At 39.6% G+C, this 61574-nt stretch overlaps 2 protein-coding genes across 2 annotated transcripts; both read right to left on the minus strand.

Moving 5' to 3' along the window:
* Positions 1-15174: 15174 nt before the first annotated feature.
* SLC9A4 (solute carrier family 9 member A4) lies at positions 15175-45693 on the minus strand. The gene is made up of 12 exons (XM_071431157.1): positions 45426-45693; positions 42745-43208; positions 37253-37512; positions 33938-34155; positions 31744-31946; positions 30529-30615; positions 29207-29277; positions 26812-26973; positions 21035-21131; positions 19140-19271; positions 18339-18426; positions 15175-15495 (listed from the first exon to the last, which is right to left on the minus strand). Exons 1-12 carry the CDS (start codon positions 45691-45693, stop codon positions 15197-15199), a joined length of 2349 nt encoding a protein of 782 aa, XP_071287258.1. The 3' UTR covers positions 15175-15196.
* Positions 45694-48553: 2860 nt separating this feature from the next.
* IL18RAP (interleukin 18 receptor accessory protein) lies at positions 48554-60264 on the minus strand. The gene is made up of 8 exons (XM_071431158.1): positions 59953-60264; positions 58522-58696; positions 56758-56826; positions 56479-56599; positions 54560-54714; positions 53549-53686; positions 49803-49973; positions 48554-49181 (listed from the first exon to the last, which is right to left on the minus strand). Exons 1-8 carry the CDS (start codon positions 60046-60048, stop codon positions 48787-48789), a joined length of 1320 nt encoding a protein of 439 aa, XP_071287259.1. The 5' UTR covers positions 60049-60264; the 3' UTR covers positions 48554-48786.
* Positions 60265-61574: the final 1310 nt, after the last annotated feature.

Here is a 61574-nt window from a genome sequence, read left to right on the forward strand (position 1 = left end):
TAAGTGCTTATCTCAGCTGCTTGGCTCTATGACCAATAGGCAGCTGGTGTGAACATAGGTTTTCCACTTGACTTGGTGGAGTTTGGCTTTAAGGTTTATACAGAATGTTATGTGTGGTTTGTTTTCAATAAAAATTAGTCCAGTTCATTGTTCCTATGATTCATGTGAAAAAATAAATCTTCTTCACATAATCCTGTCCTTGGGAAAGTTAGCACAAAACAATCAGGTAAGAAATTAAAGAAAATCATTCATTTGTTCAAGAAGACATCTCATGGGAAAGTCCACCCTTCCCTCTGCCTTGTGAAGAGGAGGTGTGTTTGGTAGAACAGCCAGTCAGTCTGTGAGAGTTGGAAGAAAGCCTCTGATTTGAAGACACCCTAAATTTAGAGTCAAAAGGACTACAGCTGTTAAATTCTCCCTCTGCACTCCAGAGACAAAGGGTACAACGTTCAGCTGCACAAGAAACCCTCCCCAGCCTACAGCCTGGATTTTAGCACTTCTGAAGTGGAATAGCATCAGAGTGTGGGGTTAAGGGAGCAAAGCTGCAGTGCTTAGAGCATGCAGCAGCCAGGCATCAAAAATCTTTTTTTTCCTAGAAAGAGCCTTCTCATCATTTCAAAAATGGTATTATGGAACCCTATGACTCATTTAACGTTCCAAAACAGTATCAAGAAATAGGTACAACATTTTCATTATCAGAGTTTTCCAAATGAAAAAAAGAAAAGTAATAGCAAAAACTGCTGATATCCTAAAACTTCTCAAAAAATTTATATGGCATTTTAAACTGGGAAGATGCATAAAGGAGCTTTCAGAAATGGAAAATGTGGACACTTCTTTAGAAAGCTTTGAGAAGAGTGGAAATTTTTGTTAACAAACTAATGATTGCTCACTGGTATAGAAACGAATTGGATATATTGGCATAATGAGGAAGATGCCAGATTTTCTTTGTCTCAGTGAAATTATTTCAGTTAACTTTCTCAGCATTTGACAGACTTTTTAAATGCAAGATGTACATAACATACCACTGAAAAGATCTGATGAACATTCTTAGTATTGACAATCCTTTGATAACCACATTATCACTGGCTCCCATACCCTCTTCATTTGTCTATAACCTGGTTTTGATTATACTAAAATGCTGATAGTTTAGTAGAGAACAAATTTACTGCTTCTTCAGTGACTAACAGACAGCCTCTTTTCCTTTTATATAATTTAGTATCTATATCAATACATTTACACACAAGCACACATGCACATATACTTGCACATATATATGATTTTATTTATATTTTATATATCTTCCATGTAATTAGCTTGAATAAGCAGTCTTATGTTTGAAATTATTTTTCCCCTTCTCCATGAATGCAAATCTTGCAAATAGAATCTGCTGCTGTATTTATAAATCCTTTCAGCTAGGCATCGATACTTCAATGTTAGAGTTATCAACTTAATTGCAAGCATTTAAAAGTGATAAAAAGCAGTAGGATTTGATCCCACAATTAATTACACATGGGCACCAAAATGTAAACAAACTTTTTGATAAGAGAAAAGGCTGCACTGGTAAAAAAAACAGCAAACAAGCAAACAAAAAAAAACTGGAAGAAAAAAACTAAAACAACAACAACAACAAAAAACCCTGAAGAAAGCCATCCTAAGCACCCTAGCAGAAAAGTGCAGAGGAATAGTAAAGTGTGTCCAATGCCAACCACAAACAAATCTGCTCACAGAAGCCATGTCAGGATAGCATTACTTTATTGAGAAGATTGTATCCATTTCCTTGTAATTTAACCTGCCTCTGATTACTTTCTTATGCAACAGTCTCTCTTGGAACATTGCATCATGGAAAAAGAAGGTGGAGCAGTTATATTCATGGTCATTAACTACCAGTATGTTTTTTAACTCCTCCTGCCTGACACTCCATCTATACCTTCTGAGGAAGGAACATCCTGCCAAAATACAGAATTAGCAAAATTTCTTAGATAATTTGCAACAAGGTTTATCACCTCTTGACACACAGAAATAAGTAAATCCCCTTTTCCATTTGCAGGTGCCTCAGGAAATGCCAGTTCTGAGGTGAGGAGCAGAGGCTGTGTATCTGTCCTGTGCAATTAACCTCTGCTTGTCCTGTGCTGAAGTAAAGTTGTCACATAAGCAGTTTGGTTCTCAGCTAGACCAGCATGTTGGTGCCAGTCCTGTAATGGCAGCAAACACCATCCCACAGTGTTTGATATAAACTAGAGGAGTTGTTTAACAGAAAAACCTTAGAGAGAGAAAAGAGAAATCTGTCTGACCTGTGTTTTCTACTGCAGAAGTCAAATACCTTGAAACTCAAAGCTGTATGAAGTCCAGTGATAAAGGCTCTGATCGGCCTTATCATAAAGCAGAGCAATGGGGCTCAGGAGCTCAGTCCCTGGGTAGGGACCGGGTGCCCGAAGCTCACTCGCTCATGCCAATGCTGTGGGGCTACCATGTAGCAAGCATGGTGATGATCAGCTCTAGAGTGATTGCAAGCTCTCAGGATTTCAGCTTTGCTTGCTAGGTAGTGGTGCCCTGGGCTGGAGGCTGCAGCAGACGGAGAGAGAGGAGAAGGAGAAGGTGCAGGCTGTTCCACGGAGATGGCTTTATTTGGAGAGGTCCATGAAGGGTCTCTGCTCTTCTTCTTTCTCAACTAATGGGGTACAGTATGCTTCTTTTATAGGGTTGGAAAGGATCCAACCAATGGTAAGGGGTTAACATGACATTGCCTTATAGGGTTACAGAGGTAGGTTAAGGGTGGAGGACAGGGAAACAGGAATTTTCTTTTGCTGTTTCAGCATTCCTATTGTTCATATTCTCCATGGTGCTTTTCCCAAACTTATGGGGTTTACTACAGTCCAGTAGTGGAGAGCTAACAAATTTTGATCCTGCATGCAGTCGGGTCCCAGCAGCAGGATTCCCAGACTGGCTCAGTGCCACACACTTGTGAGCAGATACATTCTTAAGGCAAAATAGATGGGCTTGAAGTTCATGATACAGATGATGATACAGCTGCTTTGGTTCTAGATGCTGCTTTTTTAGAGCCCATGCAAGTATCTTGGTACAGAACTAGACTAAAAAGTATCAGCATGTTTTTTAACAACTGCTCTCAGGTTCAGCCCTAGCATCATATAAAATATGTTCAGATGCTGGTCTAAAAAAGACCACAATCTCTTAGACCCCCTTAAACTCCTCAAAAAAATGTAATCATAATTTTATCTTTAGGGTGCCCTCATCTGTCCTGTAGCAATGGCACCTTGGGATCTATTTAGGGCTCCTGGAAAGCAGCAGGCACTTCAAAAAGTCTTGCTTGCTGCTACCATCAATCACTGCCTGCAGATGCTGCCTCCTAGAGCTGAGCAAAAAGATGCCCCACCTTGATAAGCTGGGGTAAGCTTCACATCTGAAGCTGAATGTGGTGGATTCAAATCTCACATTTGCCCACAGCTACTATCAAAATCTCACAGGCTGGCCTAGGCAGGGTGCCTCCTCCTTCATGGCTCATTGCAGGTACCTCTTTTCCTGAAGTTTTTCTCCCAGTTCTGGGATGGAATACGAGTTTTGACCCTTGCTAAGAAACTTGTAGGTGTGTGCATTCTCCAGGTATTTTCCAATTTACTACTCACTAGAGGGGAGTAGTGGATGAGGGTTTGGAGTAGATGACCTCCAGAGGTCCCATCTCAGCCATTCTGTGATTTTGTGATGATAAGGGATTTTACCTATCACCTCTGTAGTGGTTGCCTCTCTGGGAGGATTAAATGAAGCCTTCTCTCCTGGGTTTGAGGCTCAGGATTCTCTCACCTGTGTCACACTAAAATAGGATGAACAGAGAGATACAAATTGCCAAAATCACAAGGGTCAAAAGAATGGCAGGTTCAGATGCAGTTTTTGGAAATGGACATAATTGTTATGATTCAGAGCTGGCACTAAGCAGAGAAGTTGGCTTCCAACTCAGAAGGTCACTCAAATTCTGGGTTTGAACTGTCCAGTTTACCCTGAGAAATCATACCCGAATGCTTCTGTGTAAGGCCAAAACCAGAAAGTATGTAAGTCTGCTCACTGCACAAAATCAAGCAATTGACCAAACCAGCAATTACTGCAGGATTCAGATAATCTCTGCATACAGAGAGGAGAAGTTTGGGGCTTTTTGAAGAGAAAATCCTGCTTTTTTGAACTCAGTTGCAAGAAAAAATCCAAATCCAAATATGATTTCACCCAATTATGCTATTGCCAGTGTAGAGGTTTTTTGGTTATAGATAAGGATCAGCCAGGGTTTATTGCAAAGTTTATTTTGTAGTAAGCCTGTAGCAGCAATTAAAGTTCCAAAACAGTTTTCACATACTAGTAATTTAAAGAAAAGTACATCTCTGAAGATGTAATTTTCCATTTTTAATCTCTATCCAAAGATATTCATTAACTTTGAGCAAATTCCTGTCAAACAGTTATAATTGTATGAAAAAGATACTTTTGCAGATATAAAAAAAGATGACTGCTGACTTTTCCCTTTCTCTTCTATAAGATAAGCCAAGAGAAATGACCTCTAAAGACTGGTACATAAATAACAGCTCAGGAACTTGTTCATAAATGCACTATAAAATTAAAATGGAAAAGAACTAAATTATAAATCCTGAATGCTGGGTAATAAGAATGCACAGTTGAAAGCAGCAATAAGATATTTTGATTCCTTTCAAGTCACAACCTGTTTCCTAAAATGATATCTGAGGTCACAAAACTAATACATGTGGAAATGGAGCTCAGTTTTAGCTTAGATGCCAGAACATAGGTGATTTCAGGTTCAGTGCAAAAGTTGTAGCTATGTACAATATTACAAAAGTTCCTTTTACAATTATGTCAAGCAACATAAAAAAATTTCACACCACAAAGTAGGATAACAATCAGCAGAAAAAAATCATTCTTTATATAGAATGATTCTATGTGCTATTCTACCATAGAACTTATTTACTTAATAAGTAAACTCTTCCAAGAATAGTCTTTTCTTGGTTTATATTTAGCATGTTGAGTGGGAATTTGGTGTCCTTTAACATGTAGTTAAGGACAATATATTATCATCCTGTGTAGGATGATAATATATTGAGGAAAATAAATCTTTGATCTAACCTACCATCCAGCTATACCTCATATCCTGACCACTGTGAACAAAAATTTGTCAGACTCACGCAGAGACAATATCCAGACATAATTTCCCAGCAGTCAATTAAGATCTTCTCCAGGATAATTAATTATATATAGAAGATACATCAATACTTCCTTCATGCCTGGCAGCATGTAGTTCTCAAAGAGGCAGCTATAAATATTTTGCTCTACTCTGAAATTTGTATAAAGACACCATAATATTTATGGCCTCTATAACATATGCAAACTGGGATAGGTTTTAATTCTTTACACTTTTTGTATCTTGATACAAAAAGACTGACAGACCAGGTACACAATTAATATCTAGTTAATGATACCCTATCATAGTGCACTGATCTATTATTTTGGGGGTTATATTTATCTATATCAAAATAAGATATTTCATTATGTAGATTTTCTAGTATTTTTTATAAAAACCAGAATGAACTTGGTATTTTTCCCTCCTTACACTTGCAGAAATAATTCTCTACAAATCCTGAACAACAATACCATAGTAGATACTGGTAAAAACTCATTAGCAATATCCATTTGTCTCTTGTGAGAAGGATGTTGTGGGCACAGCAGTGGTTCTGTAAAGTGTACTAAAAAAAACCCAAAACTTCTCAGGCTCTGGTGGAGGCGTTATCAAACTGAAATACCTGAAGTGGGAAGAATTCCATCTTGGTGATCATGGTCAGACCTACCATAACACCTAACACTGAAGGAAATCAATACCAATTTCTATCCCTGTGGCTCCTGGAAAAGACAAACAGTGTGGGTACCAATTGTTTAGTGGGCAGTTTGGAAACAAAAAACAACTTCAAGAGCACAAAGTCCTGCCCCTCAATTATGCCTCTGTTTAATACTGAATAGTCCTCAGCAAAGGCCCAAGTCTGAAAAAAATTAAGGACATACTACTCCTATTTCCACAAACTACTTAGCTCTTAATGGAAGCTTTCTTATTGATTTCAATAACTTTATTCATATGGGATGAATCCTTACATGTTTGGCTCTAATGAGACTCCTCCAAACCTTGAAGTTAAGCATTAAAGTCCAGATCCTTGTGGGTATTTACGTGTTTAATTATTTTCCTGTATCAGAACTAGCCCATAAAGACACGTTCCAAATTCTTGGTCATAAGGCATGACAGTTCCTAGATATTTCTTTCTGCCACAGGCAGCCTGCCAACTGGGAAGCTTCTTTGCCTCAAAACTTCAAGAATACCGTGTTTCAGTCTGGCGTGGGGAGCTGGTCACTAAATTAAGATCACGTAATACATAGAGGCACGATGTTTTCTTTTGGTGATATAAACTCCTGGAATGCACTATAGCACTGCAAAAACCCACATCTTCCTTCTCTGTTACGCCCTCTGTACTTATGCCAATGGTTTTTAATCCCACACAAAACCAAAAAACACTGAACAAATTTTCTAAAACTAATTTTAAAAAGGAGACTACTTTGATAGGGTTTCTGACTTCAGTGGCTGTTAATTGTGCATGTCAATCTTTTTCATATTCAGCCTGAAAGTTGTTTCTTCTTAGCACAGTTGCTTTTTGTTCTATTGATTTACAGCAGAGGATTTGAATGTGTCGCCTTTCCTTTCTGGCTATTTAAACACATTGCTTAATTCCATCAACAGAGGTCACTGCAGCTCCTTTCCTCTTTGGTGAAAGTGTTCCCCTTCCAGCAGATAAAGCATAATTAATGCTGTCATCTAGCAGAAGTTTAGTTTATCCATTATTTTAGAGACAGAAAAATTACTACAGGAAAGTTTGCACATAGGGGAAGACTAGAGCCCAACAAAATCAAAACAAACTAAAACAAAACCCCACCAATAACAACAACAACAACAATAAAATGAGCTCATTTCAGCTTTGAAACTTAACCTAATTCATGCAAACTTGTTTATATGAAGTTCTGTGCTTGGTCACCAGATCTATCCTTCTTTACATTACCCAGGAACAAGACATGTAAATCTGATCTTGGCACCAGCTGTTCTATCTGCTCTGCAGCTCTTAGTAAATCAGTATCAGGCATTTCCACACTATGGAAAAATAAGAAAACAGCTCCTTTAAATTGCTAAGACTTTTGTCAGCAGTCATCACTTTCATTTGAATCTGTCTGCATACTTACGAAAATGATGAGGAATTATTTTGGAATATTTATCATTAAGTGGAGTTCAAGCCAAAGGGTCCATCTGAAGCTGCAGTAATGTAAGCCTTGCAATTTTCTATCACTAAAGGCATTACAGCTGACAGAGCCAAATACACTTGCAGACAGAGTCTTTTAGAAATCAAGAGAATATAGGAGTTTCACACAGTGAGACACTGTCAAAAAAAAAAAAATATATATATATATATATATATGTATATATATATCTGGGTATATGTGCTCTATGTACATATAGAGATAGCTTAATTTATTAAGGAGGAAAAGATTTGTCTCAAAGATAATGCCTTTCTTTGAAAGGACACTTTTCTCTCATAAATGCCAAATGGATCAGGTCAGTGGAATATTAATTCAGGCACAGTAAGCTGCATTCATATGTTCACCACTAAGGTATCTAAGCAATCACTGGAGTCAGTGGAGGCAGAGCTGTTTATCAGGTAGTGACCAAGGCAGCCATCCACATGTTCAATCAATTTATGCCCTAAATGCCATTGGTCCCCACCAATTTCAGCCCCAGAGGTTCTGTCCAGTTGTCCTAAAGGTGCCCCAAGGGGCCTCTCTAAGCTCTGGCTGCTGATCCAGGGAGCAAAGAACTTCTGTGGTTCCTCTACCAAATGTGGCCAAAGATGAATTGTGGCATCTGTATATGCCTTAGCCCTGAGTGCCTTTAGCCCTAAGAGATTTGTCCTAGTTCTAACACCTGTGCTAAATATCTCCAGCTTCCCATACCCATCAGAGGAAAGGGAAGAGGAGCAGCTTCCAAGAGTTTCTGTTCCATTTTCCAAGAAAAAGGTGTGTTTGCCATAGGATATTCACTTCCTACCCTGTCACCAGCTTTTGGAACTAAGCAAAACATGCAGAACATACATAGATTCTGAAAGGAACAACAGTGAATGTACAAGGGAAAAATGAGTGGAAAACTATTTTTTTACATTTCATATATTTTGTACACGATTCTTAAGTATGGCTAAATTTTATGACATGTTTTAGGACACTGGGTGTTTGTAAGCAGCAAGTCCTGGTGTCTGGCTTGAAGCAGTGCAGAAACAATTTCTGTGAGAATTTTTTCCTTTTTTGTGATGTGAGATGAATGAAAAGCTTCAGCCTGTTCTTTTGTTCCGTTCTGTAGGTTTCAGTCATCTGAATACCAAAGGGGAGTAAAGATAGACTTGGGGTCAAGGAACAAAAGTCTCTTTTTTAATTTTTTTTTTCACCCTTTATCACTGCTGATAATTCATTAGAGCAAGGAACAAATGGTCCTAGGCTTAGTACCAAATAATGACTCTAAATTAATACCTGGCACAGGTGTCAGCAGTTTAACTTCAAGCATCTTTTATGATAATTTTATATTTAGCAGAATAGATTACTGATGAGAAAGCATTGAACTTTGTCTGATAGTCTGATAATCTGACCTGTGTTTGCACATGTAAAAGGGATGTTGCAGATGACCAATACCTGTGCCCATAGCTCACTGTGGCTATTCTTGACAGATCCTTCTTCTTTTCTGTGTTTCTCCCGCAAGGATGGTGGAAAAATAATTAAGGTATGATGTTCAGATTGGCTGTCTGCTCCTGACCAGATGTTCACTGTTGGTGTGGCTGCAATGTGCCCTGCCAAAGAAAACTCTGAAAATCAGAACTTGACATTGTTTCCTTCAGTCCCTGTCACTTTTCTTATGATTGAAGGGTAGTCAAATTTTTCCAGAAGCATGGGTGGATTAGAAATAAACAAGAACCAATATTAGCTTTTGAAATTTAACACCTGTGAAACCAAAGAAGGAAAGAAAAAGAAGTTTCACTTTTGATTAACACTGAGATAGATTCTCAAAATGAAATTAACTAGGTAATTTAGCTCAATAGGGTTCCAGTCTTTTTAACTGGTTCTGAATATTACTCATAAACCTAACATCTTTAATTTTAAGGTTCTAAAGTATAGTGAGTTTGGCTAAACAGTAAATACAATTGTCCTACCCAAAAAGCAAACAAAACATAGAGATAAAGTAATCTGCTTTTCCACTCTCAGTGTTTGTGTTTTATGCACATATGTAAATAGAAAATTTTAAAAAGATTACATATAAAAAAAGGAAGCTTGAAAATATTTGTTACTATTTTCCAGTCACCCACATGCTTTTAAATAGCAATTTCCACTCATATATGACAATAAAATGTGGGGTTTTGGGGTCTAAGTTTTTGGGATCTAAGTTTTTGGGCTGCAGGAAAAAACCTTTAAAGTGTTAATTCTCAAAACTGACACACCAGCAGGAAAATAAAGTACATTTCACATTTTTTTTCATCTCCTGTTACTTATAAGTTGTGTTTTGCATCCACAGCCATTTGATGGTTTCCCCTACAGATACCACTGGTCTTCTTTCTTTGACTACTTCTCTTATAAATATGAATTTTATCCTTCTCACATTAAACATGATCACCATAAGCCTCTCCAGCCTTAAACTCTGACCTACTTTCCTGAATCTCACATAGCTTCCCTTTGCTGCTCTGAGCACATCTGAACTCTTGTCATTTAAGCTGGTGTACTTCCTTGGCACACACACAGCACTAAATCAGTCCACCTAGAACTCCCACCAGGACATTTGCTCTTTTCCTTGTGCTGCAGCTTCTTCTCTCTGCCTTCAGTGGGCACGTGCCTGCTCCAGGCACTGGGGTTTTGAGCAGTGCTGCAAGGGGCACTCCCCCAGCCCCTGGTTCTGCATCCTTTGCCAGTGTCCTCCCCTGGTGTGACCCAGAAAGTTTTGGGTCTTTCACAGCATCCTTCCCTGTCCTGCTTGCTGGGATTATCCTGTAAGCAGCAGTTTTGCCCATGGGTGCTGTACAGATGGCAGCAGCCCTGACTGCTCAGGGGTGGGCACCACTGTCCCTTGAAGAGACACCACAGCAATGCCTTCTTCCAATGCACCATGTTAACTTGGATGTAACATCCATCACATCTGGATGCTCCCTGCACAAGCTGCTATCTTGTCTGAGTGCTGCCACTCCACTTGCTGCTGCATCCTTCTTGCTGAGTTCTCTAAGGGAAAGATTCTTCTTTTACTACACATTCTTACTTGCCAGGGATATTAATTGAAAAGCAATAGCTGCAACAAGAGCAACAAGATCTAACAGTTAATTACACAGTGCAATAAACATGAAAGTACTGCCAGCTCCTCACAACATATCACTGACCTCAATAAATCCCTCCCTTTTTCTGCAATATTCTGTTTGAGCATTGTTGCTTTTGCTCCTAAAATATGTTCTCATTATGATTGTTCTTGTCTTATTTTTCACATTGATTAACAAGTTCTGTTCAGGCGTGAGGTCATTTAGGCTGGGACAGAGTTAATTTTCTTCATAGTGTCTCATATGGGCCTGTATTTTGGATTTGTGCTGGAAACAGTGTTGATAACAGGACGTTTTTGTTATTGCTGAGCTGTGCTTCCACAGGGTTCTGTGTACACAGAACACAGACCTGCTCTGCCTCTCACCCCACCCCACCAGTGAACAGGCTGGGGGTGCCAAGACAGCTGACCAGGTGAGCAAAGGGATACCCCACACTTTGTGGTGTCATGCTCAGCAACAAAGGTGGGGAAATATAAGGAGGGGAGGACAGTCAGAGTGGTGGTGTTTGCCTTCACAAGTCCCTGTTATGTGTGTGGGAGCCTGGTTTTCCTGGAGATATCTGAACCCCTGGCGGTCCATTGGAAGTGGTGAATGAATTTCTTGTTTTCTTTTGCCTGTGTGTGTGTTACCTTTGCTTCACTTACTAAACTGTCTTTATGTCAATCCACAAGGTTTTCCTGCACTTCTCTCCCTCATCCCACCACCAGGGAGTGAATGAGTGACTGCATGGGGCTGAGTTGCAAGCTGGGCTTAAATCACCACATTACCACATTATCTCCTGTTTTCTCTACTGTGAAAGATAAAGGCTATTAATTATTATTCCTTCCTGAAACTCAACTGTCCTGCCAAGGAAACAGTCTTAATTTTCTGAGCTCTTATTTCCTCTCTGGATTTTGAATAATATTCTTCACCTTCTGGGCACGGATTTCCTGAGCCAGTTTACCTTAAATAAGTGTGGAATTTTAATTCCTGAGTAAATAGCACTCTACCAGCCTAAAAAAAAAAAATAAAAGAAAGAGGTCTTGAATTAACTCACCTTTGTAAATTACAGCACAAGGTTCCTGGATGTGACCCAGGTTCAAGAGCTTAAGAATGCCCACACACTGGATTTAAATTCATGCCCTAAACCATTTCAGCTTTCCTTATGGTGAGGCCTGAAGCCTATAGACATGGATTAAGTTACTTGTAATAAGATATTGCTGTAGTTATTGCTACTTAAAATATAAGTAATGTGTTTCTTTCGGGAGAACTTTTTTTTCCACAAGAAATAACGATGAAAAAAAAATAAAATGTGCAACATTATATTTTGGAACATATTTTATATAGGCATCTGCAGCATTGCTTCTTGGCTGATGGCCAGAAAAGCCATTAACAGCAACTAATGGCACAGAAGGAAATTTTCTTCCAGTACTATTTGTTAATTGCTAGGAATGAAAACTAAAAATAGACTTTACAAGTTTAGGAGCTAGACTTCAAAATCTGAGAGCACTCTATTAACTTCTAGCTTCTCTACGGCTTTACATTCTCTGAAGCTCTGGGTCACTGATTTCATCAACAAGAAGATTAGGAATGAAGCAAAGGAGGGAGATTTGACTCCATCTATGCACTAATTATCTTAGTATTTTATTATTTTCCTCTAGTCCTAATATAAACCCACAATTAGAAACTGAATGTTTTCTCCCTACTTCTGATGGGTAATTATATGATGCTCCACAACTTGTACAATATTTAAGGAATTTAGGAGTCAATTTTGAGCATATCTGTCAAAATGCACAGACTCCTCTTTTTCATGGTGTATGCCTAGTCCCTTCCCAGGCTACTCCTGACATCCCATTAATCCTTGTCTCACAGAGTTTGTCTCTGTCCAGTTCCCCGAGACAATTCGTTGATTAAATCTTCTTAAAGATGAAATGCTGAATTTGCAGCTCACAGTAATTCCTCCATTAAAGCTGTCTCTCATGAGCCTCCCTTGGAAGATGAGACACTATCCCTTCTTCACCTTCTTCACCTTTCTTTCAGATTTCCACATTCTCTCTGTTCCCAAGGATTGCCAGCAGTTTCTATCCCCCACCAGCCAGTTTTGGAGATCCTAATCCCCCACAACTCTGCAATGCAGAAGCAGGTTTCACACCTCTGTCATCCTACTCCATGCACCTCTGTGGCCTTAGACCACATCATATGGGTACTAATTTTCCCCTCAATTAAATATCACATGGCAAATATTGTGTGGCTCACAGTGCAATTTAAGAACCAAGCTTGTATAGTAACGCTTTCCCTTAATATCATGTTTTAATTTAGATTTATGATATGTCAATATAACTTGCTGTAGGACTGAGATCTGGTGCAAGGCTTTTGTTTAAAAACTCTGTGGTGCACTTCCTCCTTTGGTGGAGCTGGGTTTATTTGTTGATTTTCAGGTACAGAACTGTATTCATTGCTAATTCAGTTTCGGTACAGACGAAAAATCCTACCCTGTTTCAATAATGTACCACTGTTTTCATAAAAGGAAGTCATATAATTTCTCTGGCACAATAAGGAAATACAAACAGAATTCGAGTTTCATAAAGCTTTGTACAATTTCAGTACAGATGATTCATTATAACCTGCTAAGCATAAAAGCTGCAAACACAAGAAAATGGGGAAAAGGGCTGGTAGAGCTTTCTTTCTCTGGCAGTGGTTTTCAAGTTTATTAGTTTAGATTATACCTGTCCTGAATCAGAAAGCCTTTGTAAAAAATGTGAAATCATAACTTACAGAAATAAGTTCTTTTAGGGACCAGGACATACAAGCAATACCAGCAATATAAAAAAGAGAAACATGCAAGTAGCACTGCTATCTCTGACTCTTAGAGAAGCATTTACAGACCTTGAGCAAGGTCTGAGTGGAGGAAACAGGAGGAAACTTAACAAAAACATGACTGAACTTGGTACATTTCTTAACCATAGATTCAATTTCAGTGCAGCTGTAAGGGTGGGTTTATGGACTTTTGGATTCATCCCTTTGGATAAAATCAGCTCAACTACAGTGCTAAGACAGAGAAGACAATGGCAATGCTGCTTCCATTCTACAGAAAGGAACTTTTTCAGAGAAACTAGGTGTCTGGGACTTAGCTAAAATGTCTAAAGACCATACTTGCTTCTCCTGCTGCTAGGGAGAGCCACCATTGAGAGTGGAGCATGGGCACACAGAGTCACTTGGAAGGGAGCTCCACAGAAAGGCTGGGAGTTCAAGTGTTGTAGTGCACATCCCTCTGGTTATTTCTGCTTTCTTTTAGAGAAAATCTTCTCTGTACAACATATAGAAAGACACTACAAATAGCTGTGAGGCAAACACAGGGCCTCTCTTTCCTGCTAGACAGCAGGCTACAGGATTAGGCTCCCTCTACCTTTAATCCCAGTTTCTTGCTTCCTATCTACATTGCTGGTCCAGCTGTACAGTGAAAAATGGTGCATGCATTTGGGCACACAAGGTGGGAGTGGGGAATGAAGAAGTTAAATACTTTACAAGGAAGCTTTCTGCTTGCTGAATCACAAAAATATTGTGTATGTTCTTGCCATTCCATGCTCACAAATAAAATCCTGACAGTACTTCTGCCTGAAAACTCCTCTGGATTTGTACATACAAGGATACCTTCTTTATTCCTCCAAAACAACTGTAGGTGAGTGATAGGAGCCTACCTATTGAAATTGATTTAACAGCTGGAGCCATGGATCATCACAGTAGATGACTTTACACACTTTTGCAGAGCCAAAACCTGAGTTACCAAGAGGTTCCTAAGTGCTTAAAACGTTCACTGAAAATCCTTTTGACTTAAGGTCTTGCTTAGGCATCTTCAGTGACATTTACATGCCCTAAGAAATGCCTTTCTGCTTTTAACTCTTGCAATAAATCCGTGGTTCTCTGGGCTAGTATAAATCCAGATCCGGCTTGCTCAGGACTAAAGCCCACACGGAATTGCACGGACGGAAGGTAAAAGACGAGAAGCGCTCTTTGCACATGGAGATGAGTATCCAGTTCATTAGCTTGAGACAGACACTTCTGGTGGCAGGAACCACCCAGGAGCAAAGAGGCAGAACCACACCTGCCATAGGGTTTTATGCCCCAGGTGATGGGGGCGGGGAAAGAGGACTGTGGCCAATGGGATAACACTGGGGAGGGGCAAGGGGAGGGACCACCCGTGGGACAGACCACTAAGGGAGGGGGGATATGGGGACAAACCACGTGAGGAGAAAGGGGGAATAAACGGTCCATGTGACCTGACATACCCAGTAAAATTTTCCCATCACCAGGGTAAAAACAGCAACTAAATAAGCTATTTAGTGCACTACAACAAACTCTTTTCCAGAATGCAGCTGATTCTGATCTGAAATCAAAAGCTCTATGATGTGCATTCACATGTCAGAGATGCCTTTAGGTATTTCTGGATGCAGACCATAGTATGAAACAAAGGCAGTGTCAGCTTCCACCCATAGTACTTCATGCACCCAACTACTGTTGTTTAAATCCACATCCAAACCCATACAAATATCATATTCTTCTCTTTCCTGCAGTGTTTTGTTGGAAAGAAAGCTTGATATTAGCACATAAGAATTTGAGTGTTCTCTGAGCCACTAAGTACCTTAATACAACTCTTGAAAGTGATACGAGAGCAAGCACACTGGTCCCCAGAGGAAAATCATAGTTTGGTTCATATAAAAGCTTTGTTACTTCTTCTGAAGCAGTGCACCAAGGGCCCTAGAGATGCAAACACTGATGATCTCTTCTCCTCATATAACTAATGGCCTGGCTGGTGCCATTGTTTCTGTCTCTTCTTCTGACTCATACTCCTCCACTTCTCTGACAGTGAAGCGAGCCTTTGGCATTGGAGCTGGATTGTCTGCTCTGGTGAAACGATGAGGCCTGATTGAATATCCTCTTCGAGCTGGCAGGTTGGATGGAGCAGCTCGTCTGTCCAGGTGTGCCATTGGAATCAGCTCCTGGCGCTGCTTGGCTTCCAGTGGCCGTAGCCGGGGCTGGGGCCTCAATGTCAATGGCAATGCAGCATCAGAGCCACTCCTATGCTGATCTAAAGATAAACAGACAAATAATTCATTTATTTAAAGAAGAGAAGAGAGAAATGCCATGGTATTGGAAAGGAGAGATAAAGGGTATTCAATACAATACCCTGGAACTGAAGCATTTTAAATAATTATTATAGACTAAGGAAGCAGTCAAGAACTAAAAATAGCCCTAATTTTTAATTTTCATCTCAAAGCTGATGTTTAAAAGATTTTCTTTACCTCATCTCAGCTCTGAAACACCAGAATATGAGCACATTCACCTACCTTTTGGTGTCTCACAGACCTGCCCAATGCCTTCACTGCAAGGATGAAGGGCAAGAGTGGAACGCAAGAGTGTTCCTTTATGTAATTTAAATTTTCCTAAAATTTCAGAAGTGTACCTAGTACCATGGTTAAAAAGCATTTTTAAACCCACAGCACAAAACAAAAACATGATAAAGGAGAAAATTCTGGTCCATCAAAAATCAAGTTTGCCAGTGACCTGTGACTAACAAGATGAACAGTTTCATCTGAAACCAGGGGTGCTTTGATTACTCTGGGTGTGTCAGATCTGCTCCTACCAGCTTGCTTTGCCACAAGTACATTGTAAAAATTTGCCTGCAAGAGGCCAGTAACTGGCATTCTCATTCTGACGAGTTTTATAGAATTTACTTTTTCCCTTTCCTAAAGCCACTTGTAGTCTAACTACACAGTAGGAAAGTAGTTAATGTAAGAAACAACTCCTAACATATGAACTAGGAGGATCTGGGATATAAACACAGAGGTCTATGAACAGTAAAATTAGTCTAAATCCTGCTACAGTTAAAGTACACATGTATTGACTGTGGTCACAGTTTCAAAATTTAAGAAATTATTGCAGATCCATAACTATTAAATTATTTTAAGCTAATGTTTATTTCACAGTTGGCACAGTAAAGCACTGCTGCTCATAGGCCCCATGGACATACGACACCCCAAGCAGGATAGTATTTCTCAGATTCCCAGGGCTTCTACTCAGCCCTTTGGGAGCATCACTGCTACAAAGTATGAATGATATATACTGCCAAAGAAATAATTCATAAAATCATAGACTGGTTAGGGTTGGAAGGGACCTTTAAGATCCCTTACTTCTGCCCCCCTTTCATGAACAGGGAACCTTCCACTAGACCATGTTGCTCAGGCCCATCCACTTGCTCATGAACACCTTCAGGGATGGGGAGTCCATAATTTGTCTGGGCAACAACAACCTCTCTGGCCAATTCGTTTATATGAGTGGCAGAAAGAGCTGGTAGGTGACTTAAGGATCTATTTAAGGTTATTTCTGAGCTTTATTTACTAAAATTTCTGCACATACTATATATAAGACCTAAATCAAGCTTGCTGGAAGATTTTTTTTTCCAGAAGGTCTTCCAGGCATAGACAGAAGAGATGACATTCATCTCTAAAATGCATGTGTGCACGAATGAGGTTGTCACTCTAATTCCCTACATACTGAGTACTTCTCTTCTTATTTTCCAAGCACAATTCATCTCATCCCAACAGTTGATGAGAGGACTTTAGGGTGGCTTTTTCCTGCTGAAGACACTTAAAGTGTTAATGCTACACAATTGTGGTGGTGTTCGCAGGGGTCTGAGGATGAGGGAAGAGACAAGGATCTGACTCCATGTTTCAGAAGGCTTGATTTATTATTTTATTATATATATTATATTAAAACTATACTAAAAGAATAGAATAAAGGATTTCATTAGAAGGCTAGCTAAGAATAGAAAAGGAATGATAACAAAGGCTTGTGACTGACCGAGACAGTCCGAACAGCTGGACTGTGATTGGCCATTAATTAGAAACAAGCACATGAGACCAATCACAGATCCACCTGTTGCATTCCACAGCAGCAGATAATCATTGCTTACATTTTGTTCAGGATTTAGCTCTCTCCCCACTAAAATAATATGCCTACCTCCTATAGCAGCATTTCGTTCCTTCAAAGTGTCTGCAGTGCTTTTAGGTCTGAGACTGCTGTGTGGAATACTTTAAGTCTTTTAGACAGGGAAGACTGGCTGCCCAAGGCCAGCTACTGGAAGCTCCTCCAGTACATGAGGTAGAGTGTAACACCAAGTCTCTGTGTGCAGGTCTGTGAACCGGAGCTGCTGGGGGCTGTGTCCCCAGGGACTCACATGCCCAAGTGCCACCAAATGTACAGATGGAAGGTCCAGGGCCAGCTGCTGAGCAGAGCCTGTATCTCAGGCCAGCTACTGAAGATTCAGATAGCATGTATGTATTTATATTTTTCCACCAACAGTCTATCAGTCTCATCAGCCAGGGAGGGGACAAGGATGAGGCCATTGGTGCTGTTTGCATTTGTGTGAGCCCTGTGCCATGTCTGTGCTGCTCTCCGTGTCTGGCTGTGTGTACACATGCACTGAATTTTGGTGTGGGGCTGCCTGTTGGGAAACCTGCTCAGTCTTGGTACCTGCAGGACCTGGGACCATGGAGCTCCATCAGTCTCACCTGGACAGGGCTACAGGTTCAGAAAGTCATAATAATTTTGCATACAGCTCTGTCTGTGGGGCTGCAGGGAATGGCTAATTTGTGTTCTTGAGCTTGGCCAGGTGGAACTGCAGGGATCACAGGAATATTTGTTCAAGAGGGAAGAAGAGAAAAGCAGGAGGTGCTGGAACAAAACAGAAACTGATGCAGTAATGATCATATAAACAACATGATAAAACAGAAAGGAGAGAAGGGTGTAGCTCATTTAAAGAGGCCGTAGACTTCCACGGGACTGTGCATGTAGTACTGTTAAATCCACCAAACAACTGGCCAAGTTTCTTTTGCTACTGGAGTAGGATACAGAGTAAAGCACTTCCCTTACCTGTAAAAGTAACATGCCTGGCTTTTCTTCTAGTGGGCTGGTGTGGACCCTGAGGTAAGGAGAGGTAGCGTATTTCTGTGGTGTTAACCTGTGTAGGAGACAGAAGTGTGCCAATGCCTGTGAGTGCCTCCACTGGGCACTTAATTGCTGAAACAGTAAAGAGTTATGGCAATATGCTGCATCATTAAAGCCAAATTTTGATAGGCATGAATAAGATCAATGCTTGGTTTGGATGGTTGAACTCACATCAGCTCCAGTGAGAATATCTGTCTGATATAACAGCCAAAGTGTTTTTACCATCACCAGAGAAAAACATGTTCCTCTAAGGTTCACCTTTCTTATTTCAGTTAAAAAATTTGAATACAACTAATCCATCCAACAAGAACTTATTTCTCTTCTTTAACCATGATTATCTCAGTTATAAATGTCTGTGCTGTTCAATGCCTACCTTTGGTCAGACAAATCTCTTACTGATTGAGAACCCAAATCATCAACGTGCCAGAGGCTTTGCATCAGGCCTTTTCTGATTACACTATACTTTGCACATGCAAAATCAATGCAAGTTACATTATTTTACTACACACAGCCAGAGTAGCTGATTTCTGACCAATGCATTGAGATGGGACATGAAAACTTTGCTGCTCCCATGCTAAGTGAAGGTTTTTCTTCTTAAGGGCTGCATGAGCACACTGGGAAAATACCCATTTTAATACAGTGAAGGGTACATTAGAACTAGTGTCTTTCCATATTTACAGAGAAGTCAAGGCATTTTTACATAAACAGTAGATGGATAACAGGTACCGGTCTACCCCAAGGCAAGCTGTTTCCCTTCCTGCAACTTTGCCTCAGGCTGTGTTCCCGACGAATGAGGATTTCTTGTGCTTGTTTGTCACTTGTCTCAGTAGGAAGATTGTGCCGGTTGTATGCTGGTGCCTGAAACAAAAGATGCAGCCAGCTCATTTTCGGTGCCTTTGCAATGTTAATCAGTCTGATCAACCACAGGGCCAAGGGGACATCTGCCTCAGCTCGGTCAAAATGCAGCCACGCACAAATCTCACTGCTGCAGAGCAAGATGGGAGGAAGCTGAACACAGCTGTAAGTCTCAGATCTCAAGGGCTGTGTTTTGATGCCATTTTTGATAGACTCTTACCTGCTCAAAGTGCAGGTATATAAAATATACCTACCTAAGAAGGCTGTTATCATCTTTGGGCTTGTCCTGTCTTAGTCATCTCTTTTCTCCTCTCATCAAGTGTAGCTGGGAGCTACAGATATGAGGCAGGTCCCAAGAAAGAGACACCTGGTTAACTCAGCTCTGAGCTTTGGTACTAATATTACCGAGTCTGAAGCAAGCTTCAGATGCACTCAGGAACAAAGAATGAATCTCTAGAATGAGATGCACAACTGAGTTTCCTTTCCATATTTGGACAAACTACAAATTACTATTACCCTAAAACTGAGCATCATTTAAGACAAGCTTTTTAGTTTATCACATACATCTAGTGAAATGAAGGAAATAATTATCTGTCTTAAAGAGAAAAATTCATTGAAGTTTATAATCCCTCTTAAAAAGTAGAATCTCATCTCAGTTTCATTCGCAAGGATCCTTGTAAAACTGGTCTGGGGAGCAAGAGCTTTTCAGAGCTGAAAAGGAGTATTAGAAGTGGCATTACTTTCCATCCAATCTTTCATGTCCAAAAGCACACCATTCTCAATACTACATAGGAAATGACTAGCACAAATAGTCATTACTGTAATTGATTTTGAAGAGAGTTAGTTCATTTCAGTAAGCTAAGAGATAACTATAAATATTTTGCTGCATATAATACCAGCAAATTGTTGCTGGTAAGATAAGAAATTGATATCATAAGGATAATTAGCCATGGCAAGTCAAACAATGTTAGGAATTAATAACATATTAATAATGCCACATTTAAATGAGCAGGCCCTAGCATTTTCTAGTACACGTGTGTTACATGAGTTAGCCTTGTTTATCGGCATAATTTCAAGGTTACTGTAATGTATTCTCTCCCACTCTTTGCTGTGGGCGAGCTCTCAATTGTCTATTCAGTGCCCGAGACTGGATTAAGCAGATACCATACCCTGGGCTCTGTCAGGGTCACCACAAATTTCTGCAAAACAAATCCCCGCTGAGGTATTATCGCGCCACTTCTACAGGGAAACAAACCACCTAAATGTGTCAAATGAAGCTCGGAGGACGTGGAAATTTTTTTTTCCTTTGTTTTTTTCCTCCTGCGGTGCGGTAAATGCCGCTCCCACGCCGGGCTGCGCGGTGTTTGCCCGCCCGCCCCCGCAGCGGAGTTTCGCTGCTGCTGCTGCCGGAGCGCTGCCAGCGCCGGGCTGCGCTCCCGGGAGCCCCGGCAAGGCACAGCCCAGCGGCGAGGGAAGCCTGACCTCTACAGCTCAGGCACTGATTTATCCTGGCTTTTCCCGCTGCCGTCAGGATGGAAAAAGAAAAGGAAAAAAAAAAAAAAAAAAAGCGCAAACCCAGCTTTCCTCTATTCCGAGCAGTGCCCAAGCCCAGGTTTCTTCCCTCCTTGCCCTCCCAGCTGCCCGCAGTGCCCCCGGGCCGTGGTACGGGCAGGGCAAACCCGGGCTGCGGGGCCGCAACCAGCGCTCGGCAGCTCGGCTCGGCTCGGCTCAGCTCGGCTCAGCTCGGCTCGGCTCGGCTCACGCACCCTTTGCCGCACTTGGTACAGGTTGTGCGCCAGGACATCCCGCATGGCCTCCACCTCTGCCGGGGACAGCCTGTGTGCACGCTGGTTCCTGCCGCTCCTGTAAATAAAAGGGGAAATTAAATATGGTATTCATGAGCTGATTAAATACTGATCCCATTAAATAATGCATGGACTATTTTTAGCGCTAGAAAAGAAGGCTATGTAGAGCCTTTCTGTGATCAGCAACACCTGCAAATCATCCAAAGACGAATTAAAAAAGGTCAAATTTTGCTCTTTCATTGGTTTTATCCATATAGTGGGTAGTCAAATTGGGCCCTAAGCCCTCATACAGCTGGCAGCAGAAACTCTTCTTTCTTAAACCTCCAGAAGGAAGTTCCTATTTAAGGATTAGATTAGGCCATGACCAGCTCAGGAAAGCACTGCAAGTTTCCTCCTCTGTCTGAACAAAAACCTCAGCATGGTCTAGCAGTCTGGGCCTTGCCACCTTACTGGTTTTCACTCCTTTGAGAAAGTGAAGAAAATCCTAAGAGTATATTAATTATGAAGTCTGACAGACCCGCCCTGTGGTGAGGAGAACATATAGAGTTTCCTTGCTACTGAACCTGTTTCTCCATTTGACATTAAAGAATCACCTAAAAGATAGTAATCTTTGTGTCTTTAAAAAACTTTGGCAAGCCCACAGTCACTTGTAACTGCCTGGCTTTTTCACTAGCAAAGCAGTGGAGGAGGGCTGCTGTGAAATGTTATTGGGTTTCACTACAACAGTCAATCACTGTGAGAGTTAGTGTTTGAGTGAATTCCCAGGAAAAGAAAGGAAAATAGATAGTGATCATCCAGGATGAATCAGTCTGTCTTGTTCTTTCTGAATTTTTCCTTTCTCCATTTTGCTTTCCCACCTCTTAAAAAATAAAAAAAAAGTGATTGCAATTGTTGTTTTTCAGCTAAGTGATGTCCTTAAAGTGTTGTCTGTAAAGTGTGCAATAATTAAAAAATAAATTATGATCTATGTACAGTATTGCCAGAGTTTTGTGTGCATTTATTTCACACTGCCTCTAAAATAAATTTTAAAATTTTAATGGCAAAGGACAATGGATTCATGCTAAACTGTTTATGATTCATACTAAATTGATTATGATGTAAACATAGGAAAAAGGCTGAAATTTGCAACTACAGCTAGTTTAACAATATTACTATTGTTTTGTTTGATAATCTACCATTAACATCTTGAAAACTTGTAGGACCAATATGAACTGCCTGGATTCTATATTTTACTGCCTCTTACCCTGAAGTATACAGAGATCCCTGGTACCCTGGTCCCTGTCCAAAGCCCCTGGAATATAAGAAATAATTCCTGATATATTTCAAGGTTTTGGAAAGTGTTTTCATTCTGCCATCAGACTAAAACAGACATCTGACTTCTTTTCTGTGAAATAAAAACAAAGAGGGAAATTTACAGCAGGTTAAGGTGTAATATTAAAGCAAGGATTGGGATAAGCAGCAGGTTAAGGACTCAGTGAAGCATGAGTGACCCATAAGTCTGCCACTGAGATGCTGGCAAGTCAGTGTGACAGAAAAGGGCTGCCATTCTGGATTTGACCAGAAATCTTATCTTGTCCCTGATAAATCCTTCCCATCAAATGTTTAATTGACATTCATCAATTCTCAACAATTGCAATAGCAACAAAGTTATTTATTTACCATTAGGGAAAAAAAAGTACCTTCACCATCACCCAGCCTGAGTGGGTGGGTGCATTGGTTGGTTGGTTCCTTTTTCACTTGCTTTCAGCTCTCAGAGATACACTGAGAGGATCTGGGGATGCTACCAAGTTTCAGGCTTGGGTGCACTGCGCCTTTACTCCCTACTGGGTGTGGCGTGTCACAGTGGGGCACAGCCCGTGTATGCTGCCCTCCACACAGGGAAACCAGGCTCCTTGCTGTCAGCAGCCCCTGTCTGATGTCCCTTTAGACAACAGGGAGACCCTAGGTACACCTGGAAGATATACACAAGCACAAGCCCTGGGGACTGTCATCAAGTATTGGTCTCTAAAATACAGGCTTGGCTCATTTGTGTAATGCAAATGGAACTGGAATAGTTGCTGCATGTGGCTTTGACAACACAGGTAACAACTGCCTCCCTGCTCTGTGCTCCACTGAATGTGCCCACAGGGTCTTTATAATTTACAGCTGGGACTAAACAGGGGAAAGTATCTAAACAGGGAAAATCTTGACTCCACAGGGGAGATTATCAGATTATCTCTACTTTTCCAGCTGCATACCTGAATTTCTCCACATGCCAACACAGAAATATCCAGTTCTAAGTAATTTCGAATCTTATTATTTTGCTCTTAAAGTGAATTAAATAGAGTAAATAAAACTGCTTGAGTCTCAGTTGGGGTAGCAAGAGAAAAAGTAGCATGAAGATAATCTATATTGTTCTGGAGCACAAATAAAAAACCATCATTCTTTTCATGGGATTGGAAATTAACCTACCCAACTGATAACAATGCACATATATGGTAATAAGGAACAGATTGCTTTCACATTTTGCAGTACCTTAAGAAAAGGCTTTCAAAAAACCCCAAGCATGTACAGTATGTTACCAAACCCATAAAGTAATCCTTATTGAAACTATTTCTTTGTTCTTATTGAATCTTCCAACATGTTACAACAAAGAACAGCACAGGATATATTTGTCGAGAAAAAAGTTATAATATGTCATGAAAACTGTCTCTCTGTAATGACTGTCATGACATTATTTCTCTCTTCCTTAGATATGGAGATACTTGATATTTGATACATTGATACTTGCACAATCTGTGTAATTTTTTTTATATTATATCTAAAATCTTGAATGTTGTAAACTTTCCATTAATCTTCACTCATCCTGTGAATGAATAATGTTATTGGGGCACAACTTTCTCGTAACTGTACCACCACAAATGACAACACAACAATTGGTTCTGATCTGTACTGTATTCATATATTCTAAGATTTATCAAAGTCAATATTGCAGCAATATGAAGCCAGCATTAAGTAAACTCAGTACCAAACCATCTTTCTCTCTAATGCTCATATTTCCTACAAAAACCAGCCATAAACCCACAGTTTTGATAATATCTCCTACACTCCACTTTTGCCATTCCATCCTTATTTATCAGGCTTATATTCTCCAAAATATCATAACCAAATGCTCTGCTTTCATTCCAGTGTGGATTCTTTGTTGCACTATCCATGGGCAAATTTTCTCACTCCACACTGAAAATACTTACTGTAAATTGGACACCCACTCCACCTGCAGGAATCACACCAGCATGAATGCAATTCTCTAATTCACAGCATTGGAGATCTGCTTTGATTCTTATAAAGTAAATCTCCTTGAGTGCATAAAGGCTGAAAAAACTGATCAGAAGTGTGAGCGAGAGTTTTTTCACTACTCTGGCACTGCTAATAATGATTTACAAGCCATACATTGGAATTTTATTTCAAATCTCCTTTTGTTCATGGCCAGAGTTTTGTATCTTCACTGAAGACAGGGACTTTAGGTACATGCTGACTCAATGACAGTAATCATACAATTTATAAATACACTTAGAGACCTTTTACACAGGTTCTTTTGATTGCTGTGCGGAAAGACAGCAAGAACCGCTGTATTGGCTCAGACCAAAGATCCACCAACTCCCTCAATATCCTGTCTCCTGCAGTCCTCAACAGCAGACACTTATCAATGAACAGAGGTAGGGAAATGTTTATTTTCCTAGAACACTCACAACCTGCAAGATCATAATGGTCTTGAGCCACAGGCTGTTTTTCTGAAGTTGACACTTCATTTTTAAAAAAGCTTTCTCATCAGAGGATGATGCACAGCAAAATTCAATTATAGCCAGAGTAGAGATGGCAAAAATTAGTCCATCATATCAGCTGGTTATTAAAGAATATTTATCAACCTAAATTCACAGCTCAGGAGAAAATTTCTGAACTATGCTGGAGCAATTTGTCTTATTTTCTCATTCCCTCAGGAAAAGAAGAGGGATGTGGTTTGATTGCCAGGGATTGTCTATCAACCTTGCACATTTTCTCTTGGCTCAGAATGGTTAAGGGATTACAGCAGACAGAAAGGAGCCTGACATACATGCAGTCTTTTTTAATATCATCCATTCAGAAAAGAATAATTTAGAGAGAAAAGGGCTAGGTCTTACACTGCATGCTGACATCAGTACAAGAAAACAAATTGATCTTGACATGACCAAACCAGAGTTTCAATCAAGATTTTCATTTAATATCCAGTTGATATTTGAATTTTCTGTTATTGGGAATGATCATCATTCAAAAAAGGTAATATGCCAGACCCTACCAGGAGCTGCTGCAAAATGGAGAGTGGTTTAAGGATGCAACAGGAAAGAGCAGCAACAGTGGTCAGCAAGAACCGTGGAAAGAAATGATGGAGGCAAGTGCCTGCAGCAGTACCTGTGCTCTGGACAGTGTGTTGCAAAGCAAGGATAAATATGTGCATATCAATAATAGTATGCAGGACAGAAGATTTGTGCAACTTTTCTCCTAGAGGGTTGTTCCCTCAGTTCCCTCTGGAGATCCCACCAGTTTTGTTCCCTGGTCTGTCTGATGCCACGTGGCATTACTGTTCGATAGAATCATAGAATGCCTTGCATCTGGTTCCAAACCCCCTCACAATGACCAAGGGACATCCTCAGCTCTGTCAGGTTGCTCAGAGCCCCATCACACCCAACCTTGAATGTTTCCTGGGATGAGGCATCTGCCATCTCCCAGAGCAACCTGTTCCAGAGTTTCACCACCCTCATCATCAAAAGTTCTTGTACTAGTCTGAACCTACCTTCTCCTAGTCCTACTGCTACAAGTCTACTAAAAAGTCTGTCCCTATCTTTCTTATAAGCCTTCTTTAAGTACTGAAAAGCTGCAAACAAGTGTTCCCAGAGCCTTGTCTGTCTCCTAGGATAGGTGCTTCAGCCTTCTGATCATCATCTTTGTGGCACTCCTCTGGACCAGCTCTAACAGGTCCATGTCTTCCCTGTACTGAGGACCCCAGAACTGGACACAGCACTGTAGGGTCTCACAAGGGCAGAATAGCAGGGGAGAATCCCCTCCCCCAGCCTGCTGGCCATGCTGCTTTTGAGGCAGGATATGGTTGCCTTTCTGGGCTGTGAATGTACATTGACAGTTCATGTCCAGCATTTCCACCACAAGTATCCTCAAGTTGTTCTTGGCTGGCTGCTCTCAATGTTTAATTGGACAAATTTGTTTGTTTTGGAAATACCAAAATATGGCAAGGTGGTGTGAGGGATTGCAAACTGGAGCAGCAAAAATTGCAAATGCTACAAAAAAATCTGCTCTCAGCAAAAATTCATGATTGGGACAATGGAGTCAGGACCTGTATGCTAAGCCATCCTGCAGGGATGGCAGGAACCTGGCAGGGATTAACAAAACCCACTGGCCAGGTAAGTTATAAGTACATCTGTCTTGAGCCACTGATGTGATTTAAAGCAACAGGACTCCTGTACATGACTCATGATTCCTCTTCAGGACTGCCCATCATGGAAAAGAAACAGGAAATGTCCATGGTTTTAATTTTCACTCTCTGAGCAAAGCGCAGTTATGATGAACACCAAATTGCACCTTCTCTTTTCTTAACAGTCTTCTTTTTTCTTACATTTCAATTAAGTCATGGAATACCTTGGGTACTTCCTCATTTTTGTCCCTGTCCCCCTGTCCCTAACTCTGCAAAGGGTGAGGAGGTTGGTACTCACTGTAAAGAAGTAGTGGATGGTTTTGAAATTTTCATGCCACTCTCAGCCATCTCGATGGCCAATTTTATCTCCATCTTTTTGTACAATGACACAAGGCTGGATTTGGGCTGGTGTTCCCGAATTAAAATTTTCTTCAAATACTTATTATCAAACTTCTTAAATCTGCAAAAGAGATACCAAAATCAAAGTGTAGAAAAGGAAATATGTTTTCATTTCTGTACTACAAGCTGATCTTCATTCAAATGCATATATCTACAATTCAGTGGTGGAAACTGAATACAAATTAGAGGCACCTGTGGACTCCTGAAGGCCTGGTGAGCTGAGACCTTTAGGGGGATATTTGGCATAGTCTACTGGTCCACAGAGATTGCAGAGCCCGCTAGACAAAAGAAAGAAACAAGCTGCAATCAGAGCAAAAAAGAGGGCTGCGTGTATGTTTGCATATTACACTGGCACATTTGTCAGAAAAGAATACGGCCAGTCTCCATGCTTTTGTACAAATGTTGCATTATAGAAGGACATAACAGCAGCAGCTGCTCTTACTGTAATCCTGGCCTATTCAGCCAGCCACCAATGAGGCTCTAAGTGGCCCAGCAGTTACAGTAGTTAGGGCCCATTACATTGCTGATAATTTTGAATCCTGACAATTAGAGCAGAGAAAATACATTTCTTTGTATTCTGAATAACAGAGAAATTGAAAGGACCCCAAAATACTATGTGCTTGCATGCTGCAGATTGTCAAATATTGCTAATGTGTGGCATAATTTGAATGTGAATGTGTGTGGGTGCCTTGGAACAGGTACATGCTTTCAGGCAGACATTTAGCAGAACAACAGCAGATCTTCAGCAGAGCAACAGTTCTGTTTCTTTCAAAGGAACAGTTTACCACAGCAAGGTAAGGTGCTCCACGATGCTGGGAAAAGCACTACAGGGTTTGTATCTTTCTTTCCTTAGCAAAGGCTGTTTTTATTCATTAATAGCAGAGGAAGGTACACAAATATTTGCACGGGGATTACAGCTCTTTATGTTTCTCTGTGTAATAAAAAGCCTCCTGGATTGTCATTGCTTAGGTAATTAATTCTGTATACAACTTTAAAGTTGCATACAAAAGTTGAGGGAATACTTTTTAATACAATCTTCTTATGTTAAATGTCCTAGACACTGTGTGTTTTTTGAATCTGTCCATGAACCAAAACACTACATTTATGGCTAGTTCAGGGAAAATTCTTTTTTCAAAGCTATCAGGTAGGTATGGGACAAATGGATGGCATTTACTCACAGATATGTGTAAATGTAGCTATTTAAATGGATTTACTGCTCCAACAGAGATTTGTTCAGTTTGTTGACTGCACAGACAGTGGTGTAGTCCCAGCAGATGGATGTCCTAAAGCTATCTCTGTACTCAGAACCAAGAAGACATTTCAGATTCTGGGTATGCCCTAGTACATTCTATCATTACTCCCCATTGGGACAAGAATTGGATGCAAACTAGTCATCCTCTTCCCCCTCTGAATTTCTGGTTTCCATAGGGAGAAACTTGAGAGGACTTGCCATACGTCCCAGCAGACACCCTTGGCTGGATTCCTGGAGTCCAATGCTGAAAGGTCAGACAGGATTCCAGCACAGAAGCCTAGGCAGAACTAAGGATAACTTTTAGCCCACGGCATCATAATAAGATGTTTGGGGGAAAGAAAAATTAGTCTTTTCCCTGCTTCCCTTCATGCTGTGGTGGTGGCCAGCATGTCCACAGGACTCCCTTAGGGAAAAGGTAAAGGGAACAGGAGATCTATCTCTTCTGGGCAGAGCTTGGAAGAGCTGCAAAGCTTCACAAAACCACCTCACACTGCTGATGGAAGGGACAATGTGTGCCCTGCATTTCTGAGTAAAGACTAGCTTGAGAGTATCTGCTTATGCTACTGGCTGTTTAAATTCAAACACTCCCTTCAGCACTCTTATTCAGATTTTACTGAATGCAAAGACCTATAACGACCCGTGACTAATTATTACTGATTCTCTGCTATTGTGGAGGCTCACAGCAAAAGCCATCAAAGCACTGAGACCATGTGTAGCTTATGTTCTAAATCCAGAGTTAAAGAAGCGTTTCCTGGGATCTCAGATTTATACCAAGGGTGTGCACAGGCTGATATCTGCAGCATGAGTTCCCATGCTATGTTTTTCTTTCGGAAGGCTTATTTTCTGCTTGTGCAGATCCAATTTAGCAGGCAATGTATGAGCATTGCACTCTCAAGAGTTAATGGTTACTCAGGAGTTCTGTTTCTAGAAAGAGATACAGCACATGACCACAGCATTTTGATTTCCTCTTCTATTTACCTACTATATTTTACCTGATAGATAGGTTATTTTATTATATTAGACTGCAATAAGACATACTTACTTATCTCTCAGTTGATAATGACTCCAATGTCCACATATGTCTTCAATACCTGCTTTCAAGTGATCCATCAACTACAGGAAAAAAACATGGAAACATTGTAAGTGGCCATTATGAAATGTCCATGTGTTCATTATGAAATGTTACCACAAATATGCACTTATTGACATGATTTTGAGATTTATTGTTTTACTGGAGCACATGAGTTAATTCTGAAAGCATCTACATTTTTCTAAAAATCAAGGCAAAGAGGCCACTGTGGCAGCTTGGCTGCAGTGGCAGTGTTTTAATGGAAGCAAAAAATTTTGGGGTCCTTTTTGTCAACTGAACCCAAAATATAAATTCTTGGTTCTGTTTCCCCTCCAAGTTTCCCCTCCTCATGCATGGCCTTCCTGGGAGAGGCACAGGGCCACATACCAACACCTTCACCTTGACAGATAAACTCTCTGAGGAATTTGCAGAATGACATGAGACTGGTCACTGCTACCTTCTGTTACTTTCAGTCCTTTTGTGTGCTTTTCCAGCACTATAGAGACAGAAAAAGACCAATTCTTACAGACATATTGTCATAAGGGGTGCTTAAAAATGCAGGTTCTCTTCAAGGTTCATTGTAAATGTTCAGATAGGAAGAATTAAATTCACTTTAAATTCAAAATCAGTTCAGATGTTCTAATTTTGCTAATATCTCTTCAGCTTACATCTGTGCATGTGTTTAATTTTAAGACACAGCATTTCTGTTGATTTCAAATGTATTCCCTATTGTGAAATGAAAGAATGTACATATGTTTTATGTAATGTTAAATCAGATTGAACAACTTCCTGTTATTTTATATAATAGTAATTTGGGAACTGAAGTAAATGTTTGAGAGGACAAAAGATCACTACTCAGAATAACTTGAAACTAAGTTTGCAGTTCAATGGTTCAACTCAGTTCAATAAATCTGGATTAAAGACTTTTAAGACTTCAGTGTCTAGAACTGGTCAAAAGATGGCAACAAGTGTTTCTGACTAATCCAGCTAGGAAGGATGGAGAGTACTTTGATAAACATTACCTTTCTCTTTCTGTCCTCCCATGGTCAAAGTGCCAATGAATAAGGGACCTAATACACCATGACACTTGTGGATGATAATATAATATGATAGTAAATATGAACATAAATGAGATGCAAGATCTCAGAAAATCATGCCTAAGTTACCTCCTTACATTCTTAAAAGCATTGAGCATCCAAATGCACAGAATGCTAGATTTCCAAGGGCTTCCCTCTTTCCAGCTCTTCCAGAATACCTGTTCGTTCCTTTTGGGGTTACTGATACTAAAAACTTACTCGCACATGAATTTCTTCATTTATAGATTCCTTTTTGTTCGTCTTTTTAACATCCAGATATCTGACCAATGGTCCAATTGTGATGCCCTGCATTTGGAATAATGAGTTGAATTGTTAAATATCTTTTAGGCAAAAATAGAAAGAAAGCAAAAGGGGATAATTTTAATCAGTTAGGAAAGCTGTGTCTTAGCACAGAAATTAACTATTATTTGTATGGAGAGCTACAGAAGGGACTCTAAAATAAAAAACTTTTTTATAGGGTTTTTTTAAGTGAGATTCTATTTATTGGCATATTCTAATAATGTAAAGTAACTGACTCATTGGTAATCATCTTCAAAAGAGGATTCATTTGAAAAAAAAAATAATCTTTGCAAGGTGTGGAAGTCGTAAAACCATTTACTTCAACATTTTCAGAATTAAACATTCCGGGGGTTTTTCACTTAGAAACAGTTTTCAGCTTTTCCCATTTCTTTACTGCACTGCTACAGAAAATCATTTTAAAAGTGGAAATAGAAACTTTTTTTTTTTTTCCTGAAACATTCTGGTGGAACCTAAGTGCCTTACTTTATCACAAGTGCATAGTGCCCCACTGGCACCCTAGAGGATCTGAGACCTTGGTATTGGAAAATGCAAAATATGGGATGCAGAGTTCTCTAGAAGTTTCAGTTCTTCCAGGTACAGCAGTAAGCAAGGTTGAATAACAAATATCTAAAGTAGACACCTATCCTTACAAATGTGACTTATTCACTTCATTTTTTAAAATATTCTTTTACAAAGGATTTCAAAATATTTGTATTTGGTCTCTAAGATGAAGTTAAAAGTATAAAATTCAAAATCTGTCACAGAACAGACATACATACTGTTTTCTGGTCAGTTTGAGATACATCACGAATAACGAATGAATCAGTACTGAAAGGTAAAGCTAAAAGACTTCTTAAATTGGAAGCACCAGGAAATGCATGTGGAATGAACATAAATAATTTTGGACACCAAGTGCCCTCTCCCCTGAATATTTTAAAAGACACATGTTTTCAATACAGAATTTTTGTATTACCTAAAAGCTCTTAAAAAGGCTAATTACACAGTACAGTGCTAAATCTGGCCCTAAAATGCAATAACTTGTCCTAGCCTAAGAGTGAATTCAATGCAATTTTCACTATGAAGCTTTCAGTCACCTCTAGTACATGAAAGTTATCAATTAAGAAATATACATACTTGGATGAACACAGTGAAATATATAACCACAATGGTTGCAGTGATGAATAGGTTTTTTCTGGGGAAAAGATTCACTGGAAGCAAGAATGCAAGAGAAAAGCTGCTGGCTCCTCGGAGGCCGCTGTAAGAAATAATGAGTTGGTCTTTGAAGGTGAAGGGATATGTTCGGAACTTGTTACTGATGTAGAAGAGAGCAAACACACCTGGGAAGGGATAAAAAAAACCCCCACAGTTATTATTAATCAAGGAGAAAAAGAAAATATTAAATATTAAAAGCAAAGCAATTGTTGTTTTGGGGAACTGTTGACAGCCCATGTTTTTTTTCTCTTTTGGTTTCTTGCAGCTTCTCTTTGACCAACCGCTAAATTTGGCTTGTGTGAAATATGTCCTATAAATTACTGTGGTTCCTAATAGCTTCAGGATTTAAATTCATTAACACAGTTTAGAAGAGAGATTAGGGGAAAATATTTACTTCCTATACTTATGTTGTATAGTTTCCTCCAAAGTGTTCTGGAGAAAAGGAAAACAACTGGATGAGCGTTTTCCCTGGGCCTTCCCTTGCAATGCTTCCTGCTTTCTGTACAGTGTCTGCCTAAAGTGTTTGAACAGTGTTTTACCAACAAGTCTAGTGGACAGGTTCATCGAAATACAAAGAATAATAGCATTTTAAATTTTTATCCTTGGGTTTATTGTGACTCTAATTCTTTGTTTATTTCTCAAACTTCATTTTATTTTAATAAAATTTAAAATTAATAAGATAATCTGCGGCTGTGTAAGGACTGCAACTTGTCTTTATAGTGTAACTTTAGGAATTTGTTATATATCTGTTATATATTTGTTATATATATAACTTCTTATATATCCTATGTTTTATGTGGAAACCATTAAATTACTTACATAAAAGCTGACAAATGCTGATAACTGGTGTTATTTTACACAGCTGTCACTGATACATTCAGATTGTTAGAGGTAAAGCCAATAGCAGCATCCTCTTATGTAGGTTGCTGGATATCACTTTATGCAAGACCTTTTTTGGCTACTTATAATTATGCTAGGCATCAGGTACTCAGAGTGAAACAGCCTATGTGAGGTATCAACCTCAGGCTGCTTCTCTTTACTTTATTCAAGTTTCAGAGAAAATGATGTAATCATTTTAACACACAAATTTAGCAGAAAATGTTTTGTCCTTCCTCTGGAAAGCTCTAGCACTCCCCTTGGTGTCTGAGAGTAGGATGGACATGTGGCTGGAAAACAGCTTTAATATCAGGAGAGGCTTGTTTCTGTCTTAATTAGAAGGATACTTCAAAATGGAGAGCAAGCCTTTAAAAATTCAGAGGCCACACTTGGTCCAGATGCAGCAAGAAAATATGTAATTACTTCCTTTTTGCTACCACCTCCAGAACACCAACCACCAGCCTTCTTATTCCTTCTCCCTTTTCAGCATTACTGTCAACTCATCCTGGACATTAGGAGGAGATGAGAAACTCTGTCTCACAACTTGTCTGACATCATCTATGAACTGTCCTGTCCATGCTAGAGGAATCTGTCCCACAGTTCAGGGAGTAGGACACCTTTGCAGGAATGGGACATACCATGCACAAAAATGGAGTAATTTCATATAGGCACTACTTTTTAGCAGTTTAAAACTTTAGACTCGACTTGTGATTAGTAGTAGCATAGTGCTGTTGGCCCACAGGTGGTATAAATCCTTGTTCAGTTATCTATTAGTGCTAATTTTCACCTTCCCTCTTTTCCTATGCCTCCAGCCCTCCCAGCCCAGGACCTGTAGTGTTATAGCACTGGAAGTGTGATGATCTACATTACCTAATTATTAAGTTAATGACAGTATGTTGTGAAATCATTATGAGGCCCACTTATCCAAGGGGCATATAGTAAATAAAGATATAAACATCTCTATAAGTGTAATCATGGCAATATTTTAATTTTGCTTTAAAAAAAATCCATTTTCACCTAAATGTAAAGTCTTTGCTTGGAGACTGGCATTCAGATTTGTGTGGAGCTTTTTTCCTCTTTTTCTCTGTGTGTAGATATGTGAAATTTGCTTGTCACTAATATGAACTAGTAAATTTGTTAAACCAGTTGTGCCAGTCCCCACAGACTTTTCTAACAAAATTTTGTGCCAAAGATTTTTTCTCATAGATGCAGAGAAGGTTGTCTGCAAGAGTTTACTTACTCAGTGTCCTCCAAATGAGGCAGAAGAACAGAGTGAAGCAAATGAAGGCCCAGTTCCATTCATGGTTTTTCCCCACTGTAGACACTCCCATGAACACAAAAATCAGGGTCTCACTGATGCTGCTTAGCATCTTCATGAAATATTTTATTGTGGTGTAAGAATTCTGGGAAACATTCTCCTCCACATATTTTTTCATTGTTACTGCACATGCTGTCATCCTGTATCAAGCAAAACATCAGAGATCAGCCATGACCTGTTCTTCTTTTCAGTTAAGGACAACATCAGCCATCATTACCTGTACTCTCCACCACCAGGTTCTGACCTTCATCAAAGCAAGCATTTTATTTCCCCAGTAACATTAGCTATTTCATTAGATAGAAAAGGATCTTCATTCACGTTTACAAATCTGTTTTACTTATAGGATAAAGGAAGCAAACCAGTCGGCCTTTCTGACAAGGAAGGGAGGGGATCACATTCCAGCTCAAAGTCCATTTTATCCTGAATGCCTAACATGGAGCCACCAAGCACCAAATATTTGTCTCAAACAACAGGCAGGTCGGTTTTGTACCAGCCTACAGGTGGATCAGTTAGAGGGATATAACCTGCCTGGAATGTCACCTGGGTGACATTCTCCCTTGAGGTGGCAGTGCAGATCATGGTAGCCCCACGCCAGGGCCAAAGCTACCATGGCTCCCTGGCAGATCAGCAGTGCCAGGGCAAGCTGCAGGACTCTCCAAGCACAGCAGCCCTTTGTGGCACAGCAGGAGAAAATTCAATTATCCTACAGAGGTGTCCTCCTCCCTGCAGTTACCTAGGGTGTGTGGAATGTGCCTAAGAAGGCAAAGGGATGTTTTCCACTTCTCCACTGTTAATGAAGACTAGAGCTTGTGTCAGAGGCATCAGCAGCCACCCAGCACAGATGCTGGTGACAATCACATGGAGCAGCAGTCTTTGATCAGCCCTACTGAAGGGGATTTCCTTTTCCCCTCTGCATTTTCCATAGGTAACACACAGATTGAGTGCTATGCTAGTAACATATTCCATCACCTATCTAGTTTCTACTGATATGATTTTAGTCTCTGGGGGCCTCTTGTAATGATATTTTTCCAAACTTGTGAATTCAGAGAATGATGACTGTTCATTAGATAACCTTCCTCTGGTTTCAGTTCATTTAATTTCCACTGAAGAAATCTCAAGGGTATCCTGGTGGAGCTGAGTCATTTAGCATGTCCAAGGACACTCCAAGACAAGGCCATTAGGCATTAATGATTAATACTGTTGACTTTCAGATACACATACATAATAGACTTTCATGATCCAAGTGAAAAATGAATGAATCCTCAATAATTCAGAAAGGTGGCAATAAGTTTCCATCTCTAAAACAAGCAATAATTTCCTTAATGAAGCAGTAAGAATAATAAATCCAAATTATATTACCATTCTTAAATTACTAATAATTTCAGAACTCTAATGAAAATAAGAAGTGAAAGAAATAAAGAGCTATGTGATCTTGTGCAAGGAGTTGGTGGGGAAGCAGTATTTTGGGCAGTGCAGGTAGGAAGGGGTCCATATGGTGTTACTGCTCACTGCACAGTACATCTAATCCTGCTCAACTAAAGTTGCCAGTCAGCTGAAGCTGAGCCTACATGTGGGTATACAAAACATAGCACAAGACTCATCTGCTTTGTATAGTTGCTCAAGATAATCTATATCCAGTCTAACTACTTATTTCATATGTTTAAATATTCAAATACTGCTTCCCAGGACCATCCTGCAAAGGTTATTTTTATAATGGCAATTCTGCTCTGAAGCTGACTAACCCAGGGTTTTTCACCTGCAGAGGAGAAAGCTTCAGGAGCACCTTATTTCAATCTTTTGACATTTAAAAGAGGCCTATAAGAAGTATGGGGACAAACTCTTTAGTATCACCTATTGCAATATGACAGGGGATAATAGTTTTAGACTAAAAGATTTAGGTAGATTTAGACTAGATGTAAGGAAAAACTATTTTACAATGAGAGTGGTGAAGCACTGGAAGAGGTTGCTCAGAATGGTGGCAGACATCCCACCTGTGAAAACACTAAAGGTCAGTTTGGATGGGGCTCTGAGCAACCTGATCTAGCTGAAGATGTCCCTGCTCATTTTCAGGGCATTGGACTACATGGCCTTTAAATGTCCCTTCCAACCCAAACCATTCCGTGATTGTGAAATCAGAGCTTCACAAGTTGAGGTGAGTAAATGTACCTGTCTGGACATCAGCAGCCACATGCTTGTATTTGTTAAGTTTAAACTGGTTTGTCCTCTATAAAGGGAATCACTTTCTGCAACACGAGGTCATCCAAGGCCCTCATGAAAGCTCAGAGCCAGCAGAGGCCATGCAAAGCTGCTGCTACCCACCAGCTGTGCACTGAGCCTGTGGAACCAGCAGCACCAGCTGGAGCATTTAGCAACAGGAGGTCTCCACCTTCTTATGCTGCACCCTGCAGGTGGGCTGGTTTGGGTGGTATCCTTGCAAGCCACTTGCCAGCAGCTTTCTCCTTAGGTGTCTCACTTCCATCCCTGTTCCTTCCTTTCTCTTCAGCTCCTTTCCTACTACCATCTTCTTTCCTTCCCACAATTCTCACCATTCCTGCATTTACTCCAGTCAAGAGCCTAACAGCTTTCTCTCTGCAGCAGGCACCCACACCATCACATACTTTGAGGAACATGTCCACAGCATCACAGCAGTATCAAGCTATCCTGACCACAAAAATAAAATACTGCTAATATTCATATACATGACTATAAGTATGCATGTGTAGGTGATGTTCTCTTTCACCTGGTATTTCCTCCAGTTTCAATCTCAGTGATGCTGTTCAAATGTAATATAATTCCAGTGAATGGTGTTAGGGCTGATGTTCACAAAGAACTCAGATGTGCTTTCTTATATTTTCCATACCCATCGCTGTATGTCTCTCTTAGAATCTGATGGTGAAGCTGCTTAGAAATAAATACAGATAAACTGCTGTAGTATCAAATCATTCTCTTCTGCTGCTGATCTTATCAGAGATAGCAGACAGATGGTGGCAGCACTGGCCACTTTACACACAAACAGCATGTGAAGTACCAGTACTTTTGCCAGCGTCCCTTGGTAGAATATCTGTGCCTACACTGACTGTGGGTTTGCTTTTCCTAGTCACCACTGCATTTTACAGATCTCTAAGAATCTGTGCACTGCCTCTCTAATGCCTGTGTTGCACCAACCTTGAGCAAACCACCACAAAACAACACCAGTTCCTCAAAGAGATCATCCAAAAAGCCGTAAGGAATACTCACGCCAAAATGCCAGAGATGTAAAGGGTTTCAGCAGACAAGTATGAGAGGTAGCTGAACATGAAGACCAGCAGGGGTTCGATTGAAGAGACGTTGCGGGTGAAACGAGTCATGAATGCTGAGACAAATCCAAACACGATGCCAAACAAGACTCCACCCAGCCCCACCACGAAAAAGCGAGCAAAGCCAGCAAAGACATCGATGGATTCAATTTCTTCATACCTGTGCATCTGGGTGAAGGCAATGAAGATGTTGTATAAAACCTACATGTGAAAATAAGAAAACAGCGGTTGGGCATCTTTTCTGAACCTGGCACCTATTTCATAGGTGAAATAATGTATGTGTGTTTAGTGTCTGTGTTTGCCAGAAATTACTTTAGACAGATCAGCAAAGTAACAATTGAAATCTCAGCTGGTTCTTAACAAGTCTCAGAAATATAAGTCCATTAAGTGTCCTGAAAAAGAGCAACAACAACAACAAAAAAAGTAAATGGCTGTGGAATAGTAGTAAAATACTGGGGGACCACATGACATTGAGTAATAAAAAAATATATACTCTCTTTTCTTGGTTTATTTGAAAGTTAATTTAATTTTTGGTCCTTGTAGAAGAGGTTAAAACTCATCTGGGTACCTTAAACACCATGGAGGCTCTATCCTCCATGTTCTCCTTCTGAATCAGGCTGGGGCAGGGTAGGGACTGGGAGTCACATATTTGATTTAAATCCCATTTAGTTTGTCTATAGGATCAGTAGACTTGACAAACTTCATCAGATGGACATGGTAATGTTGCATATTTTTCAACAGCACTTGACACATAAAAATCATGAAACATCACTGAGAATGGGACTGGGAAAGGAAGATGGTAGCCTCAGTTTCATTCTCTAGCTAGGTAAAAAAAGCCTCTCTATCATCACATATTTGGAGTTTGGTGCTACTTAACCACTTCCCAAGATAACCATCTAAAAGTATGAATGAAATGCTGTGACTCTCTAAATGTTTTAAAGACCCTGCACATATACATATTTTGATTAGAAATCTTGAAATTGCAAAAATTAAAAGAAAATATCAGATTAGAAGAAAGATGCAATTTAATGCAAATTACAATTTTATGTAATGTATTATATAATTTGGTCTGTAAAGATAATATCTTAGAGAAGAAAACTTTACCAAACTTCTATTATCAATAATTTCTATTCTTCAGAAACTGTTAATGAAAAATTTTCAGCAAATTCCACTTTCATTCATCTTTTAGAAACTAACAGAAAATTTCCAGAGCAGTGTAGTAATGAAAAGGCCTTAGAGGTTGCTGACAATCAGTTAATATTAAGTCCTGTCAGATCTGTTTACAGTGACTGTGTAACACATGAAAGTCACCTTTTAGTTTTGAAGAGAATTTGGGAAATAATTAGACACCAGCTCTCCAAAGCTGTTGCACGAAAGTATTAGTTCAAAAACAATAAATAGACCAAAGTAATTTGCATTTTATGGTTTTCTTTGGTCTTTCTTCTTCATCTAGTTAATTCCAGAAGGTTATTAAGAAGACTAAAGCAGGTATTTGCAGGTAGAAGAGTCAATCTCATTAGGATAATAATTACTGCTCAGCTACTATCCAATCTTAAATTGCTCCTGGGGACATATAACCTTGAGCTGTCACACAGTCTGTTCTCCAGGAGGCTCACTGCTAATAGTTCTGGGAGACAGACAAAGCCTAACAAAATATTTCTTTTAAGAAAATACCCAGGACTTCTTTTTCCTAATGCCAGTGTATGAAATTTGTTGCTTCAGCGGCAGATAAGGAAAAGAAGGTTCATGTTTTCACAGTAAGCAAACCTCACCCCACCTACCCTATAGCTTTTAATTTCAGAGCCTGTTTTCTCTGTTTCCCTTTCTTGTAGACTTTGACCTCTTCCTAAGAGTTGTGATTCTTTATAAATGGTACCACAGCATGATTCTATGCTGACTTAAGAAGATTCTCAGCAAATGACTTAAGAATGCTTTTCACTTTTCTAGTTCCTCAAGTATCCATATGATTTGGCATAAAAATGAAAGTTATGGAAATATGAATGACATAATTTCTTTTTTTTTTTTTTGTAACATGCTTTGTAGCAGTAAACTGTTCTGTATCACAACCTGCACTGTGTCATATAAGTAAGGTTCAGCTAAGTTACATTGCAGTGTTTATGCCAGTAAATGGATTACTAGAATCCTTTATATATTAGGAAAGCCTGAATCAGATTAGGAGGCTTTTGTTCACACAAAAAGAGATGGATTGATAGTGGTCTCATGTAGCAACCCTGAGAACATCATGATTTGGGTTGCTTGGAGAGGATTTTGTACCACTGGGCAGCTCTCAGAACAACAGAGAGGAGCAGAGAGCATGACACTGCTGCCACAGGAGACTCCCCAGGGACTGCTCCGTGTTCCAGGTGTCTGTGTACAATTACTGCACACACAATCCACACCAGAAGCATTGGAAGAAGAGATTTTCAAGTGGCTGCCTTAACCACCAACACAGGCTGTCTTGATAATTCTTTCTCATCACCCTGCTGATTCTTTCTGACCACTGTAGCTGGTTTCACTCTAATGACAGTGGAACAACTTTTACAGCAGGAGCAGAGAATATCTCTATCCTCCTATCTAGCATCCAAACTAGTGATCAAGGTCTTTCTCAGTGACATTAGAGGCACTTTCAAATCTCCTCAAATAAAAAAAGTAATTTTACTTAGGTCTTCAACATGTATTAGATTTAACTATTCTGCTGCTTACAAAGAAGACAGGGTTCCATTAGAGAATACAGCCAGTGCCACTCATTTTGAGTACAGCATATTTAGGTGTTCTCAGTATTTCTAGAATCAAGCCTCAGAGATGAAGCAGTCAGGGAATATTCCATTTCCTGATTCATATCAGTGGCTCAGCACCTGTTTAGAAACAGAATCGTGTATATGTGGGAGCAGAACTTCAGATGGCTGAAACACTTCACAGCAAAATCAGGGTATTCCACCTGAGTTCAGTCTTGAATAAGATCTGCCCAGGATTTACAATACTGTTATTGAACAGGGTTTTGAAATTCCATTAATGTATGATGTATCCTAGGTCCAGCCCTGATGCTGTCTGAACTATTCTGATGCTAGCAGCCCACTCAGAAATAACTGGGGAAAGAAGTAATTAAGAGGACTTGGAACCTTTTTTCCATCCACATACATGGCCCTACTGAAGAAAAAAAGAAAAGGTACCAACAGGTAAAATGAGTAAATCATCCACTTTTCTCCCATCCCCTTAAGGCAAAGTCATAACTTCTAGATTATAATTATAATTCTACAGTCTGTTATTTTGTAATATTTTTTTATATACCAACATATTAAACCAAATATAGGAGACAGAGCTATTGTTGCCCCACATGTATTACACAAGTTGAACAAAACTCATACCAGTTTTTCCTGCTGGTGAAAAAAATGTTCAAGCTGATAAGCAGGCTGGAGAATACCAGGAGATATTTGTATTTAAACAATAAAAAATATGTATGCCTAATATATCTTGGTGATATTATCTTTTTCAAACACTTAGAGTTAACTCAAATGAAACGGTTAAGAGCAAAATAGAAGGATAAGGTAAGAGAAGACACCTGAGATAAGTAGTTTTAAAGTCTTGGAAAAAAGTAAGTGGGATATCAGAGAGGAGACAGTCATCTGCTGGACTCCATTCAGGTGACAAATACTTCAGTCTTCTTGAGCATGAAGCCAAGTAGAGATTTTGAAAGCTCAAATGCCCAGGAAGGGGGTGAATGGTGGTTGATGCAGAGATGCAGTAGCAGGAGCTGACAAAGTGATGGCAACACAGCTGCTCTGAGATGAGCCCCAAAGATGAGTGTGGGGCAATGGGAACTCTCAGTGGTGCACCCAACGAAGCCCATGTACAACCTTTTCACCTCCTTTACTAACACACCCAGGGCTGCTGAGGAGTGCCTACATCCACTGTTTTAACAGGCTTTCTGTCACTGCACGTTTGTACTGTAACAGGATCCCGACTGGAAGCTCGGGTAAATACCATCAGGACTTGGACCCATATGATAAATAGCTGGGAGAAAAGCAAAGGCAAGGTAGTGAGCCCATCAAAAAAAGCATGAAACAAGCTCTTCCAGCATGAAAACAAGGCATTACATTTTTGAGGTCAGTATTTGAAGGAACTAAAAAGAGAAGTGTAAGAGATAGACTTATTGGGGATTTTTCTGTTACAACTGTAGCACCCAAGTAGTTTGACCATAAATGAAATAACATTTGTCCCTTAGTTCTACATCAGCCCTGTACCTCTGATCACCAAGAGGAAGGATTTATGATCCTTAGGCTGTGCCTGCAAGAAGTTACTTTGTTCCTTTTTCTTTTCTGAGTACTGGTAAACTGCACTTTTCCCATGAAGCCTTTCAGCAGTGAACTCTGTACAGATTTTACAAGTCCCAGTTGGGCTGTACCTCATGTATAGCAGTATCTGAATAGTTTTTATGTGGTTTAGATTCCTGTGATTTAAATTCTGTAAAGATCTTATCTGGTGAAACTCCTTAACCTGCTGTTAACTTGTACCACATGAGCAGTCCTGTTGGTTTCTGAGCAATAAATTTCCTGCTTGAAATTTCTTCCTTGAAAAACATGTGTTTTAAATGTTCTTGTCATTTCTGCTTACAGCTAGAGTTTCAGGTTGCTCCAATTTTAGCAGAACTAACGAGATAAAGGGAAAAACATTAGCAAAAAGGAACTTTGTAAAAACACTCTTCTCCTATTAAAAACAAAAAATCAACAACAACAAAGAAGAGCAACAATAAAAACACAGCCAACCAAACAAATCTCTCCTATTCAGGAAACATTGTTTCTGGATATTTATGACAAGACAGCCGAAAAATTTAAACATTTGTCGGATGTCAATATTTTTTTACTACTAGAAACAGAATTATGCAAAGTTCTTAGTGGCATTCGGAATTCCTGTCTAAGGTCTCTGGTGAAATTTCTGGAAGGGGCTGGAGGACAGAGTGTGGTCTCCAGCGGTTATCCACATCTGGTCTGCTTTTTGCTTTTTTTTTCCAGAGGACCCTCTCAGGTATGTGACAAAGCAGGATCTCCTGTATTTCTACCCTTGCTGCCTTCAGTCTTTAAGCAGTACAATTTTCTCTTTATTTGCTTGCACAATGTCAAGAACATTCCAAGGTCCTACACTGATCTGACCAGGAAAATCAGCTGTAGCTTATCCATTCACTTTAGTAAATGCAAGAGCACATCTCACATGTACGTGGATGTTTCCCTCTTCCAGCAGCTCTAAAGTACATGCTTTGGAAAGAGGTAATCTAAGATGTAATTTTTGGATGCATTAAAATCTCTTGTGTGTAACTGAGTGGCGTATTCATAAAATAGATAATGTATTAGGATCTCCTGTGTTCTTGTCCTGTGTCCAGTAACCCTACAAGCCAAAAGAGTCCAAAGAGGGGAAGACAAGGAGCAAAAACAAACTCACCACAGTTATGCCATCATTTAGCAGTGACTCTCCAAAGATCATCATGTAAAGCTGCTCATTAACAGAGGCTTCTTCAAAAACCACCAGAACTGCCACGGGGTCCACTGCTGAAATCATGCTGCCAAAGAGCAAGTTCTGCAGCAGGCTCAGGTCACTCAGGCCAAAGGCTTCGATCTGGCAGACTCCATAGAGGGAGAGGCCAATCCCAAATGAGCTTAGCAGAGATCCCAGAACAGACCACCACAGAATGGATCCAAAGTTTTCAAAAAATGGTCGAGTTGGCATGAAATAACCCTCCTCCAGAATAATGGGTGGAAGGAGATACAAGAAGTAAATACTACTGTCCATCACTGGTGGAGATTTGTGATGGGAAGCAAAGATGATTGCTCCTACTAGTGCTCCAATGGCAATCAGGATGCAGCTTTCAGGCATAAGTCTTGGTAATCGGTGAAAGATGTGGAAACCTTGAATAAAACATTCGGGGATTATTCAAGTTTAAATTAACCTCATACCAGACAATTGTCATGCCTGCATTTGGACACTTTGTCTTCAGACAGCCAGTTTTTGCTTTAAGGATTATGAAGGTAAAAAACTTCTGTTAGAAGTGTTTTTACTGCACTTCTGCAGTACTGTTCCCTTCAAAACTAAACATTCCCACACTTGTATCACTAAAGCAGGGCAAGAGTGTGACCATGAATTTCTTCTCTTCCTGCTGCCCTGCTCCTGGTTGCTGAGCAAGCATGTCTGAGTTTAAGCTCCAGTTCTGGGAAGGCAGAAACCTCTGAAATGATCCTCCACAATTTGGAAAGAAAATATTCTTTAAGAATCCTTACTGCCCACCTGCCATTGGCTTGTCTAGTCAATATAAAAGGAACTGTGTGATCATTGTGTGAATGGGATGTGCTTGTACTAAAAATGTCAGGACTTTTTAAAATTTACAAGAATGAGAATGATGCAGACTAAGAAACTCTTAAATCCAATGTCTGTGACTCCATGTTTGAAGCTAGGTCAGCCTTCATCTTGCAACTCTAGAGGGTTCTGCCATGACAGTATTTCTGTGACCCTTACACTATCAGTCTTCAAAGCAAAGGAACATAATATTTTTATGAAAGTTTCAATAATTTTTTTAGGACACTACTTTTTTTTTACCAAGAGGTATGTTTATATCATAACTCTTCTCATCTGCTTTTTTAATTTTAAAATAATTTTCAACTCTTCTTCCAGTCTTAGAGATAAGGGGATTGTTTTGCCTTTCAAGATCTTGGAACTGTTTCCCACCCTTACATCTCAAAATCCAGAAAGAAGAAAATACCTGAACAAAACACTGAAAACCTTAACCGTTTGGAAATCTTCTTCCCTGGGTAACCAGATTATTCAGACTAACTCTTTCTTTCAAATAGATTTAAAATTAACAGCTCCACACTTTTCATCAAAAATAATGTATGAAAATTCACAGTAAAAGTAACAGGTCCACCTGGGAGGCATCACACAATTCTTCTAAAATATCTATTTCATGTTCAAAACAAGAATATTGTGTGGATGTGCCATATGTCAAGTCTTGTGCTTTATGTATGATAAATAAAGAATTTGGTCAATATGTTTAATATTAAAACACTCTGCTGATGCCATAACAAATTTAATTTTTGAAAATTTTGATTGTTATGTTACCAGTGAAAACATTTGCAGGAATCAGATTGAGGGCATCAGCTATAAGGAAACTAGCAAATCATGGATAGTGGTAATGATTTTTGTCAGCTGGGTGACTATGACAGGAAAAATGTTTATCTCCTGGCCACCTCCACAAAAGCATCAGTCTCACCTGATGATTCTGGATATTCTCACCTACCAGCTTCTTCTAAGAAAGGGTTCAAAAATCCCACATAAAGTTCAAAGGAAAACTATTTTATGTGTGCAACTCTTCACATTACTACCATCTTCTTCATTTATTTGATATTGCTGCATTAATTCTAAATGGTCAAAAAAATTTCAGCCCAGCCATGAAAATGTATAAGACATGATGAGCCTTTTTTTGCAATATTAATTACAGTTCCTAGTGCAATTACTACTCCCTGAGTTGCATTTCCCCTTTCAGATACCCACATGGAGCTCTAACAGAAGCCAGTTGCATTGCTATGTATTCAAAAGATACTTAGCCTACATCCCTGATGATCCACACCCTCAGAGACCCTCATTCTCTCTCCCCAGTATTACTTTTCACACCAACTTCAAGGAGCAAATAAGTAAAACAAAGACTCAGAGGGAAATGTTTCCTTTCATTCATACAAAGGAAGAATGCTTTACACTTTCTCCCCAGAATTCGATGCACTTGAAGTCTCAGTCTGGTGTAACTGATTTCTGCAGCTGGGTCAGGTTGCAATTTCCAGTATCTTGTGATGTATAAGGACTAAAAAAATGAATGGATATCACTGTGTCAGGAAGCTCTGTTGCTATTTGCTACTCACAACCCAAGAGACCTGAAGATTAGAGGTCATATGTTAACTTAAGATGGAATCATTCTAAGGTGGAATTTTGGCAGAGCTGTGGTAATGAACATGCCTGTTCTTTTGACAGATGCTGTAAAATCAATCCCAGCTACAAATGAATGAAAGTTACTTGGTTATATTGTATTTTTTTAACTTCTTTTCAAGTTAGGAGGACCCAAGATCCCATTTTCTACTTACCTATTTTTGCAAAAGAGGCAAGGAGGATCCAAAGGGTAACTTCATAGGGAATTTGCACATAGTCATAGTCCAGTGTGAAAACATGTAGCCTCATGTCTTCAGAAGAGTCAACAGCACCACTGGAATCATGTTCATAGTGAAGCAAGGCCCTCTTGCCCAGGCTGTGCTCACCCCCATGAGCAGCAGCAGAACAGGATGCCACACTCAACAGCAGCAGCAGCAGCAGCACGTTGGAAAGCTTTGCACGTGCAAGCCTGGCAAAGCCCATGTCTGGAGCTGTGACAATTTTATTACAGATTTAGCATACAGTGGTGCATGAAGATGTGCACAGTCACTTCTGGTGATTCACACTGCCCACAGCCACTTCTTCCTCAGGGCTCTTTCATTTACCTGTTAGAGGTCATTTTATAGTCCTTATGTGCCTGTCCCATTCCTTGTGCTGCAGACAGACCTGGAGTTTCTGTGAAGATACCGGTTGTGCAGGTTCCACTGACCCAGAAAAACCTTGGCCACAGCATTACCCTGTTGAGGAATAAAAGGACTTTTCCAACTACATAATTTATGCAGCCGCTCTGATTTTTCCCCTGTCACACAAAAAAAAAAAAAAAAAAAAAAAAAAAAAAAAAAAAAAAAAAAAAAAAAAAAAATCAACCAAAAAAGCTCTCAATGCTCACCATTCAGGCAGCAAGCACAGCACGAGGGAATTGCATCGGTTGTGAGAGGTGGTGGTGGTGGCAGCCTGGGCAGGCAGGAGAGCCAGCTCCGTGCCTTCCTCTCTTGCCCTCGCTCCCCATCTGCCTCCCCAGCGCAGGTGGCACCCCGGGCACCACACTTGGCACAGCTCCCTGGTCCTGTCACACCTGGTAACAAAACTACCCAGTGTGTAAATAAAGGGACTGTGCAGGGCTCCCGGGAGGGACATCTGGTGGGGGACCGCGCAAATTACAGCCTCGCTTGGGAAGGGGGCTCCCTCCCTTAAACACGTGTATGTAATTAGCAGGAAATATCAATTTAAAGAGCAAGGGCTGAGTCACACCGCCTGCCTGGTATTGGATCTTGGGTTGTCTTGTATTTGGTATTTGTTTTACACATACCAGTAAGGCACCTACTGGGCAAATACATTATCCTCCTCCAACTGCTCCTGTGGATCATGTTTTTTAAAACGCCAGCATATTTTCTCCTCCACAAAAACTACCATGTTTAGTATAAGGAAAACAGGGTGTGCAAACACAGTGCTGTTAATTAGAAGTTTCTAAAACCTGTATTACTTATCTTAGAACTGAGTGCATTTAATTTAGTGACAAATTATTCAAATTCATCAATGATTTGACTGTGTTAGAAGACAGTGCAGATAGGGCAGATGGTGAGAACAGATGTGATAACCCAAAACAACTAGTTCTGAGAACCCTGAAACCACACTGCATGTGCTTGGGAGGGGATTCCTTCAAAGCAACTGGCCTTACAGACTGAATGTCCCTTCATGGGTAGAGAATATCTTCCACTTGACTTCCTGTGGAAGGGATACAGTGTGTGCAGCTGTGATGGTCTATAATGCAAAGCAAAAGGTGACAGGTGGTGACAAGTGGGAAATTTGCATCAAAATGATAATTATTTGAACCAAATCTCCAACACAGGTGCGACTGCAATGTCAAAATTCTCTGAGGTACAGCGTTAGAACCCTAGTTAGAGAATTTTAGACTTTCTGTGCTGATCCCCAAAAGAACACTACATTTAACCTGAAGCTGTAGAGAAAGCTTCCAAAATTTAATATTATAACTTAAATTATAAGTGTATAATTTGAATAGAAGTGTGTAATATCACATAATAGAAAACCTAGAGTTTAAAGTTTTAGCATATAGTAATATATATAAAATAAAATATAAGTTTTAGATCAGAAACTAATCCTTTTTCTTCACCTTCTTCTTTATGGGTTTGGGTGATATTTTGTAATTAAATAAAAAAGTCCACATTATGAGCCACAAGTAGTTAGTTATTAAGTTAAAAGTAAAAATAATTGAAGTGTCATTTCTTAATTAGACAGTTTATCCTTAAAAAAACCTTGCAAAGTGGGAGATACAGCTCCATTTTTTAGTTTGTTTAAGTACTGTAAAACTCACAGTTTATGAGACTGTAATATAAATAAAAACTAGAAAACATCTGAATCCAAACAAAAAATACCATCTCGCACATTTAATACCGAGCCTTACAAAAAAGAAGTTAAAACTCCACAGTAAAAAGTGATGCCCTTTTATGTTCTACATGAAGCAGTATCTTCTGTCAGCCTCACAGCACCATCAGTCCTTCCAAAAAAGCTTTGAACCCAATATAACATTAGGTAGATAATACTCAGCCTGCTTGCAAATGAGTTCTTTTTTCCAGTATACTGATCCTGTTGAGAGTAGTATTTCTTAGAATCCCTTTCCAACAAGGAATCTGGCAGATGAGATATTCAATTAGCATTATAAAACAAGGATTTATTAACTTGAAGGCCAAATAAAGTGAGCAGAACAACAGAGAAGAGGCCATACCACTCAGATTGCTTAGTACTGACCATTGCATTTCACTCAGCTACAGACATACACACAGACTGCAAGATGGTTTGGAGAGTTGGCAGCCAGAGGACTGCAAGGGAAAGATTTAGAGACCCTGGAAGTCTACTAGTTGTGACAATCAGGGCTTTGATTTACACCTGCAACACACCCACAGTGCCAACAGGTCCAGTGGGCATTGAGTGACCAGCACCAGCCAGGATCAGCAATGATCAGGTGCAGGTGTCCCTGAGTGTGAACTGTTTTACAACTGGTTGAATTCTTCCCCTCATTGAAGGAAGGGTGGAGATGCCTGGGCTAAGCCTACAGAGTGGTCCTTCTTTTCTGAATCCCTTTGGCATACCCAGCTGTAGAAGTCTCTCATGGTAGTTTCTTGACGTTCCCACTGGAGGAGGTAGCTCACTTGAAGAATTTGGGTATGTCCCACTGGACTGCATCAGAAAATTAAACTGCAAGCATCCTCTGGAGTTCCATTTTTAAAATATTTTTCTAGAAAACAAGTGTTAAAGTATTCCAGAAAGAAATGCAGTGCAAAGAACATTGTATGTCTCAAAATCAGAGCAAAATGGTATAATAAATAAATGGTATAATGAAAATGGTAATAAAATATTAATTTATGAAAGATATTTACAGTTTTTAAATATTTATATATTACAGTTATGTGCAGTGGCACAGTTTTGCTGTGCACTGTCACACTTCAGTCCTTCTGACTGTTTCAGAGCAAGCTCTTGCTGGCTGCAGTGACAGTGGGCAGCTGTCAGACGATACAGAAGAGGTCTTTGACAATTGTGTTACCATTCCTGAGCCTGACGTCATCCCCCTGTGAAATTTCTCCTATCTATACCCAGTCTGAATAACCTTTGGGAGAAGCCCTTGAGGCTGAAATTTTCCAGCCTTTTAGAAGTTTTCATTGGCATGTGGTAATGCATGTATTTCCAGAACTTCTTGTGTGGAGCAGCAGAAATTGAAGACTTCCAGGTAATGAGTGGTAAAATCCGAAGTGCTTTCTTCACTACTGGAGGCAAAGTCTCTGGCTCCTGGAAATCCTGGAACTTTATTAGTACCAGTTTGATCCCTTTATCTTCCAATGCACAGTTCACTGCTGCCTGCAGTTCAAAGATGCTTGGTCCACTGACATAGGCTGGGCTCAAAATGATTATTACCCGTCTGCTGTGTTTAATAGCAGTTACAACTTCATCTGTGTAGGCTGGAGAAGAAATGGTGAGAGTTACTGCATTCTGCAAAGGAGTTTTTATCTTATCACTTTCTTTATCAACAGCTAAAACCCTGAAATAAGGAAAGGCAAGAATAGGAATGCTAAGTAATCATACAACACCTATAAATGAGTTTGCTATCAAGGGGTACCATGGCTGTTCTTATACAACTGAAGAACACAACTTTCTGCTCAGGACATGAAGGGCACAGCTGAGACCTCAGCACACTTCAGCAGGGTCTCAAGGGACACTTGGACTTGTCCTCATCTCACCCACAGGACGTTCTAATTACTGAGGTATCACTGGCTAAAGTTGCTCAGAAAGTAACTACTGAAATATTTGAAGTCTTGTTTCCAGGAAAAGGAGTCTGCTTGCAAAGAAATTCTTGCACAAGAAGCTTTGTCTCAGCCTAGTAGCTCACAGTGACCTCACTCCAAAGTATGTGTGCGTCAGGCACAGGGACCAGACACAAAGATCAAAACATTATGAGATTTCAACATAAATTCCACTACCTAATTATGCAATTTATTGCTCTGGTGCACAAAAGGGATTTTTTAAAAGTGAAGCACAATTTTATAAAAACTGAAGATTTTCTATCATGCCTGGGAACTTACCTCCTCCTGGAAGAATATCTCTTTCAAGAATACATAACTTGTATCCATATTTATTTTCTAGCATATCTGGAAGAAGCTCCAGGGCAAATTTTTCCTCGCTAATTAAAGGCGAGTCACTTTCAGAAGAGTTTAGTTTTGCATAGGATACAAACGCATCAAATTCCTTGCCATCTAAAATAAATGAATTAATAAATAAATTACTATATACATTAACAAGTCCGGATAAAGCATTCAGCTTCTTTCTTAATGCCCAGTTTCCATTTATATCTGTTTAAGTAGGCACACAGAAACCTGAAATTATGATGTGTTCATAGATTACAGCTATCCAGTCACCAAAGACAACCTTGCTGTTTCACTGTCTTGCAAATTTTGTAGAGATGCTACCAAAGCAAACAAGCCAGCTAGAGATGTTTAGTGCAAGGTAGTTTAGAGATTTGGTCCTTTCCAGGCAAAAACCACGTGGTAGGGAGTGAGTCCCAATCTTTTCTCTCTTTTGCCCAAATTCTGATTAAAAAAAAACTTGTCAATGGCCAATCTTATTTTAAAATATAATAAAGCTTAAAGGAACAATGTTCTTGAATAGTAGTTGCTTGCAAAAGATATGTTGTTTTCATACACCGTTATGTCTGTAAACATAGAAACTTGTGTCTCTCTGTTAAGGAGCAAAGGCTAAGTCTGATCAAAATATCAGCTCTGACACCAAGTACTGACCAGTTATTGAACTTAAAGTCGCCTTGAAAGAACGTTTGTCCAGTGCAGATGAAACATAGGTAAAGAATTTTTCTTAGCTTTGATCACCCTGGTACCAATGTCCCAAGTTAGATGCATTCTTAACTACAAGGCAGAAGCAAAATATATCTGCTGAATAAACTTTGAACTACACTTGAGGGAGAAGGAACGTAAAATAAAATAATTTCTGGTGAAAGCAAAAGTCACAGTGAACCCAGTCCAGTTTCACAGTTATTTGAGGCCATTTAAGTTATCCTAAGATTGCCAGATTTGACAGGGGAAGTATTGAAGTATTGGAGACTCAAGCACTTTGGAATGGCAGGACATCATCAGGCAGCTCAAATACCATCAGGCACCAATGTTCAATTAACTGAATTGTATCACATGACAATATAATGAATAGGAACCAGAAAGAAATTCCCCTGTATAGAGCAGGGTGCTGCTGCTGCAGGGTGAGCTGAGAGGCTCTCTGGATTCCACCACATTGACTGCACCTTCACCTTCACTGCTTGGGAACTGAGACACCCACATCCAGCACAGAGACCTGAGTGCTGAGGGTCATGACCCACGTGCCTTGGTGTAAACTTCCCTATTTCTATCCTTGGATGTGAGATTAGGACCACAGACACAGGCTAGAGTCACCAAGTTCCTACAGGATCTAGAAGAGCCTGTAGGATGTAAAGCAAATTCAGAAAACTAACATGGATGAGCTGGGGCTGAACACTTAAATTCAGAACCAGCACATAGCAGAAAGTGTGTCATCAAAAGAAAACAGAGGTGTGCAGACTTGATCTGGAAGCCAAGAATGTTATCAGACAACAAATGTTGCATCTCTGCTCCTCCGCTCTGCTCCTGGACACACTTTCAATCCCATCCTTCTACTGGTGATAATTCTTGTGATAAGCTCTAGTGATAATAGGGGAAGATGATTCACTTTGCTGGCTACACACTGTCTTTTACTGAGTTCTTTTTCTGCCAACCTGAGTCAATTCAGGCCCACAAGAGTGAATCATCAGCAGTAGGCACACAGGACTGTGTAGGAATTAAAGGTGGGCCAGAGGTTCACAGATTGGTTTAGCTTCATTTATACCCCAAATTGAAGCTCCCTTGAAAACAGATTTTAAATAACATTAAATTGCACTACAAGCCAGGTATTCCTCATTTCACCCACAGAGGTCACTGCAATCTTATTAGACCACAACCACTAACAAACACATACCTTTATAACATTACTATTACAATAGCAAGTTAAAAATAAATACAAAATAAGCACCATTAGGCCATTTTTTCACATAATTGTACAGGAAAATTACAAGCTGAGGAACTTTTGGTGCTGTATTTAAGATGCAATGTAGGAAAGTGTAGGAAATGAAGAATACCTGACTTAAGCAAAGTGATGGCATACATGTTCTATAAATGTTAGTATCAAATCTCCTGCATTATTTCTTTTCTACATGTGGAAGAAGGCAGGAGTTTTGAGAGATATATCTGAATTGGCTAAGGAGGCCAATTAACCCCAGAGGGGTTGTGGATTCTCTCTCCACAAGGTCCTGCACAACCTAGGCTGGCTCTGCTTTGAGCAGGTGCCCAGGGTGCCTTCCAATCTTGTAGGATTCTTCAATTGTCCGATTCTGTGCTGAGAAGGACATGAGAAAAGAAATTATAGAAAGGAATAAACAGCAAAATCAAGTCATAACTGCTGCTTTGCTGCTTTATGAGCAAGTCCTTCCAGACCAAGGTGACTTGATATGCATCCATGAAGTGAGAGGGACATAGTCCTGCAGGTGAGAACACATTTCCCTTGGACAGAAAACTCTCTGGGTGTGCACAGTTGGTCTGCGCACCCCCTGTACCCCCATGCTGCAAATGGAGCTGTGTGCACGAGGTACCTGAGAAGCAGGGGACAGGCAGGGGACAGGGGCTGTCATGGTGAAACCCCAAGGTCCTCAACTTCAGTGCACAGGCCTTGGCAGGTCTGTCCTGCTGACATGCAGGGTGTGCTCTAAAGGGACTTTCCACAGGTCCTTAAATCACTTTGTCACCAGGTAGTGGGGAAATTTTGAGTGATTTCCCAAACTGCCTTTGCCAAATGCCTTAGTGCTTGTAAAAATATTTTCCAGAAGAGCAGTTAATTTTCCAATTGTGCATGTACTCAAAGGTATCTAGATACAGTTGTTTCACACTCACATATAAGATACATGTACAAACACAAAAACAGACTCAAACACCCCTATCTCAAACTGCATCAAGATGCAAGAATTTTTAGAAAAATTTTCTCAGGCACAAACTATCAGAATTCTTTCAACATATTTAAGAAAATCATACCTTAAGTTCTTTGAAGTAGTCATAGTGATTCCTGATACATTTTTACTCTGTCTACTATTTTAGGGGCCTGTTTTAGCTGAGGTGGTGGGACAATGCTACTACAGAGACTTGAAAAATCAAAAGCTAATCACTTGGGTCCAAATGTCAAGTGGTTTTCAAAGATTTTAGAAAGGAAATATGAATATTTCCCAAACATTCATTTGTCAACTGGTGCCCTTCATCATCTTATTTCTCTCTTTTGTTTATTCTTCTGAGAAACTTTTTGGCTTCAAGTGAAAGATAAAATAGACCCTGGAGTCCTTCACCTTGTTATGCAAGGTCATTTCATTCTTGTCCAAAGGTTTTGTTGAATTTTTCCAGAGAATGATTTTGAAATGTTGGAGATGCGAAGTTATTCCCTGCATATGGACTGCCAAAATTCAGCTTCCTACTCTTATCTTCTATGGGTAAATTAGGGTAAAAATCTTACTGACATTTCTGTTGGTGTCAGATATTTCTTTCACACTATATGACTTTTTTTTCCATCTGCATTCACTGGGCATCTTGCAAGCTTTAGTAGACTTTTTATTGGCTCAAAGAGAACAGAGTCTTTAAAAGAAAATAATTAAATGAGTAATTCATATTAGATTATCCCACATGGCAAAAGGCAGTAGAAAAACTAGACCAAATTCATATTAGACAAGGTTTCTTACCTTCTGTACTTTTGTTGTGGACCAGATAACTTCGATACATCAGCACTATTTCAATCCAGTGCTGGTAAATAAAGACAGTGCACAAGACAAAGGCAAGTAGAGTAGAAGTGGCACTGCATAGTACATATAAGAACAACACTGCAGAAAGAAAAGAGTCTGTCATAACTTAAGTTTCCAAAATAATACTGACACTTAGATAAAAAATCAGTCCAGAAATGGGGACAAACCATCTTACAAAAACTTTTTCCTTATCCCTCTGGCAAAATTTAGGGAAGTCAAGATTTCATGTAGCCACAAACTTTGTCATAGAATTTCAGTCTACCATCAGTGACCTTTTTTGCATGGCATCTCTTTGGTGATATGAAAAGCCAATCTATGACAGAGTGCACAGAGAAAATAGTCTCTGGTACACTCAGCAATGCTGTAAATAGTCATCATCTGAGATGGAAAAGCTACATCAGAACAGACACAGCTGCACCCAGTGCCCTTCTGAGAGCTTCCTGTTGCCCTCCAGTGATGAACCTCCACTGTGAACTACGGTTTAACACTTTAATTTCCACACTGATTCAGGTTTGGGACTTGAAAGGCTGCCACAATCATATCAGTTACGGTAACTTCTCAGAAACATGCATGCTAATGACTGGGAAAATAAACAGAAATATCTCATGAAAATCAGGGAATACTGTTGCTTTCAGCAGCCTCTCTGCTTCAGTTTGGTAGATTTCCTATTAATGCTCAGAGATTACACTCTCCTTTTTTTCCTTCTGGTTACTCTCTAACTTCCACTTGACTCACCTTCCTGCAGTAATTCCCCAGACAGCCCTGTTCTCCTGAGTAATCCTCAAATTACCTGGCTTTCAAGACATCTGACAAATCAGATTTTCCCACCAGAAGGTTCAAGAAACTTCTGCTGCTGGCTAAAAGCCAGTGTCAATGGGGAATTAATTAGTAGCAGTTGAGTAAATCAAAATGTGTCTTCAGGGGTAAATAGTCACCAGTTGATAGCTTTACCTCTCTTCTTCCTTTTCAGCTGGATCACAGCAGTGGCATTCCCCACTGAATTCTGAGCAAAGCATGTGAAATTGCTTCTGAGGTCATTTTCAGTAACTTCTTTCAAAGTTGCAACGTGAAGAAGTGTGTGCCCCTTTAAACCTTTTGGATAGACGCTAGAGAGAAAAAAAAAAATGTGTATTTGCATGATACCTTTGCTGTTCATTCACACCATTTCCCAATGTCTTACACACAAAAACAGAGGAGCTTGCAACTTGTTCATCTTGAACTTTTAATAGCACTGCAATATTCTGGTTTGGAACCTTCACTTGGTTTATACATTGTAAGAAAAAACTAACTAACATTGTAAGAAAACACTTTGATAAGTCTGAAGACTGAAAGATTTATCCTTAATTCATCTACTCAGCAAAATATTTGACTTGCCTAGTTTTCAATATATAGTCCCCTTTACTTCTATAAGATTACTTATGCTTTTCTAAGATGTAAAATATTCACCTGGAAGAAATGCAAAGAAATGAAACTTCAAAAAGGAACCCCAAGAGAGAACAAGCTGGGCAAAAGACTGAGCAGCTCAGCCTCTTGCACAGGGGTAAAAAGCCCAAAGACAGGATAGGCAAACAGAATAAGACAGAAATAAGGGACAGAAGTATAGGAAATGAAGAGGTAACTGAGGAATCCCTTCAGGGCTGAGAGAAGGATATGGGAAACAGATCTGTATCTGCAATCACTCCAGAATACCCAGGGTTTCTGAGTTTCAGCATTCCCCTTTGAAAGCCACAAGTATAAACATCTCTGGGTCGTCCCAAAAGTCATCTCACATCATGCCACTGCAAAATGAGAGTGTCCCATGGCTCTACCTCTCTACCTCTGCTACCTCAAGATATGTACGAGTGAGCATAGGCAAGGATTCAACCAAAGTCTGTTGGGGAAGTTTCATTTGTTTGTTTTTTAAAAGATAAACAGAAACTCTACCTATGAAAAAAGGTAAAAACTTGTTAACAAGAATATTCCAAACCTAAACATTCTAAAGTTATGAAAATGCAATTTCCAGTCTATCTCATGAGTGTGTGTGATGTCATAATTCTTTTTTTCCCCATATGACTCCTATTATGAACTTGATTCTAGCAGTGGCAGCAGGGCCTTTGCTTCCCCCAGGGTACAGAAAGTTTACCCATAAAGTTGACTCGGGGCTGTGTGGTGAAAGACAGAGTTGCCTGTGTTGCCTCTACTCTGTTGCTTGCCCAAGTTGAACACTGCGTAAGTGAATGAAAACAGGAAGGAGAGGGAAGAGTAATCACTACAGGGGCTGTCCCCAGGTCACAGGAAACCTTTTCCCTACATGTTTCTTCTCTGCAGGGTCTGGTTAATTCTCATCAGGGGGAAAAAATCCAAAATTCAGTGTCCTGAAATTCAGTGCTGCAAGCCCTCAGACCGAGTCTGTAACACCTCAATTTCTGAGATACACAAACTCCTTTCCATGCCCACAGGACTGTTTTGCTGATCTCATTCATTCTCCACTCAGAGGCAGCTTCCAAAGGCAGATTGTGTGAATTGCTAGCAAGGCACAACAGAGACTGTGCTTTCAAGAACACTTGAGAACAAGAACACTTGAAAACAGCTGATGTGGGGACAGGCAACCAGGAGCCCTTCATGTTGAAGCTGTCTGTGAGATAAAGCTTTAAGAGCTAAGATTATGCAGAGTTTGAGTTCTTGATTTTATGGCCATCAATTTGTCCTTCTGTATGTGAAGGTCACATGCCTGTCGCTTGTGGATATATGCATTACTAGGTGATAGAAAAGTGCCTTCTAAAGTTTTTTCAATAAAATGTATTCAGTAAAACTGTTACAGAAGTACTTATACAGCTGCTTGTGGTGGTAGTAACCAGAATATTGGAAGGGATGGGGGAGGAGGTTCTCACATTGTTTCCTGATTCAATTTCTCATTTACATTCTCTTCGTTGTTTCGTTTCCATGTTACCCTCATTGGAGAAACTGTTTCAAACCCAAACTGTACACGACATTCCAATTCAAGTGGCTTGCCTGGAACAAATGAACACAGAATACAAATGCCTGCAGAATATTATTCTCTTAAATAGCCTAGAAAGCAAACCTGGTTTGCTTTATCAAGATCTGTCATTATTTATCAATACCTCATTTAAATATTTTCATTTGCTTCTAGAGGAGGAATTGAAACTTACCAACTTCTACTTCAAGGATCACAACACCATTGGGATACAAGAGGTTTGGTGGATGAATAGTGTTTTTTGCTGCAATTAACAAGAATATCATTAAGTATAAAGTTATTGTCAGTGCAGAAAACCAAACAAAATAACTTAAAATTTGATTTTTCAAGATTTGGGTGGAATTTAGACACCTAAGTCCAAGAGGAGGACAACAAAATTTGTGTAGCTACTCAAACACCTGCTATCTCGTTTATTCTGAGGCATTGTCCTCTAACATGAGCTGAGGAGCTCAGCAACTAGTGTGAACTTTAAATTATTTAGGATTAAAAAATTAGGAACCCCCCCGCCTTGCAAAACCCCCTGAAGGGTGCAATCCTCATACCAGTTCCCTGTCAAACATTTTTTCATGCCCAGTAAGCAGAAACAGAGCACATGCACACTCCATTTTCACAAGCACAGATACTTGTACCAAAATAGCCATGTTGTTTTCAAAACTCAGGCTGCCAAAGGGCACAGATAATGACACCCACGGGTTTTACAATAAAACCCATAGTTCTGATATTCTAGGAAAGTCCCATACTGCAGGAAATAGTACCACACATAGCACCTTTTGGTTCTGGTTTTTTGTTTTGTTTTGGTTTTTTTTAACCAGGTCACAGCAGAGAAATATAGCCCAGAATAACAGAACAAGCTGAGTTGGAAGGGACCCACAGAATCGAGTTCAGCCCTCAGCCCTGCACAGAACCATCCCCAAGGGTCACACCCCGTGCCTGAGAATGTTGCTCAAACACTCCTTGAGCTCTGTCAGGTTTGGTGCTGTGACCACTTCCCTGGGGAGCTGTTCCAGTGCCAAACCACCCTCTGGGTGAAAAACCTTTTCCTAATAGCCAACTTCAGGCCATTCCCTCGGGTTCTGTCACTGATCACCACAGAGAAGAGATCAGTGCCTGTCCCTTCTCTTCCTCTCACAGACCTCCAGTGCAAGAGGGTCTCCCCTCAGTCTGCAAGTTCTAGGGTAGGATGTATATGGTGCCTTTTAAGTGTTTTTCTGACTGCTCTACAAAGTGAGGGAAAAGAACTGAGAAGGACAATGTGTTAGCTCAAATACAGTCAGATCAGAATAAAAGCAGAGCTAGTCCAAGCCTGCCTGGAGAATTATGTGGGAATAAAGCCAGAAGGAAGAGTGAAAGAGCAAGAGGTATTTTAAGCCACCACACAGAGATCTCACAGGTTGGTAAGATATGGTTTCCTGTTCTGATGGGATAGATACATTTTCCACTTGAAGTCTCAGAAACAAATGCTTAAAATACCTGGGGGAAAAAGGATCACCTATTTTGGAAAAGTGCTATCCTCATTAGACCATGAAATGTCAGAGGAGTGTTTCTTCACTAGACCATAGAACCAGATTGCTTCACTTGACATATTTCTTTTGCTCCCTAAATCCTGTTTTCCCTTTCACAGAGTGGCCTATCTTCCACCAGGATGCTGAGGAATAGTCCTGTGCTGTTTTCATACAGAAACAGCTGTACTTCATCCATATAGTTCAGGATATATAATAGATTTATACTTTCCTACAGGACCTACTGCTATTACTATTGGATGTTCTAGTTGGTGTACAAACATGTCCTCAGAATACTTGGAAGAGGATTTGAATGATCCTGTAGCTAATTCAGTTTATGGGTTTTCAGAACAAGAGCCTGAACAAAAGACAGAAATAAATGTAATAAAGAAAATATGCTTTACTTTCGATATTTTATTCTGGGTTTTTATACTACTCACCAATGACTTCTACTGTTACTGCTGTTCTCACTGTCCACTCGGTAGTGTTGTCAGACAGAGTGTAATCACACACATATATTCCAGCATCTTTGTCATAGGTTGGATTCAAGAAGATTTCATTCTGCTTAAGCTTTAGGCTTGGTCTCCTTTTCCTGTATTTTATCTGGTGACCATCCTAATGAAAATAATATCTAAGAATTACAGTTGTTTTGTTTTGTTTTTCTTGCTGTTGTTGCTGTTACTAAATTAAATTTTAATATATTTGGACAGGATTTTCATGGCAGAAGGGCTAAACCAAAGTCTTTCCACTGAAGCCCAAAATGAGATGTATTAGGAGTCTGAGGACAATTTTCAGTTATACTAAGAAATATGTGAATAACCTTGATTTTTAAAAAATTATTTAAAATTTATGGTTGATGCAAAAATATGAAATAATGAAGCTGATCTAAATTAAACTCCTATTACTAAAGAGTGACAAAAAGGATCACTTTTTTGATGGACTAGGTATTTTTTGTTTTGTAAAGAAATAATTTTGAAAATATTTTCAAGTTATTTTATGAGAAGTAAACCATGAGTTTAGATGGTCTGAGGTCGAGGACACTGTCATTACTTTTAGAAGCATGAAAATGGTCTATTTTTGAAAAGCACCATTATTTTTCATCTTAATATATTCATATTCCACCAAAACCAGCAAGAATTTTCCTTAAATCAAGTTCCTGACAAAATCCAGTAATGCAAATGTGAAGACACTCCTCAGCTTCAGTGGGTTTCAGATCAAGATGTAGGTAAAGATAAATATCGTTTAAAATTTTAAAGCAAATGGAGAATAACTTTGACTAAATCATAATTCTACTTAATAGAATAAAATAATGTAAATAATACCAGGCAGGAAAATGCACAATTGCAAATTTTAGTCATTTTCCATTGCTCATTTATATAGGTCTGTGTGCTAAATTACTATCCTTACAAATACTGAGTCAGTAGTGGTTCAGTAGAATACTGTTTCATTTAACACAGGAGTCTTGGAAAGAACAATCTGAAACATTATTCTTAAAATAATTTTGTGTCTAACAAAGCCAGTTTTTCCTTGATATATTGGATATTTTCAAAATTTGAAATGTCAAAACAAAACTTAAAACGTTGCATTTCAATCATGTCAGTTTTGTAAAAAAACTATTTTAATTCTCAGTTACTTCAATTTCTTAGCTGAAGAGCAAGGATTTCTTGGCTTCTGTTTCTTACAATAATGTTTTGGGTGTGGCAAATTTCTTCAAAACTCCTCCTTAAATACTTGATATATATGAGTCCAAAATTCTACTTTTGGATTGAATTTCTTTGGCATTGCCTGACAAAGAAGGGCTCAAGAACTATGGCACATGGACATTAACTAGACCTGAAGCTCTGCCTCCACTCAGCAAGGCTGACTCTTACCTTGTACCATTTCACATCTGGCTTTTTTACGTGGTTGAAACATTTTGTCCCAGGACAGGTTATTGAATTCCCACTGCCAGCAAGCAGATATAGCATATTGGTGTCATTACCTGAACATTTTGCTGCCTTCTTTGTTTGAACATCCAAAACAATTTTGAGACATGGGATTTTCCCCCTGAGTGATGTAAAAAAAAAAAAAAGAAAAGAAAAAAAAAGTTAAACATTTAATACATAAACCAAACCAAAACAGTAATTCTCCTATAGAAATAGAAACCTTTTACTCCTTTAATCCATTACTTTTTGCTCCATTACTTACCATATTCTACAGATGTACACTCCAGAAGCACTGTCCCTTATTGGTTTAAACCAAAGTGCATCCCCTTGGAAAGTCAGATTTGAGCTTTCCTTGATAGCCTTCAGTGTCTCTTTATCTTTCTGGTGCCAGAACCATTTCACCTTATGTTGATTTAGAAGTGAGTTGTTATAAATGTTGGTAGCATCTCTATCTGGTAAAGCACATTGTAGAACAAACTCCTCACCATTAATTGCACGATACCATATTTGAGGTTCAACATGGGAACATCCTGAAAAGCAGGACAGTCAGATATCAGTACCATCTGAAAAAATGCAAAGTCATGGTGAAAAAATTAAAAATAAAAATTAGGAACAAAAATAGAACCTTACCTTTCTTGTGTTGAATATTTCTTTATGTGATCAGAACATGGACTAATAAAAAATAGGTTTTAAATGTAATACGTAATTTGCCAATCTTCTTGAAGATTTATTCCAAAGGTTTCCAAAGGTTTATTAGGCCTTTTTTCAAAAGCTTAACATGAAGAGTTTTTGTGATGTGTAGACTTTTGCATGCGTGCTAACCTGTTAAACCTCAACTGTGTAGAAAAGCAGATTCAGCTATTCTCGATCTCCTATTAATGGAGAAGGGACTGACATAAGCCTGAGGAAGCAGAACCTGCTCACCACATGCCCTATTTAAAGTAAGATTGACAAGCATTATTGGGTCAGTGATATTTATAAATATTTATCTTCCAATGTTTCAGTAACTGTCTCTAAAATTATACATTTTTTTTAATTCTGAAAGGTGTGGTCAGCCATCCTAATGCCCATCCTGCCCATCAGGCTGCTGTGACCTTTGAAAGTATGGCAGGATTTCACCCCAGCAGAAGGGAGGTCATGAAATCTGTTCCTCAGCTGCCCACCTGGGAACCCCTTTACAGTTCCATTGTCTCTCTGTGCACTAAACTGGATCAAGCTCCTCTAGGTATATTGTGTGTGTGGAAGGCTTTGATAAATCACTCTCCTTCTGCTTTTGTCTTCCTTCTCTCCAGTCCCTGCCTCACTATACCAGACACTGGAGACCTAAGTCACAGATGCAATCCATTTGTTTCATTTAGGCCTCAGAGACTCTCCTTTACATTTAACCTTTTCATTGAGGAACTGACTTTTGAGTCAAATTTAGGGTAGCTTGTATTACCAATACTTCAGAAGCTTGCAGAAAGGCTATTTGTCTGACACAAGCATGTACATGTGCAGGAAAAATTCACAAAAGCAAGGAAAAATTAAGATCTCCTAAGTCTTCAGAAAGCACCACAAACACCAAACAT

Source organism: Agelaius tricolor, unplaced genomic scaffold (genome assembly GCF_023055355.1).
Source record: "Agelaius tricolor isolate 1412-34295 unplaced genomic scaffold, bAgeTri1.0.p SCAF_7, whole genome shotgun sequence".
Lineage (NCBI taxonomy): Eukaryota > Metazoa > Chordata > Aves > Passeriformes > Icteridae > Agelaius > Agelaius tricolor.

Coding starts and splice junctions, on each gene's coding strand:
- SLC9A4 (XM_071431157.1), bottom strand. CDS start 45,693: ATGGGCTTTGCCAGGCTTGCACGTGCAAAGCTTTCCAACGTGCTGCTG. Junction 29,278..30,528: donor ATGAAGAAATTCATGTGCGA/GTAAGTTTTTAG, acceptor TTTTTCCTGTAG/TTGATGGATCACTTGAAAGC. Junction 15,496..18,338: donor CAGGCATGTTACTTTTACAG/GTAAGGGAAGTG, acceptor GTTTATCTTTAG/ATCAGCATAGGAGTGGCTCT.
- IL18RAP (XM_071431158.1), bottom strand. CDS start 60,048: ATGCTATATCTGCTTGCTGGCAGTGGGAATTCAATAACCTGTCCTGGG. Junction 56,600..56,757: donor GATCCTTGAAGTAGAAGTTG/GTAAGTTTCAAT, acceptor CATTTGTTCCAG/GCAAGCCACTTGAATTGGAA. Junction 49,182..49,802: donor AGATATTCTTCCAGGAGGAG/GTAAGTTCCCAG, acceptor TTTCTTCTCCAG/CCTACACAGATGAAGTTGTA.